Genomic DNA, 66,833 nt, shown 5'->3' on the forward strand with positions numbered 1-66,833 from the left:
GTGGCCATGTTGAATTCATTTTTTTTTTTTTTTTTAAATTATTATATGAATCAATGTTTTTCCTGTTAAAAACTTCCATCTTTTGTCCATCCTACACAAGCAGAGCCCTCAAAGGTACCCGGTCTCCGGCGGCAAATCGCCGCCTGAAACAGCTTTTGCCACCGCCTACTTTTCGTTGATGGTAAAAAAAACAGTGCTTTCTCTTCTTTAATAAAGTCTCCTACAAAAGGGATCCAAACAAGGTGCCAAAATAGTTCAAATGTTTCTTGGGGAGGGCCCCCAGACCCCCCGCTTTGCCCCCTGCTATTATCACTGTTGTAGCCTGCTACTTCTTAAACTATTGAGGGCGCTGCACAAGAGCATCTCATCTCCCTCCGAGGGTTTACCACTTTCTGCACCCACCTGACTTCCTTGTTCACAGCTACTAATAGAGCTGGCCTAACCTGTGGCACTACTGCATGACTGCAGTAGTCAAGGAGCCAGTTGCAGGTCTCCACGTTTTGTTCAAATGTCACCCATGCAATTCTTAGAGACCTGAGATAGCAAAGTGGTTAAGCCGTAAGACAGGGACCCATCCAGAGTCTGTTTTAACAGCTTAATTAATTGGGTGTGAGACCACTACACTGATGTCTCACTCACTAACCATATTAACCCCTATCCTGGACAAACAGCTCAGATAGATGATGTGTGCATGTCCAGGACAGCATGCTTGAACATTTTTTTAAATATAAGCACTGGAAATGAAAATGGTGGCTATCAGAAGCAAATCACTAAACATTTTAAAGTAAAAACACTAAATCTACAGCAAATACTGATGAAATGGTTCATTTTGCCTTTGAAAAACAATGGGCAGAATTTACAAAGCCGGTTTACATATATGCATGTTTTACACATGTATAACTACATACATTTACAATGCTTAAACACTTCCATTTAAAAAAAAAAAAAAAAAAAAACCCAGGCTTTAAGTTCATAAATTCAGCCCATTGCGTTTTAAAAATTACTATTTATTTGTTTTCTTTCTTCATTCTAGCCAAATATTCTATAATTTAATGTACAATCATGTCAATGTGTAGTTAGACAATCAGAAAAACAAAACTGGAATCATGATCACAACAGTATCTGTACTCGTTACAAATACATACATGTACAGTATTTAGACATTTGTTTTTTCTTGTTGTCATGAGATTTTTATGCTGTTGACAGGAGGACGAGACATCCCACTGATCTTGCACTCATCAATAGCCTCTATTAGAAACATACTTATCTGCCCTTGATTTGCATAGCGCTAAGCGGCCCCAATCAGCCACTAAATTATTTCTGGCGCATTCACGCTCCAGTAGCTTGCAACAAAGGCCCTTTGTTACTACTGAATTGTGGAGTAGACGTTAATAAAGGGGCATAGCCCAGTGGTAAAGCGCTCACTCGATGCGCGGTTGATCTGGGATCGATCCCCATCGGTGGGCCAATTGGGCTATTTCTTGTTCCAGCCAATGAACTACGACTGGTATATCAAAGGCTGTGGTATGTACTACCCTGTCTGTGGGGTGGTGCATATAAAAGAACCCTTGCTGCTAATTGAAGAGAGTAGCCCATGAAGTGGCGACAGCAGGTTTCCTCTCTCAATATCTATGTGGTCCTTAACCATATGTCTGACGCCATATAACCGTAAATAAAATGTGTTGAGTGCGTCATTAAATAAAACATTTCTACTTTTCTTCAACAGTAGATCATTCCTAATGCATTACGGCTTGTTTGGCTACAAGTACATATTTGTCACATTGATATTTTGATTGGTTGATTGAAAGTGAAAAGTCAAGTGGTCAGTGGACAGGAGTCAACATTGGGCAAGATCTACTTCTGAAAACTTTATCAGTGAAGTGACGGCAAGTTCAGATCTTGGGTGCTATAGAATATATTGCCGGCAATGCTCATATTTAATTTTAAACCTGGCCATTTGTAGGCCCTGGGTTTAATCAGGAGTTTTGTTTTCATTTTCAAGTCCATGGGCTTAAATCCAAATAGTTTTTAGTGTGCAACAAGCCCTTGGCATAAATCTGGGATAAAATCTGTATTGTTCATAAGGGGTAAAAAGTAGGTTGTTTTTTTTGTAGTTTTTTTAACAAACCCTGGATTTAAAAAATAGAAATCCCTTGTTGTCAAGTCCAAGTGCAATACAGTTTAAATGTTCTCCTTTTTTTTGTATTGTGCATGTATAAATATTTGTCATAGTATGCAATGAATTTTGTGTTTATCATGAGTAGTCTCAATAAATAGCATTATTCTGGAAAAATAATGAATTTGGTGTTTTTCATGAGTTAAAAAGTACAAATAAATGGCAATATTCTAAGAAAACCAGTCTATATGTTATAAAGTAAAGATGTTATAAATGTATTTTACATTACTATTATGGAAATTTTACAGTTTTTCAAAAACACAATGTAGTCCCAAATTTTATTAATTAGATTGACAGTGTATCTATATAATAAAGTTATGTCTTGCTTTCAAGGATTGTGTTGTTTATTATTTTACAGTGTATTTACTCATTACAATAATACTAATCTTTGCATTATAAGACACTAATCTGCAGGCTGGTAGGTACTGGGTTTGGATCCCAGTCGAGACATGGGATTTTTAATCCAGATACAGTTTACAAACTCTGAGTGAGTGCTCCGCAAGGCTCAATGGGTAGGTGTAAACCACTTGCACCAACCAGTGATCCATAACTGGTTCAACAAAGGCCATGGTTTGTGCTATCCTGCCTGTGGGAAGCACAAATAAAAGACCCCTTGCTGCCTGTCATAAAAGAGTAGTCTATGTGGCGACAGCGAGTTTCCTCTAAAAGACAGTATCAGAATGACCATATGTTTGACATCCAATAGCCGATGATAAGATAAAAAAAATCAATGTGCTCTAGTGGCGTTGTTAAATAAAACAATTTTTTTACTAATACTAATCTTTGGATTATAAGACACTAAGAACAAAACAATATTAATTGTAACTTGGTGTTGCATGGATTCCAAAGTACCGGGATAAATAAAACAACGATACAGACCTCAATAGAAAACTCCAAAACGGAATCAATACATTACTCTTTATTTCCTCTCTCAAGCCAACAAAAGTGTATAAATCAGATATAATGTATAATATTGCACTGCATCTATCCTCAAACCCAAACATTCACAACTAAACAAATCTCAAAATACCATCTCCATGCACTGTAAGCTTTAAAGCGAGGAATCCATGTAAAAAAAGAAAAGAAAAAAAGAAGTTTTATTTAACGACGCACTCTACACATTTACGGTTATATGGTGTTGGACATACATTTACGGTTATATGGCATTGGACATATGGTTAAGGATCACACAGATATTGAGAGAAGAAACCCACTGTCGCCATTTCATGGGCTACTCTTTTTCGATTAGCAGCAAGGGATCTTTTATATGTACCATCCCACAGACAGGGTAGTACATACCACGGCCTTTGATATACCAGTTGTGGTGTAGTAGCTGGAACGAGAAACAGCCCAATGGGCCCCCCGACCAAGATCGATCCCACACCGAGCGAGTGCTTTACCACTGGGCTACGCCTCGCCCCGGAATCCATGTAGTGAGTAATGCGTTGTGCGTAAACAACACTTTATATAGAAATTAACTGAAGCACTTCTATATGTATGCAATAAGTGATGTTATGTGTAATGCACAATACATTAATTCCTGAACTCTGTGATCGTTCCAATATGCATCATGTGCGCAATACGTACACATGGATTCCTAGCTTGAGAAAATTTTCTAAATTAAATTTTACGATCATAATTTTCGAGATGAATATGTGCTTGAAAGTGGCATTCTGAGTATATAAGGATTCTGCTTAAAGTGAGTTCACTGTAGTTTGCATGAAATAAAGATCGTTAGGATAAGGATTATTCTTGAAATAAGATTCTGCCAAAACAAGGATTTTGAATAAAAATTTACATTTTGTTAGGACATGGATTCTCCATGCGGCCCATTTTACAAAGATATCTTAGCGCCAAGATCACCTTAAGTAAAACGGCCCAGCCATGCATGAAGTACGTTGTCAGGATAAGGATTTTAATTACTGATTTTGTAAGAAATAGGATTCTGAGATGGCAAGGCTTTTGTATGAAATAATAATTCTGTCTGGACAATGATTCTGCATGAAAGATTCTAAGATGTGGATCAATGTTGAGGAAAAAAAATTGTCAGAACATTAAATCTGAATGGAACAAGATTCTTCTTAAAAATGGCAGGACAAAAATTTGGCATGCATATTAGACCCATTTGGATCAAGGATGCATGAAATAAATTCCTTCAAGACCAGGATTCTGCATGAAATAAAATGTTGTCAAGACAAGGATGTTGTTTGGATAAGGATTCTTGTTAAAATACAAGGATTCTACATACACTAAACTTTGTGAAGACAGGGTTTATGTATAATATAAGATTCTGTGTAGATAAGGATTCTACATGAAATAGGATTTCTGTATAGACAAGGATTTTACATGAAACAAGATTGTCCAGACATGAATTGTGCATGAAAAAAGATTCTGCATAGAAAAGGATTCTGCATGAAATAAAATTCTGACTTGATAAGGATTCATGAACTAACAAGGAGTTTGTTATATGACCATAAATACATGTAGTTGTTATATAGATATATGGATTTTTAAAAATACTTTTAATTTTATATCATATGTAAGGCATTTTGAGAGGTAGAATGGGCAGCAGGAAATACATTGTCCTTACGAGTTCAGTAGTTAATAAAACATTCAGTAGCATTACTTACAATAGTGAATGTTAATGGTTATTGCAAAGGAATGTTCTAACATATCACAAGGAACACTACAGGTGTACTCCAGAAGTATGTATAAAAAAATAGGTATTTGGAGACTAAAATACATGTAGATTCCCAAAGCACTGAAAAAAGTATCGTTTTGCAACCCTGGTACAGGTTACCACAATATACAGACCTGATAACTTATGGGTTATGACACATTTATCATATACATTATTATTAATACTAAAGAATCCCATAGCAGATACACTAATACTTTGATATTCATTCATAGTACTGTTCTCGTTGTACTGACACTTGTGTGTATGTGTATGTATGTATGTATATATATGTATGTATGTATGTATGTATGTATGTATGTATGTATGTATGTATGTATGTATGTATGTATGTATGTATGTATGTATGTATGTATGTATGTATGTATGTATGTATGTATGTGTGTATGTGTGTATGTGTGTATGTGTGTATGTATGTATGTATGTGTATGTGTATATGTGTGTACACACACACACACACACACACACACACACACACACACACTGATGGAAAGATATAAGAGAACACATAAACCGTAACAGCAAATATTGTCTGCAACCAAAACCCTCATCCTTAGTGTAGGGAAGTTAATCATGTTACTGACATTCAGTCCCACATCACATCTCTCTATTTTATACAGCCATAACTATGCTAGTGGTGAATTAAATCTGGTCTCAAATATCACATGTTCCCGTATTTATTTCCATCTGTATATATACTAAAATGCGACATGAAATTAATGGGAGTGGCCTCAATATGAAATATTACTTTACTAACACACGTGTGTACTCTTTGGTTAAATCAGAGTTGCAGGCGTCTTCAATGAGATCAACCTGTTCCTCATATGCTGTTGTGGAACAGCACATGCATAATAAAGTTCTGTTCTGTTGAAGCATATTTCTGCAGCAGTAATTTACCTAACATGTATAGTTACCTAAATCTGGCTAAACATTAGCATACATGTACCATTACAATTGTATCTTCCTAAAATATGCCAAGAAAGTTGCAATGAACTCGAACAGTAAAAACAAAGAAATGGTCTACATCAGGATTAGCATGCTAAAACCCATTCACGTGCGATGAATCGTGACAGCTTTTGCTGGACTATTGGACAATTAGTCTGTCTTGCCTACGATGAATTGTGCTCCAGTTGTTTTATAAATGTATTAGATTTTTAATAGCATGTGACACATAGCTTACTGGACTATTGCTGGACAAAACAGAAATAAATGCATCATATTATTAATGTGAATAACGCAATCTTGCATTTTTCACATTAATATTATTATCGCATTAATTCGCATACATTTGATAAAAACAACTGATCAAAAGTTAGGGGTTGTAGTTTTTTGTTTAAATAAGATTTTGTGAAGAACTAAGTTCTGTTCTTGACTTTCTTGACATGTGATAACCTCCTGGTAACTTGAACGACATCTCGACTTTCTTGACATGTGGTAACCTCCTGGTAACTTGAATGACATTCTCGACTTTCTTGACATGTGGTAACCTCTTGGTAACTTGAACAACATTCTCGACTTTCTTGACATGTGGTAACCTCTTGGTAACTTGAACAACATTCTCGACTTTCTCGACATGTGGTAACCTCCTGGTAACTTGAACGACATTCTCGACTTTCTTGACATGTGGTAACCTCCTGGTAACTTGAACGACCGTTCTCGACTTACTTCGATGTCTGATTTCCCTAACTATTGTATAGTTTTATAAACATGGGATTCAGATACAAACGGTTATATCATGTTTTCAATTTTGTGCTCTGGGTGACATCACAATATGACCAGTAATCTTGTTTAAAATCTCTGCTCATTTATTGCCACTGTTAAATAAATAATTAAATAAACGCATGTATGAATGAATTAATAAATAGATAAAGATATAAATGCACTAACAAAGAACAAGTTTAACAACACAGCAAAAACAAAAACAATAGAGTTTTAAAAACAAAGAGTATAACAACAGAAAACCAGGCTGTAAACTAACTAAAATGGCAGAAAAATTGACTAGAGGCTTGAGGTAACTCCAATAAGCACCTTGTGAAAACATTCTCACACAAACATAAACATAGTGCATAGTTTGTGACTTCACAGAAACAGCAGAAAGTTCCTTCACTTTAGGTTTTAACTCGTACATTCAACAATTCATTCAATAACCATAAACAATGGCGTAGCCAGCATGAGGCAAACGAGGCCCTTGCCTCGTCTGGAATTTCCCCAGATTTATTTTATTTTCCCCATGACACTGATATTTATTTTACAGGTCTGGGTTTGCCTCAGCGTTTTTTCCTCTCTGGCCAAGCCCTAGATAAATAGGCACCTCAATTTATTAAATTAATTTGAAAACTGAATTGCAGTCTACAAAAATATCAGTGGTTGTGTTTAGCAGGGTGATTGCTCATGGGTGCTTAAATTGATCGTGAGTGCAGGGCTATATTTAGCTTAAAATATTTAAGGGGAGAGGACAAGCACATGAGCAGAGGGGCTTTCAGAAGTCGAAACCACCCCTACTCAAAGCAAATTTTCTTTTTTAATGTATTTTCCGGGCAAGTATGACCCAATCTCTCCTAGAAGCTTTGCTCGCCAGAGTTTAGACCCTCCCTGCATAATGTTCTGCAAATACGTGGGGGGAGGGAGATGGGGGCAATAAAAAACAATGATTCAGGCATAGCACAGTGATATAAAATCTTCTGGAATTAGAAAGGGCATCTTACATTTTGTCTGATTTGGTTAGGTGTGTGCACCCCTGTCTCTCACTAGGTATGGCCCTAGAATACCCACCATCCTGGATAAAATAAGAGATTATGACCTAATAAGCTAACAAACCCATTGTCGAGTTAGTTCCATAAGCATAGTGCTGGAACAAATCCTAAAATTTTGGCAAAAATGATGAGATATTTGGGGGGGGGGGGGGGGGGGGGGGGGGGGGGGGGGGGGGGGGGGGGAAAGAGAGGTGGGTGTTAATTAGCTGGTCTGAAACCTTTTCACCATGTATTTCCATCATTCTACCTATAAAACTTGTTGTAATCCAGGTAAAAATAAGCAGTGATTCATTTGCAACTCTACATAGTTGTTTGGCAGTAATGCAAATATGAATAAATGCTGTTATCCAGATTCAGGCATTTTTGTCACGAGTGTAGGAAGGTGCCAAAAAGTGTGTGTGTGGGGTGGGGCACACTTTTATATTTACACCCTTTTATACTATTATAAAGCAAATATAAAGCAAAATATCTGAACAGTGGGCTTGCCCCCCCCCCCCCCACCTGGTTCCTACGCCAGTGTTTGTTTAATTCGGGCAAAAATTCAGCCCCCCTACAAAACCAGGAGCCTGCACAGCTGTGGTTAGTTCCCTACATGAGACTAGAATACACTCGAAGAAAGAACGACATCTTCACACTGAGATGTGTTGGTGGTCTGCTATCGTCTGATCAGACTCTTCACGAGGTAATATGTGATCAGCAGCGTCAGCCCGATCCCCGCAGCACTAGCCATGTACGGTGATGCGGCCTTCACGTCCTCCCACACCAGCGTCCACCGCAACTCATCCACCTCCTCCTGGATACGCTGAAACGTTCTCCGCCTCTGGATCCGCTCATAGTACCTGTTACACACACAAGTCAGAAAGGAAGGAAATGTTTTATTTAACGATGCACTCAACATATTTTATTTATGGTTATATGATGTCAGACATATGGTTAAGGACCACACAGATATTGAGAGAGATAACCCGCTGTCGCCACTTCATGGGCTACTCTTTTTAATTAGCAGCAAAGGATCTTTTATATGCACCATCCCACAGACAGGGTAGTACAAACCATGGCCTTTGATATGCTAGTCATGGTGCACTGGCTGTAACGAGAAATAGCCCAATGGGCTCACCGACAGGGATCGATCCCAGACTGACCGCGCATCGAGCGAGCACTTTACCACTGGGCTACGTCCCGCCACTCAACAGAATTGGTAATTTCATAACATTTCATAAGAATGAAATCTAAAATTTTTCTTTATGTTTTCGCTCAGTGGTAGAGTGCACTCCTGATGCGCAGTTGGTCTAGGATCGATCCCTGTCAGTGGGCTCATTAGGCTATTTCTTGTTCCAGCCAGTGGTATATCAAAGACTGTGGTATGTGCTTTCCTGTCTGTGGGATATAAAGATCCCATGCTACTAACTGAAAAATGTAGTGGGTTTCCTCTCTATGACTGTTTTAAAATGACCATATGTTTAACATCCAACAGCCGATGATTAATATTCCATAATCAATGTGCTCTAGTGGTGTCGTTAAACAAAACAAACTTTTTTTCTTTATGCTTTCTATTTTAGCCAAGTATTCTTGTGGTAAGCCTGTTGCCAGCACATTAAATATCTGTAATATCTGTGAATATGTATGCTATAAATTAATTTGAATTTATTTAAATATTTCAAATAAATTTAAAAGTGGCAAATTATATTCCTTGCAATTTTAACACATCAACTTAACATGGGACAAACAACACCAGGTGGTTAACAATAAACTCTGTTGTTCCATATAATGTTGAACAGGGAAATATATAACTTTATTATTTCTTTATAAGATTCTGGCACAAGGTTGAAAATTAGCAATCACCTGGTCACCTGTGGTGACCTTTATTGGCTATGGGCGACTAAGAATTTTACAAAGGTAGTCCGTTGGGCAACCATTGATTTTAGGGTCTGGCGAATATGGTACTAGTTAAAAACAGAAACACACTGATACTGAATCGAATGTGACAAAACACACTACACATCTGTCAGTAGAAGACATAGAACATGTTCTATATTTTGACAGTGCCAACATAATGAATAAAGATAAAATGCATATAAAATCATATTACTGTAATAAGTTAAAAAGAAAGGAATAAAAAAAAGAAGAACATTTAAAAGACGATATTTGCCAAATAATAAAAAAAAAAATCATAGTGATATTTGTAGCTTTATCTTGAATCATGAATGCGAAACAATAAACACGAGTGTAGGAAGGTGCCAAAAAGTGTGGGGGGGGGGGGGGGGGCACACTTATATTTGCACACTTTTACACTATTATAAAGTAAATATAAAGCAAAATATCTGAAAAGTGTGGGGGGGAGGGCACATGGCCCCCTTGCCCCCCACCCCCGTTTCCTACGCCAGTGATAAACATGAAAACATGAAACATATTTTTTAATCACATCAGTGGAAAAAAACCCACAAATTGTATATATACATATGGAAATTAATTAAGCAACACCCGTATTTGCTCAGACTGAGCAACTTGAATGAACTGGTGCATGAAATATGTCAAAGATTTCCATACCCTATGAAATTTTCAGTGAACAGAAAGGGATGAGGAGAAACATAGCCAATAATACCATGACATAATGTGGTTTATTTGAAGATGGTACAGATTTGGAAAATGACTTCATTTCATTCAAAAACATTACGAATTTCACTTTTGTTGCACAAACTTAACTGTCAGTACCATGCACACATCTGGTTCACGGAATTGAAGAATAATGTCTGGCAAGTCCAAATATTGACTTTCCATCAGTATCTCGTGTAACCTCCCTGCACACAAACAACTGCTTCAAGATGCCTCCTCATTCCTTGGATCAATCTCTGGATTTGATTTTGAGGAATCCTGTTCCAATCCTCATGCTAAGCAGCAGTCAATTCATTGAGAGTCTGGACAGGTGAGCCTCTCTGTCGAACACGGCGGCCTAAAATGTCCCACAGATGCTCAATGGGATTGAGATCTGGACTCATGGCTGGCCATGGAATGGTCTCAACAGCATTCTATTGCAAGAACTGGGTGACAGCACGTGCTCTGTGAGGCCTGGCATTGTCATCCATGAAGATGGGTCTTGTGGCTAGTGGATGATTATCAAAATGGGGGACAACAGCTCTCTCAAGGGTCTCCTGTTGATACCGAGGCCCATTAAGGTTACCACAAATGGTGATGAGGTCCATCTTGCAACCCAAGGAAATGCATCCCCATACCATGACTGACCCTCCATCAAAGGGAAACCGTCTCCTGGATATTGCGAGGAACCATGGTTGTGTTCCTTTGTCTCCAGACATGTGTATGACCATCCACCATATGCAATAAGAAACGACTCTCATCGGAAAAGTGACCCTCCGCCATGATGCAATGTTCCAGCGAACACGTTGATTACACCAGGCAAGTCGTGCTGCTTTGTGAGCTGGAGACAGTTTTATACGCTTGATGGGTCTTCTGGCCCTCTATCCTGCTGCTTTCAGCCGATTCCTGACAGTCCTGTAGGAAATGGCTCTCCCTGGTAACCACTGTTGCTTTAAAGATGTGCTTGAGTCCCATGAACGGCACCTAACAAGTCTCAACAATGCTCTATCCTCTCTTATTGTTGTCTTACGGGGTCTGCTAGGTCTTGGACGATCTTTAACATCATTGGTATCCCTGTGTTTGTTCAACAGTTTTGAAATGATGGAAATATTGCACCCAAGTTGACATCCAATTTGTCTGAGGGACATTCTTGCATTTGTCATGCCAATAATTTGCCACCTTGTAGCCTCTGAAAATTTATGACGTGCCACGACAATTATGGTACTGGATATTCAATGCAACTTGACAGGAGAGAGTGTGATGTGTAATCATTACACACTTGATTTCAACACTGTTGAGGGTATGACATTTCACGTGCATTGTTCGTCGTTGCATGTGCATTGAATATCTCCATGAAAGTCATGCTATTCATCAAGATGCCACATGTCAATAAATCATTCAGGAAAATGCTCTGTTTTCTTAATTCACAGAATTATAGGTCTAAAAATTGGGCGTTGCTTAATTTATTTCCATATGTATATTTTACATAATAGAATAAATAATATAAAAAAGGAATAAAAGTTATGAATTTTAATTCCCATATATGTATAAAAAGTATTCAGTACTGTGTCTTGAAAATTAATAAAAGATGGCACCATTGAAGCGTTTGACAGCCTGAGCTAGCACATGTTTAGACAAAGAGAGTAATAACGTCATCGCTGATTGGATGAAATTTGACTCTACTGGCTCTTGAGATAACAGTACATGTAGCTGTTCTGCTTACTACCACTTGTTAAAAAAAAAGGTGGAAACCTTTTGTTAATTTTAAAAATTCTTTATAATTATTGAATACACTACATTGAACAGTCAACAATAAATACATTTATAGATTATTTCAGTATATTTTATGCTATTTTAAGCAGTTTGTATAGCACAAATGCCTCTTGCTTTGGACAAAAAAACCCCCGACAGAGCTCTGTACATAGGTGTTGATAGGTGTTGATTGTAACCAGTTGCAAATTCTAAGTCCTTTGTTTTAATTGGAGCGTAATACCTTGATGGCTCTCTAAACCAAGAATGGTGCTATCGTTAATGTCTGTTTAATCTCTTGACCGGCTCAGCGACTTTGACAAATGTCTAGCCTAGTGGCAGTCGATTGACACTACTGTAGGTCCAACTTCAGTGACTGGCGATATACTTAGGCAGATTTTAAAATCACAAACGTCTGAAACACCAGCCATATTGACCACTATTTATTTATTATTTTAAATCATGCACGAGATACCAATGTCTGGGTAGGCCGGTCCACTTCACAGATAGGAATTTGTTCCAATAATAGAAATGGACAGGTGTTTTGGACCGACAAGAATGACAAAAGTGGGACTGGCAAATGCACGTCTCAGAGATCAAGAATCGGTCCCAGACCGGGGAAAAAGGGCTTTTCCCCACCCTTGGAACTACATGAATAAAAAGTGTGGCACCTCACATCTAATCAACCTTCAAAAAAACGTGGGGTCACATACCATTTAAGAGATTTAATTAAAAAAACTTTTTAGCAACCGTCATTTTTGCTGATAATTGCACTTCCATTTTTGGAGATACCCCGCATTAGTTTCAATCTCTGGTATATACTGCATAACAATTGTATAACAAATAAAAGTGTATTTATTTATTGTCAATGGATAATAGTATTTGCACTAATAATCAATCTCACATATTACTACCAATCACAGCCACAGCTGTTTTTACGCCGTAAATATTTGATAGTATACCTCAAACTTTGACATGGATCTCTCTTCTTTGGTACCATGCAACCTGCACAAAGCACAGTCGAATGGGCATTTGGCAAAATAGTGGATGATTCAATGAATCTCTATCTAGTGCCTCGTCTATATGAGAACAGCCACTCCCGAGGAAATCATTTGCTGGGGATTTCACCCCTCTTGCATCGCTACAAAGTTTATTCCATCCCTCTTGCATTGCCACATTGGACTACCACTCCCAGACCTGTTTACTAAAGCACGCACAGTTCTACATTTAGTCTCTTTGTACTGCATTATCTTTCATCCTGTATTAAAAATGTTTAATATGTATAATATAATGGTACTTTGTAAAGAAACATGTTTATTTATACTGGATTTTGCTTTGAATTATTTTTTGACTTGGTATGGATTTAAAACTTAATAACATGTTTTTATATGAATTTTAACGTTATTCATTATGAAGTTAAATGCCAATTCATCAGTTTTTTTTAAGGCAAATGGACTAATACAGTAAGCACATGGTTATTATTAAGTGTGATAATTGGAGGGCTAGTGGAATTTAAGAATGGCCAGTAACATATTTCTTCAACTGGCCCCCTGCTGGTGACCATGCTTTTCATGTTAATTTTCAACCCTCTGGCACGTTTTTCACCTGTAATTTGTATGATGGTAGTTATTGAGTGTCATGTTACCTCTGTATGTTTGGAGACTTGTTTGGCGCGAAGAAGCGAGACTCGAGCCCCAGCAGAGCGAGCCGGTGGAGAAGAATGGACAGAGTGATGTCGGCGGCCGTGAACTCTGTGCCAAACAGGAACGTCTCCACATCAATGTTATGTCCTGAAAGACATCACAGTTACTCTAAATTTCAACCCCTGCAATTGCCCACCGCAATCGACAATGCCATAGAGATTGCCATTAAGGTTTTAATTCTGAAAGACATCACAGTTACTCTAAACTTCAACCCTGCATTTGCCCACCGCAATTGACAATGCCAGAGAGATTGCCATTAAGGTTTTTAATTCTGAAAGCCATCACAGGTACTCAAAATTTCAACCCCTGCAATTGCCCACAGCAATCAGCAATGCCATGGAGATTGCCATTACGGTTTTCAATTCTCTGCAGCACGTTTTTTGCTGTGCACTATATTTGATTTCTTTCTCCATGGCATGTTTTTAGTCATTGACATGTTCTTAATTGCAGGGGTTTATTCTTGATCTTTAAATGGATTTGTTTTTACAGTTATTTGAAAACCTTTAAAGCCGCACACCCTAGTTCCATCCAGCGAAAATAAATTATAATTTGGTTAATCTACAAACCTGTAACACACTTAGATCACGTTTTTATCAAATGGAGTGAAAAAGAAGGTTTTATATCGATAAATACCATGTGAATCCCCATGTCCCAATTGCTTGAAATAATTTTGAAAGTTAGTATTTTGAGGTCACCGGTAGATGTCACTCGAAGCACAACAATGCCAACGTCATGACAAATTTTACAGACTTGGGGTGCGTTTCTTTCACCTCTCCTGGACATGTTCCAACTATTCTGTCCTGGTTGTATCCCCTCTCCAGATATCGTAAGACTTAGCAAAATTATTGGTTTTAAGGGTTTGTAACGTTTTGTATTGAGACACTTACTTGTCTGAACTTTATTGTTACTGAAAATGTTCACGAACTGTGAAGAAAAATCTCACAAATGAACAACAACAAATCGGATGTTGATTGCGCGAACCGTGCACGAGAAAACAAACCGAACCAAAATGATAACGGTCACGTGGTATACCAACGTCTGTGACATTGAAATGGAAATATCCCCTCTAAAAATAGATTAGACCTTGTCTGCTCAACGTTTTTTTCTCAAACATGCGTCCGTTTTTAAGAAATACGAAAAATGTATTTTGTGGTATTACAAACACCAGGATTACCAAAAAACACTTCAGGTGAATGGAAATGTATATTCTAAATAATAAACGGTAAGTAAAGTGCAATTTTATTTGTGAAAAAATGGGTTTAATAGCGAAAAACAACACCATAATGGTTAACTAGCCGTAACTAGGGTGTGTCCCTTTAACAACATACAGCACTGGTTGAAGAATGGAAAATAGATGCATTGATCATACATTTCTGAGAAGACATCAATATGGGGCAACATTACATTAAATAGCCTACTGAGGATCACAATGTACTGGTGGTTAAATCTAAGTTATCTTTTGGTGTATATTAAACAAACAATCTAAGAAGCATGAGCTGGTATTTTTCAGGTATACTATCTGAAATGGGGCTCGGCCACTGGTAACCGATAAAAAAGTCATAGCAAAACATCACAATTTAGTATAAGAAAAAGAAATAACAGGAAAAAAGTAAATATGTTTTCAGGGCTTGAAATTAGGGACTCGACTTAGAGCTGAGATTGACTTACAGGCGAAAATCACAGGAAAAAAAAAAAAGTCTTAGAAAAAAAAGTCACAATTTAGTATAAGAAACAAATCACAAGAAAAAAGTCACAACTTTCATATAACAAAATGTGTGGATTGATAGAGTATAGAATGTGGCTTCTTGTGAATGGACTATGACTGGTCCAGCTTACTGATCAGGGTCATGTAGGCTAGATTAAAGAAAATGACTTTATACACATGTATGTACTGTGCAGGGATGGTGAGTGACTTGTTAAACGTATATTGATTAGGGTGGGTTTGTAAAATACAGAATGCAGAACTTTACTATTTGTGCAATCCCTTATTTCTTTCCATCAGTATATATAAATTCTACCAGTGCTTATGGTTTGAAAATCTACATGGCAATATTCTATTGTCAGAGCAACTGCGTTTTATGTTACAATACATGAGTTAATAAATGTTTGACACAAGTATAACAAAAATATTAATGAACAAAAGAAAACACAAGCATGAATGATCAAACTAAGAAACCGGGGACATTCGATTCATCTCGGCTGATAACGGAACAGCACAAGACATTCCGAATGAAAGAACATACAGGTAGGTCATTCGGAAAACCTCGAGCAAATCAGGAAATATATCCTTGACCTTTATACATGGTCCAATTAATGACGGACATTCTGCTATAAAATTAGGTCTCACAGACCACCAACCCAACCAATATTTATTTACATGCTCATATACCACTAGAGTTTCGAACATGTCTGTCCCGGGTCCGGTCTCTGGATAGCCAGACCAATCAATTAATTTTCTGCGGTACAAATTCACAGTAACTTTGAGTGAATAAATTAGCGATATCGGCATGTGACGTGGCGAGCAGTTTTACACCCACGCGGAAATTGTTTTGTGTGAGCGGGAGCAATTGCTTGTGTCAAACCATGAGGACTGATACTACACTTACTCTCTTTGGTATTTTTCAAAACTGATTCGACATCTTCAAATACTGTATCTAGGTGATAAAGTTGACCTTTGACCTTCTCCTCGTCAGTTATGATGTCGTATTTCTGTGCTGCGATCTGACTCCTGGCGAGATATCCATCACGAAGATTCGGATATTTGGTCGCCTTGTTAGCCAAGTAACACAGGCGGTTTGCAAAATTTTCTGAAACATTTTATAAATGGTTTGAGACAATTACTTTTGAATACAGTGTTGGTTCTCTGTATGTATTGGGGTGGGATGTAGTCCAGTGGTGAAGCGTTTGCCTGATACCCAGTCGGGTGTGGGATCGATCCCCATCATTGCACCCATTGAGCTATTTCTTGTTTCAGCTAGTACATTACAATTGGTATATCAAAGGCCATGGTATGTGCCATCCTGTCTGTGGGATGGTGCTACTTGTGGAATAATGTAGCAGGTTTCTCTCTGAGACTATATGTCAAAATTATTAAATGTTTGACATCCGATAGCTGATGATTAATAAATCATAAATACACACATGCAACATGCACTTACTTAGTCTTTCACTCTCAGTCCCCTTCTGTATGTTGAAAAGGAAGGAAGGAAATGTTTTATATAACGATGCACTCAACACATTTTATTTACGATTATATGGCATCAGACATATGGTTAAGGACCACACAGATATTGAGAGAGGAAACCTGCTGTCGCCACTTCATGGGCTTCTTTTTTCAATTAGCAGCAATGAATCTTTTATATGCACCATCCCACAGACAGGGTTGTACATACCACGGCCTTTGATATGCCATGGTGCACTGGCTGGAACAAGAAATAGCCCAATGGGCCCACCAACAGGGATCGATCCCAGACCGACAGCGCATTGAGCAAGCGCTTTATCACTGGGCAACATCTCGCTCCAAAGTTGAGAAAGATGAACAAACTGAAAGAAAGTGTTTGTAATTAGGGGTGGGGTATAGGAAGGTACGCGCACAAACCGAAAGAAAGTGTTTGTAATTAGAGGCGGGATATAGGAAGGTACGCGCACAAACCGAAAGAAAGTGTTTGTAATTAGGGGCGGGGTATAGGAAGGTACGCGCACAAACCGAAAGAAAGTGTTTGTAATTAGGGGCGGGGTATAGGAAGGTACGCGCACAAACCGAAAGAAAGTGTTTGTAATTAGGGGCGGGGTATAGGAAGGTACGCGCACAAACCGAAAGAAAGTGTTTGTAATTAGGGGCGGGGTATAGGAAGGTATGCGCACAAACCGAAAGAAAGTGTTTGTAATTAGGGGTGGGGTACAGAAAGGTACGCGCTCAAACCGAAAGAAAAGTGTTTGTAATTAGGGGCGGGGTATAGGAAGGCACGCACACAAACCGAAAGAAAGTGTTTGTAATTAGGGGCGGGGTATAGGAAGGTACGTGCACAAACCGAAAGAAAGTGTTTGTAATTAGGGGCGGGGTATAGGAAGGTACGCGCACAAACCGAAAGAAAGTGTTTGTAATTAGGGGACGGGTATAGGAAGGTACGTGCACAAACCGAAAGAAAGTGTTTGTAAATAGGGGCGGGGTATAGGAAGGTACGCGCACAAACCGAAAGAAAGTGTTTGTAATTAGGGGCGGGGTATAGGAAGGTACGCGCACAAACCGAAAGAAAGTGTTTGTAATTAGGGGCGGGGTATAGGAAGGTACGCGCACAAACCGAAAGAAAGTGTTTGTAATTAGGGGCGGGGTATAGGAAGGTACGCGCACAAACCGAAAGAAAGTGTTTGTAATTAGGGGCGGGGTATAGGAAGGTACGCACACAAACCGAAAGAAAGTGTTTGTAATTAGGGGCGGGGTAGAGGAAGGTACGCACACAAACCGAAAGAAAATGTTTGTAATTAGGGGCGGGGTAGAGGAAGGTACGCACACAAACCGAAAGAAAGTGTTTGTAATTAGGGGCGGGGTAGAGGAAGGTACGCACACAAACCGAAAGAAAGTGTTTGTAATTAGGGGCGGGGTATAGGAAGGTACGCACACAAACCGAAAGAGTTTGTAATTAGGGGTGGGGTATAGGAAGGTACACACAAACCATTTATATTTTAAAATTCATCCATTCTGGAGATGTCAAAGACAAAAGGAGTTTCATAAATTGTCAGCAATAATATTGCTTTCCATTTAGTGTGTAAAAGGTGAGGTATTGTACATACACACTATATCATATATGGTATAAAAGCATGTATAATAGACATACACTGCATATATAAAAAGTGTGGCTTTACTAGTGAAGTTTGTGTAACAACTCACTTCCCACACTTCTTTAAACAGCTTAACAGAACAGCACAGCTTGACACTCACCTCCCATACTTCTCTGAACGGCTAACAGAATAGCACAGCCCGACACTCACCTCTCATACTTCTCTGAACGGCTAACAGAATAGCACAGCCCGACACTCACCTCTCATACTTCTCTGAACGGCTAACAGAATAGCACAGCCCGACACTCACCTCTCATACTTCTCTGAACGGCCAACGGAATGGCACAGCCTGACACTCACCTCCCATACTTCTCTGAACGGTCAACGGAATGGCACAGCCCGACACTCACCTCTCATACTTCTCTGAATGGCTGACGGAATACCACAGCCAGTGGGAGACAGATGCGGGTGGAAGATGATCCCGTATGTGATGATGTCCACTGGAACAAGGTTCAGCTGCTCTCGCAGTGATGCCACGGACTGACCAAGGGCCGTGTCTGGACAGGGCACTAGGGTGGGACCTGTCAGTTTTCACAGACCAAATAAATACATTGAAATACATTGATACAGTTGTCCAGTCAGTCTTTTCAAACATATTAGCATCTTTGAATACAGTAGAAACTATTAATGAGACTATTTAAAATGTTTCTAGAGTTCCCTCAATATCTCTATGTCTTATCATCCCTCTCTCTCTTCAACCACTATATCTCACTATCCCTCCCTTCTCTTTATTCGTCTCTGCCTGTTTATCTATCACACTCCATTCCATTCTCTCATTATCTTTCTGTCTGTCTGTCTCTCTCCTCCTTCCCCCCTTCCTCTCTCCCCTTTCCTCCTTCCCACTCTATGTATCTCTCCCTCTCACCCCTTAACTCCTTCCCACTCTATGTTTCTCTCCCCCCCCCCCCCCCCCCCCCTCTCTCTCCATTCTATTTGTTTATCTCTGTTTCTGTCTCATGATTTGATTTTTTTTTCTTCTGGGAGTTAAATGACCCCTTAAAAAACATCCTCCCCTAAACATGACCCTGGGCTTCGTTCAGCCAGACCAAGCAGAAAATCGTCTGCTAGACTGGTTTATGCACTTCATGTTAAATCAAATTGCCACATCAGGCACCAATCAAATAGTTCGCGAACATTAGCAAAACGTTCACTGGCTGAACTTAGGGCTGATTAATGTGCACTGCACCTGAGTCTGAGTTTGTGTCGATGTAGCTGATGATGTCATCAGGGTTGTTGATGACTATGTCGTTGTCGCGCAGCACAGGGACGTGAACACCCTCGGGGTTCAGCTTCACGTACCACGGCTCCATGTGCTGAGCGTGGAACAGGCTGACCAGCTTCGGACGGAACTTCACTTTCTTCTCAAACAGGGCCAACAGAACCTGGTGAAACAGAACATTACACAGAACCTGAGAGGGATTAGAAACACTAACACACAGTTAAAAGTTAAAGTTTGTTTTGTTCAACGACACCACTAGAATATAATGATATATTAAACATAATCAGCAATTGGATGTAAAACATTTGGTAATTCTGACAGTCTTCGAGAGGAAACCTGCAACATTTTTCCATTAGTAGCAAGTAATTTTGCACTATTTCACAGACCAGATAGCACATTCCACAGCCTTTGATATACCAGTCATGAGAAATAAAGAAATGGGCTCACTGGTGCGGATTGAACCCGGGGGGGGGGGGGGGGGGGGAGTGAGAGACAGAGGGGGGAGAAAGGGAGGGATTGATGAAGAGATGTGAGGATGTGAGTGGGCGAGAAGACACCAGATACTGGTGTAGGAAAATGCCTTTCCCCTCTCGCTTCCTACTATACGCCTGTGCCAGACAAAAAAGTACAACTTTCAACTATTTCAGTATTTGCGTAAATGAATTGATCAAACTGAGTTTGTGTTCTGCGTATTATTGGTATCAACATGAAAAGTTTATATATATATATATGGTATGAACACACATACACACAAACGTATTTACCTTCTGAGATGAATATGAGGTAGGGAAGTAATAAAACGTGACGTTTTGAGAACCAGCATCGCTGGACAGATCGTAACTTTGCTGCGATTTCCCTTCCATCGCGCTGATTAACAAACACTAGTTATCTCCCTTAGACCCACATTTAAAAACCACCATATGCCAAAATACACACGATAATATTTTACGTCATATGATACAATACATAATACCATAGTGATATTCTCGTAACCGAACATCCGGGTATTTCGGCCCTTGCCGCTATTGTTTATCGCGTGACGTGACGAAGCGTTCGCTTGGTTATGCAATGATAAAAAAAAAAAATCACATTATACTGTAAATAAAATACCCAATTCCATGGACTTATATAGAGTTGTTTGGACATTCGATCTCTATGCTTGTAGGCTATTTATTTGCAGTACATCATCTACTACATATTATTTTTTTTTATTTTTTTATATACACATATACATTATAATATATTATAATATATAATAATAATTATTATATTATAAGTTCTTATTTAAACATTTAAAGACGCAGACCCAGTTTCAAGCTGTAAAAATTGACACTTAGTTTGATTAATCTATAAACCTGTAACACATTTGGATTAAGTTACAATAGAGTGAAACGAAAGTCTGTGACGCTGTCAAGGGAAATAACTGTAAAAGATAGACTAACGCTCGTCTCCATAACCATTATTTCTTATAGGTAGGTGCGGGTTGTTTTTTTTAAACGAGAAAAATGGATTTTATGATAGTCCTATTAGAACACCCGGATGACTAGAAACAGTTTGGATAGCGTAATCAATATAATCTAAATAATGTCTTATTTCAGATATAAAAAAAACCCCACCCGGCTCTAATAGTGAAATATACGCCGTAATGTTTAATAACTAAAGTGGTGTGGGGTTTTTTGATGGGTTTTTTTGCAAATGTGTCTGTAGCAGGCCCGTAGGACGAAAATATACGGATTTTTTCTTCTTCTTCTTCTACACTATATAGCCTATATACTGAGTATATACTCGTGATATGTATAATATAAATAACAAAAATGTATTGGCGCCTTATTAGAATGTAAATGAGGGAGGAAAGTAGGCGCGAATTTAGATGGGACCCAAAGGTCTCCCAACTATTCGCCCTGCCCCGCCCCCACCCTCCCCCAAAAAGGCGCAATCTCGAAAGTTAAAGTTTATAGCTTAATAGACCTGTTTCACATTCCCATTGCGCATGTGCGCGAAGAATACCGTCCCTTGCCGAATTGGACGGTATCGAGGTTATATATACAAATTGGGGGGCATGATCGACAGTTGTCATGAGCGTCGTGAGTAGCTTCGTATTTCGTATAAGATGTGAAAATGGCTGCGAAAAACGGTCTACTAAAGTTTACATCCATGGGCGTACATAGGATTTTGAAAAGGGGGGTTCCAATACATAGGATTTTGAAAAGGGGGGTTCCAAAATAGATTGCAGAGATATTGGGCATATATTTCTATGTTGAGTAAATATAATAATGTCAGATATCAATGTCAGATATATTAAATTATAAAAAAAAAGCGATTTCAGGGGGGGGGGGGTTCGGTCGAACCCATTGAAGCCTCTCTCCCCCCCCCCCCCCATGTACGCCCATGACATCGGAATGGTTTAAGACCAAAAGTAGTGGAACATTAACTTAGACGAAGTCTCTGGATCCGCCTGTCAAGGGTATTTTAACAACGCAAAATTAAAAGATTCATACCATAAAATTAACTTTAGTGGAATGTGTTTTTCACTTTTAACAATTAGAATTATAGTTAAATACTCACGCGGATTTCCAGTTATGTTTAATTCTCCACATGTATCGGTATTTAAAGTTTAATAAAATATTACCTCCCCTTCCCCCTAAAAAACAACAACAAAACCCCTAACTCACATAGACCTCAATCACAGCTCTATTTTCCCCTGATTATTTCATGAAAATAGACAGTCGTACAACTACTACATGTACTAAAATCAATGTTACATGTCTATCCACAAATTATTTATTTATGTATTTATTTATTTATTTACTTATTTATTTATCTTATTTTATTTATTATTTTATTTTATTTTCACTATCATTTATATCAGATACATCCAACTTCACTTGAAATAATATCGGATATTTACGAAGTTTTAAAACATATATGTGCCGTCACACGCGAAAACCTACAACTTAGCATGACGTCAGAAACTGAGTAAATGCGGCTCAAAGTTTTGACATCACATGTATGATGTAAACGCGGAAGTAAAAGTTGACATGCTGTTTGCGTTGTTTGTTTTGAAGACTTTCTAAGATGACATCTTTTTCTTTACATGAAGAACCTGAGAACATTGGTCGAGATCGTTAGCAATGCCATCAGCAATGCCATTTACAAGTATAGGGAGAAGTCCTATATTGATATGGTATGCAAGTATCACACGTTTTTATAACGTACATGATTATACATAACATAAAGTGCATCAACTTTTTCAGAGTGGTAGACCCATGCAACCTGATACGATCCTAATTTGATGTTTGGTCTAACTTATGAATAGTGTATATAACTTCAGTCCCGTAGCCAGCATGATTAGCGGGGGTGGGGTAGGGTGGGGGAGATCGAAATTTCATGTAAACGGAATTCATCAAACGCGAGCGCCGAAGGCGCAGAACCGTAGACTGGGGGGGGGGGGGCAGATATATATATATATATATATATATATATATATATATATATATATATATATATATATATATATATATACACATACATACATATATATATATATATAGAACCCCTTGCCAAACAATGAGATGACGCCGGTTATACTCGAGAATAATACACGAACTTTTGTTGCGAAATATACGTTAACAAGTTGCATTAAAGCTGCAGTGTCTGGAATATTTTTTATTGTTTAAGCATTTAGAATAGATGATTCAGTTCTGTTTGGTACATAAAGGGCCCACCACATCGCTATAGTTTCACAATGCTCGCTTATCTACATTATCTAGGTCAACTACAAATCCAATGGCCAGCTTGTTTTTCTTCAATTAGCGGGTCACCAGTAGAACTGGGAATTTACGCGATTTGCGCAGGCGCTGAGATTCTCACGTGATTTTGAACAAATTTAACTGTCTTGATTGAGGGGTCGTCTCATACCTCCAAAATTTATTTATATCCATAGAGGTATGGTGCCTTGAAATTTTGACGGTGACCAGCGCCTGGCATACGCGTTACATGTAAGGGGGTGTTAATAATTACGTAACGCTCTAGGGGTAGAGGAAGAGGGCGGTATGTTCGATATACGTGACATTTATGAAGACTATATGTTATTTCTATTCATTACTTAGACCTAAAAATGTGGTGGATTTGGGGTTTTTTTTTAATGCGCGGTCGGTCTAGGATCGATCCCCATCGGTGGGATTGTTTCAGCCAGTGCGCCATGATTGGTATATAAAAGGTCATGGTATGTGACATCCTGTCTGTGGGATGGTACATATAAATGATCCCTTGCTAAAAAAAACAAAATAATAAAAAAATTTTTTTTTTAAATGTAGCGGGTTTCCAAAGCGCGTGTGCAGGGATTTCAGCGCGGTTGGGGGATATAGACTGCGTTGAGCCAAGTTTATATGGGGCCATGTTCCCCCAGAATTTTTTCTTTCTTTTTTATCTTGGTCAGGGAAGGTTTTCGACCCCCAATACCCTCCCCCCCCCCCCCACCCCCCCCCCGTACATGCCCCCGTTTCCTCTTTGTCATTATATGTCAAAATTACCAAACGTTTGACATCCAAAAGCAGATGATTATTAAATCAATATGCTCTAACACTGATGTCGTTAAACAAAACAAACTAACTTTACCCTTTCCAAACAAAATAATATTTATTTGAATTTGTCGATTTTAACACACGTAAAATTAAAAAGTGAAAACGGTCATTTTTCTACTTTAGTATATTTTATTAAAAATATATACATGATCAATGTGCTATACAAACTAAACTTTGAAAGTTCTACTAACACTTTATAAAATATTAATTCTTAAATAGGAAGGTACGATTGTCGATAATACGTTGTCAAGATCAAAATCGCTTTTAACGAAAGAATAGTACGTATCCTCAACCGAACGTTCTTTGTACAGCGCAAGATTTCTCATTTCATTTTTTGAGACGAACCCTACAATTTCAAATCCGCAAACGCACGTGTTAACTGAAACTGACAACAGGCTGTCGTTTGTGCTTTGCCAAGCAATGGTGGCACAGGTAACGAATCCAGCGTATACTTTTGACGTTCTCCGTTCATAGCGAACACCCACGAATTTTTTAAAAGTGCAGTTGAACTTGTATTTCATATTTGTGCACGATATTATTAAATGGTTACCAGACACTGTAACTTTAACGTTTTAAAAAAAAAATCTATATATGGCGCCATACCCGTTTTACCCTATGGCAGAAACCCTGCTCGGAAGCCGAGTTACAAATATTATTAATATGTATCTTCCACTTTATGTTTATGACTTTCTGTTGTGTGTAATGTTTTGGTACCAAATACAATGTTAGGTTTTGTTTGTTGTATTGTTTTTGCGAAAGGCACAAGCCAAGTATACAAGCCATTTTTGGGATCATTTGTGAAGCTTTAACAAGTACGAGTTAAGGTCGTTTTCAATGAGAGAGATGTCATTAGATGGGCATGTTATGTTGGTATCGTCAGCAAATAGTCTCATTACACAGTTTATGGTATTCGCAATATGCATTTAAAATAATAATGATTCTAAAACTGAGCCTTGAGATACACCGGCTATTAAAGTGCCTAACTTTGATAAAGTACTATTTACGATGACCGGTTTGATATTAATCTTTTCTTCAATTAGGTTCATTTCTCATTATGCCACAATATTCGAGTTTATGAATTAATCCTTTGTGCCACAATTTATCAAATGCCTGTGACATATCACAGAATACAAAACATAAGTGTTCCTTTCTATCCAAAGATTCACAAATTTAGGAGTATAGTTCTGATAACTGATTAACAGCACGGTGTTTAAGGCGATAAACGTGCTGATTGATATTGGTCATTGGATATAAAATAATGATATACAAGGGTTATTGTTTTCAAGGCTAAATAACCAATGAAATTCGAGTATTTTACATGAAGGCGAGATAAAAATAATGATAATATATATATTTTCCGATATAACTTGGTAACGATATTGGCCAATAGTTAGTAGAATAACATTGATCACCAGTTTTGAAAAGAGGTTTAATTTGACAAATTTCCCATCTTTTGTGGAATATTTATATAAGCAAAATGAAGCGGAATTTTGGTTGAACAGATGATACGATTAGGCAGTGTGTGACTAATCTCACCTGGACCCATTGCCTCAGTTTGTGCTAACATCTTTATGATGCACCTAAAAATATAAAAACGTTTAAAAACAGAAAAAAAGAAATCAAATATATTTTAAATGCTTTTATTAACGAAAACAGTTTTCAAGTGTTTTAATTTGCAGCCACTCTGCGGCTGAAATTCGTGACTATATGACCACTTTATTCCCCCACACCCCGTGGTTAGTTATCCCACGAGATGAGGCAGACTGTGGTGCTGGTGGTCGAGGAATCCGTGTAAACTGGCTTCAGTCAGCTGGTATCCGCCACCTTGCTGCTCCATGATGCTGTTGATCCGGTCGTACCAGTGCACGATGCTAGTACCGCCGCCAGGGCCACCTGGTTGTAATAGAACAGTCATTTGTATTGTTCTGGATGGATTTTCTGGAAGATCCAGAAGTGGCACCGAACACAGTGATACGATTAAAATTCTACTAAAAAGTAAACATGACCTTGTACACATTGTAAGAAGTTTAGTAATATACAAAACAAGTTTAACGAAATCTACAAATGACGTCATACGTATCGAGAGAAGTTTAGTGAAATCTACAAATGACGTCATACGTATTGTGAGAAGTTGAGTGAAATCTACAAATGACGTCATAATATACATTGTGAGACATTTACTGAACTCTACAAATGACGTGAAACGCATTTTGAAGCCAACCAATATCTAGAAATAAGGCCATGATACACATTGTGTTATAATTACACGTCTACTAAAATCTAAATAAACAGTCGTGTAAATGTTTTGAGGAATAATATCAATATTTAAATCATGTATGGGGCTCTTTATATATAACTAATTGGCTGGCTGATGAGTGATTGATATTGGTTTGAAATAGTAAAATATTTTGAAAATCAATTTCAAACTGGCATATATATATATATATATATATATATATATATATATATATATATATATATATATATATATATATATATATATGGGAAACCGGGGCACAGTGAATCAGAGCTATTTTGGTACCACTGCCTAGAGGGAATCCTGAGATGATGTCATCACTTTATGTGTTTGGGGTATACCCATGCACGAATTGTCAGTTTGAGACTTTGAAAAATCTACAGACAAAATAACAAGGGGAAGTATGTTTTTATGTGTCAAAAGTAAATTTCACAACTTAAGATTTGTGTGCCATATCTTGTAGATCATCTAGACGTATTAAACCAATTATGATGTATTATTTAGAGTGTCTATTTGTGATATTACTGAAGGGGTGTTTCCTTCAAACTAAAGCAGCACGTGAGCTTATGAGGTAGTTTAAGTTAATGAGTGCACATGGGGCACAGTGAATCGGGGCACAGTGAATCACTACTTGTGTGATTCACTGTTCCCCGCATGAAATTAATATGTTCGTCAAAAGTCCATACACCTTTTTAATTAAGGTAACAAGGATTGGAAACAATCAATGGTGTTGTCTGTTTGTAAAAGTTTAGAAATTAAAGTGTTTAGAAGTGTTCTCGTCATGACTTACTGTCACACTTTGAGGGGATTCAACAAAATCATAAATTTTCTGCCCCCATTTGTACTGGGCATTTCCGAAGTGAGAGAGAGATGCTTTATTTAACGGCTCACTCACCACATATTATTTACTGTTATATGGCGTCAGGCATATGCTTAAGTACCATTCTGATAGTGAGAAAGGAAACCTGCTGCGCCACATGGGCTACTGTTTCCGATTAATAGCTAGGGATCTTTTATATGCACATTCCAATAAACAGGATAACACATACCATGGCCCTTGATGCACTAGTTGTGCAGCACTGGCTGGAACGAGAAATAGCTCAATGGGTTCACCATGTTGAATTGATACGACCACCCACCACACCATGAGCGAACGCTCTACCGCTGAGCTACGTCCCACTCCCTTTCCGAAGTGCAGGCAAATAATGTGGACAATAGGCCTACAGTTATTTTATCCATCTACCATGAACCAACCTATGTGGGATCTGTTATTATGTTTAAAGTTTACATAAATGTAAATCGAGCAAATTAAATGAATGCCATTCATGTTAATGAGTGATTCACTGTGCCCTGGAAGCTTATTCACTGTACCCCGGTACTGGGGCACGGTGAATCACTTTGAATTGAAAAAAAAAATCGTCTCTCACCAAAAACATAAGGAAGTTGGCAAGGAGCTGCTGACTTGTGTTTATACACAACATCCCCCTATTATATAGGCAACATATAATGGAAACTCCATTACAAACAGGAAGAAGAAAACTGGCAAAATCATTTTGCTTATTCACTGTGCCCCGGTTTCCCCTATATTGTCAATAGAAGAAATCCTTGTATCTTTTAGGAATTAACCTATATCGCAGCTATATTCCCCACTCATTGTAACGGTGATATCTGTGTTTATTGTTAGTCACCTCGTCAGTGGGCCCATTGGGCTATTTCTCGTTTCAGCCAGTGCACCACGACTGCAATCCTGTCTGTGGGATGGTGCATATAAAAGATCCCTTGCTACTAATCAAAAAATGTACTGGGTTTCCTCTCTGTGACTGTGTCAAAATGACCATATGTTTGATATCCAGTAGCCGATGATTAATAAATCAATGTGCTCTAGTGATGTCGTTAAACAAAACAAATTTCTATTCTTAGTCAGTTCCATATCTTACCTGTAGTGAACACAAAGATAAGAACCAGCTCCTGGTTGATAACAAAGAAGTTCGGGTCTCCGCTGTCCCCCGATATGAATAGCTCGAAGAACTTGTGACGAGTACTGTTCACCAACGGCTTCTTCAGATAGATCTCTGAGCCTACATAATAATCGAAATCTTCCACCAGCGCCTTCTCTTCTTGGTCGGTGCTCATAACCGGGAGTCGGATGTTGGATGGTGGATGGAAATGCACGATCTCTCTCGGCATCACTCGGGCGAAGCTGATGGTCGATGGAACATCTTTGTCCAACAAACCCACAGCGATGTCTTTGCCGAAGACGGTATCGTGTTCCGTTCTGTTCACCAGGTGCATGGCGATCACGCGACGCTCTGTGACGAAATTGTTGACGTCGACAAATCTGAAAAATGTTACAAAATCCTATAGGGTGTATACTACTAAACCAAATCTTATAGAAGATAATGATAACATATGTGGCTATAACTGCTACACGGAACGTTTCAATCGACATGTACAAAATGGATATAAATCCTACCACCTTTCATCCTTAAAGTAAATCAGAAAAAGTTGATGCTTAAGCTGCTCGTTTCAGAGATAATGAATAGCGTCTATGACTACTCTAGTCCCGCACACAATTTGTCATCCTATTGTAGTAGGACCCCAAACATGTTTCAAGCACAATGGTAATTCGTACATTGGCACTAGTTCAAATTAAATTATAGGAATGTACTGACCAGATGAACCAAAATTTTATCACAACAGTCTTATATTTATCACCAATGGCAGGACTGGTAGCCTCAACTGTGGGATGGAAAGTTGGGTGCATGCACCTCGAACATAGATCCACTCAGATACTGTTTGGTGCATGGCTACCTAAAGAAAGTCTTTACGATACATCTCACTGAATCTTTTAGTTTCTGGGTAAGAATACTGATCTTTGTATGTCTGCGTTGTTCTAGTGTCTGTAGAGCGTCAATACTTTGTCTTCATCTGACCTTTTGCTGCGCGCCAGCATTTTACAACCGTTTACTCGTCTGCAGGGTGCTGGAGAGCGGTTATCGACAGTCTGTTATATGCCCCAGGAGGGAAAATGGGCATAAGTAAGTAAGTGCTGGACAAAACTGTAGGTGACTACACACTTACTTTGAAATAATTTAGTGAATGAAGAAATTTTAGCAATTTTGTAAATTTGCTTAAATTAAAGAAAACTTGTGAATTTCAAAGAGACATCACAAAATTGTTTTATTTGGTGCATCATTTGTCAATATAAGGAAAAGGAGATTTTAAAATACAAGATGAACTATGTACACGTCGCGTCATTGTAGCTTGGAGGTTAATGTACAATGCAGTAGTACGAAACTGCTAAACGTTTTTTGTCTTAGTAATAATATTTCACTTGGCTAGATGTGAAGAAATTAATATGTCAACCAAGTATCTACTAGTATTTTTTGTAGCAAAATAGTATCATACAATGTCGTTAGAGGACCAAACTACCTTTAGTACGTGTAACAAATATGACAGTTATGCAAAATCTAAAGTTTGTTTTATTTAACGACACCACTAGAGCACATTGATTTATTAATCATCGCCTATGGGATGTCAAACATTTGGTAATTTTGATATATAGTTTTAGAGAGGAAACATGCTAGATTTGTTCCATTAGTAGCAAGGGGTCGTTTATATGCACCATCCCATAGGCAGGATAGCACATACCACGGCCTTTGAGTTACCAGTCGTGTTGCACTGGTTAGAACGAGAAATTACCTAATGAGACTGCAAACAATCTAGTCTTAGAGGTGTTGTCGGTACCTGATTATTGTGTTCACGCCTACTCTGTAGTGTCTGGCAAACAATATGTGACGAGGTGAAACAAGAATCCCAGCCATCTTGTTTCCATAATAACTGTTCCAAGGAGAAATAGAGGTCAGATCCAGGCCGTACGCCCAGCAGTCTTTGTTTCTGACGTACACCCTGTGTCTGTGGTCCTGCTTGGAGAAAATCATTTTGGCGGTCTCCACGGGGATTCCTCTGGACATGGACAGATCCAGGCGGTCGTCGATTCCGTGGATGATGCTTTTAAAGAGATTCAGGTCGAACTGGGTTGGCAGTGGAATGTTTTTCCGTGGTCGAACCATCGGATGGGTACAGTTCGGGCCGTGTCCCACCACCATGATGTGTTTCTTACAGTAGGCTGAGTAGAACGCACATCTGGAACAATAAAAACCTGATGGTTATTAGACTGTGTATTGCAGCTTTTTAAACCGTTACATTACACTTACAACTGTTTTTCGTTGTTCTAATGGTTATATTAGGTCACAATGATGTTTGTGCCAAACAGAAAAGCTACGTATCTCAGAAATGATTTGAAGGTGTTGAAGAATTACTAAAATAACTACGAACAGGAGAATAACGAATCGGGAGGATGAGGTGTCCTTCGAGAGGACCAGTAACTCGCACAGCATCAGCTTTTGCCCTTCAACATGTTATAACAATTGGCCTTGGATTTGCAAACATATTCAGACAAATACTAGTAACATTAGTATACGCAGCTATTTGTTTATACATTGCTAGTGCTAGACTTTAATGACTAGACTACAGACCGTGGTATTTGTGTCCATCGCTTGTGCAGTAGATGTGGTCTCTTTCAACGTGATTTGCGCAGAACCTCTGTGCAGTTTCCTGGCACGCATCTTCCGGTTCCGGAATCATAGCAGCACCTGACAGAAGATAAACCTATCATTGCCTTATACAAAATCATATCTTACTGTGATACGGAAACGATACAACAATTAATGTTCTCAGTTGTAATAGTGTGTGTGTCTTTGTGTGCATTCGTGTGTGCGTGTGGTGTTTATGTGTATGTTGGTGCTAACTTGTCTGGCATATAAAAGATCCCTTGCTACTAATGAAAAACTGTGGGTTTCCTCTTTAAGGTTGGTTCGTCTTTCTCCCCCCCCCCCCCCCTCTCTCTCTCTCTCTCTCTCTCTCTCTCTCTCTCTCTCTCTCTCTCTCTCTCTCTCTCTCTCTCTCTCTCTCTCTGTATCTCTCTCTATATGTCTCTCGTCACAGCCAGTGCACACCACGACTGGTATATCAAAGGCCGATATTCTAAACGAGAAAATGTCATAGGTGGGATAGAGGTATGGGCTGGATGCGCTGAACACCCACCTACTCCCATTCTCAATATTATACATTACCCGTTTGAAAGATGTCTCCCACCACCCAGTCACTGGTATTTTCCGACGCCTGTGAATGAATTTTATTATACATCTGCTGTCGTAAAATGTATTCTTGTTGGTATGAAACGTAAAAATATGGCAGTGTATTAACAATAAAGTGCTTACCGACACAGAGAAATAACATTACCGTGACCACGCCCAAACTGGTTACTATTGGCAGCGCCATGATGGCCTGTCCTTATACTTGAGCTCGATTGTCTTACTTCGTGTTTTGGTCAACACTCTACTTAAAGACCCATTTTCAGTTCAAGGAAACGGACAGCTGCGATAGAGATTATTTTGAGATAACCACACTAAATACACCCACCCACACCCACACTCATACTCACTCTCTCTCTCTCTCTCTCTCTCTCTCTCTCTCTCTCTCTCTCTCTCTCTCTCTCTCTCTCTCTCTCTCTCTCTCTCTCTTCTTCATTAACAGAAGTAGTATACTGTATAATAAAAGTCATATTTCTGACAACACGTCAACATATTTTAAACTACGGCCACTTTGAATCGAGGATATGGATATTTAGAAACTTGGTCTGATAGAATTCAGAGAGAGAGAGAGAGAGAGAGAGAGAGAGAGAGAGAGAGAGAGAGAGAGAGAGAGAGAGAGGGAGGGGGGGGGGGGGGGGGGGGGGGAGAGAGATTTCTGCATGTCTTGTACCAGTCTTGGGAGTGGCAGTTCTCTCAACGAAAAAAACTCTCCCCACACTGGAGGTTGTGTTCCCTCCAGATATTGTTCCTACGTGTCTGTAGTTTGGTTGTTACAGTTTATATTAATAAAGAATTGGTTTTGCCATGTTTCTGACAATTTCATAAGAGTGATTTTTCTCTACTTGACATTTTCAGGCGTGCGATCCCCTATCCCAAGTATTTTAAGAAGTGTGGTTTTTTCACACTACTGTTTTTTTTTCTTCATAAATCTGATTCATTTATTTATTAGGTTTCACTCGACAAAATGGTTGAATAAAACTATATTCATATTTGAATGTTGAGCAATACGTTTTCTGTTTAAGCAGTTACGGGCTTCATTCATAATGAGGGTCGGGATGTAGCCCAGTGGTAAAGCGCCCGCTCGATGCGCGGTCGGTCTGGGATCGATCCCCGTCGGTGGGCCCATTGGGCTATTTCTCGTTCCAGCGAGTGCACCACGACTGGTATATCAAAGGCTGTGGCATGTACTACCCTGTCTGTGGGATAGCGCATATAAAAGATCCCTTGCTGCTAATCGGAAAGAGTAGCACATGAAGTGGCGACAGCGGGTTTCCTCTCTCAATATCTGTGTGGTCCTTAACCATATGTCTGATGCCATATAATCGTAAAATAAAATGTGTTGAATGCGTCGTTAAATAAAACATTTCCTTGCTTCATTCATAATAATTTGATATTAGTTTCAGCAATGTTATACAGCGGTTGTCTTCTTCAATCTATAAAGTTAGGAACCTAAATGTTAACTTTTAAATATAATGAATATCTATAGCGTCAGATCCTGTTAACAAATTTGAATAACACAACCGAATGTAGCCGAGACTTGACGAAAATTAACGAGATCAGTGAGTGCGTCTGATAAATAATCTGCAGCATCTTCAGAAGGCTAGTTCGATTATTCGGTAGACAGTATATTAGTTCGGTTCCGAGCGTTCGTGCACACTGTTTCTATCTCCTGAACGCACTACTAGTATCTTCAGTCGCTTGTAATCAGTGTCGTATTTGAACATGTGATGCTAATTCACGTGAGTCAGATAAAGTTAGAAAGTTATACAGTTAATGACAAATGGCGTCCCTAATTAAATACCTCTGTCTTATTTGTGTTTTCCTGTTTGTTGCATAGATCAACACAAACGAGGCCAGTCCGCTACAAGAAAGAGTTGGACGCGGGGCCAATGGAGGAACTAACTGTGCAGGTGAATTGTTTTTTTAATTTAACGATAGGCCTACCTAATCCTTTTAAAACACGATGGTGTTTGGTGTTAAAACTTAGCTTCTTACTTCTTTCTTCCTTTATCTGAGCCACAAAACCATTAGCAAAATCCTATCTTTGCACAACCAAAGTCAAAAATTATAATTCCTTCATATCTAATAATAAATATTAATAGGGTGAACATACATTTTGGCACTCACTGAGCCGAAATGTTTAAATTGTATTTTTAAGGCGAGTAAATGTATTTGATCAGTCTAAATCACATGACTTGGCAAACATCTTAACGTCTGTATATGATGCATTTGTAGAAGATACTAGCTAAACACAGTATTGTCAAACGTATGTAGTGCGTCGTGATACTGTTTTGAGCTTCTTTAGATATTAGAATAACAAAGACTACGTCGGTCGTACAATAATGAACTTTCCAAGTCCCAAAACACACCGGGGCTGCGTCTGGGTTTGGTGAGTTTGGCGCTGTTAATATAATATATAGCGCATGTTATGTGTCGTCTGCTGCCAGATCTGTAGTTTCGCGCGAACACAGACGCGATTTGTGTTTGTAACATTCGATTCAGTGCCTTTCCGTTTTGACTGAATCCATACTCGGTCAGACCTTCGGTGTGTTTTGAGCATAAACAAGAAGCTTTTCAGTCTGAACCTTCAGCACGGTACAAAGTTGAAAGAGGATCACGTACATTTGGTATTAAAGTAATAATGTAACAGTGTCAATGAACGGAATCCGGTTTGTTAACAAAATGGAAGGTCCATACATTTTTTTTCAATACATTTTTTTCAGTAATTTTAAGGTTTTTAACGTACGGAAATTTAGAAACCAAAACAGTTAGCATTTTTTAACATTTGGACCTGGAAAGTTATTGATATTGTATCTGTTTTTGACAGATTCACTGCCTTCTCCGGTAAACACAGAGGCCGTGCCCAAGTCAGGCATGCTTGAACATTTAATGAATGTAAGCACGCGTCAACACTCACCTTAAAGATACTGTCTTGAATTTAAATTATCTTTAAACAACTGGAAATAAGCAATATGTCCCTCGTGCTAAAACTTGTGAACAAAATAAAAGTGATCTCGTTTGGTAATTAAATTTGATAATAACTGATAATTCGTTTATAACTGGTAACTCGTTTATTGTCGTATATTTATGTTTCTCTTTATATATTATATCTATACTAGTGCACGTATAGCAAATACATGTTATTTATATGTCATTTAATCAGTATTAGGTGACCTACTACTTTGGTCCAGTAATTTATAAAAGCACACACATGCCGGAATCAGCAAAATACTTGAAAGTAAACCACAATTCTCTGAATGAACTGGCTTTCATGATCATTTTTTTGTTTTCATTCTTGATAGTTTTCAAAAGGATTTTTCCAAAATAAACAAAATATAAAACCTTATGTATAATTTATTTCAAATAAAACAATAGTGCATGCACAAGCCCGTAGGAATGATATCTGAAGCGTTTGTGGGGGGATGGCACAATTTTTAGTTGGGGCACAAGCCACATTTTTATCTTTAATATAGATAGTAGGATTTTTAAAAAAGCCGTTCAGATTCGTCCCCATGTGTGGGAAGGGGCTGTGTCCCCCGCTCTTTACACTGTTGCTACGTGTCTAGTGCATGTGATAATATACGAAAGGAACTATATCAGAATTTGTTTTGTTTTTTAAAAGAAGAAAAACAGTAAGTAAATAATGGTTTCATCGAAGCATTTCACTGCATATATTATGTGGTCCTCAAATGTCATAGAACGATCACCCAGCGCGTAACAGAGTTCTCTTCTCTTCTATTTTATTCTGTGTCTGACATGTTGTTGTGTTTTCCCAGAGTGGCACAAAAGGACACGCCAGACGTGGTGTGTACAGCGATTGGTTTGTGTAAGACAGACCCCGGGCATGAGACGTGCAGACTGTGGAAGAAACCCAAGGTATGTGTCAACAACATTAACAACCCGGGATATTACCATGTTTCTCTGAGGCAATAAAGTTTATTCTGTGAAATCACTTTGTTCGTAGTGGTCTAATGTTCTCTAATTCGCGGATTAGTGCAATCAACGAATTAAAGAACATAATGAAAAAATAATATATGTATACATATAAATACGATTTTATGATACTATCTTTTTGATTCTCCAATTAAAGTACCCAACGAAATGTGCTTCTTAGCAAAACTTCGAACATTTAAGCCCACGAAACTTAAGGATTTCACAATATATACAAATAATATTAATTTTAATAAACACATGGAGATTTTAACAGCGATATTAAAGTATGTAATTTTAAGTCCAATAGACAAAGTTCCATATAATAGTATGTGTGGTGTTTTGTTTTGTTTTAGATGGATTTCGACCATGTATGTTATTAATGTTGAATTTTGTTAATTATGTTCTAGATGAATTTCGATCATATTTTTTTAATAATGGTTAATGTGTTGTTTTGTCCTAAAAGGATTTCGATCATGTACGTTATTAATGTTGAATGATTTTGTTTTGTTCTAGATGGATTTCAACGTTGCTGTGGAGATGTGGAGGATGATCATGGACAGACTGAAACTCACAGTGACTATCAATAATAATAAACTCTTACTGATACAATCAGTAGGATACTTATACTCACATAAACTATCACTAATAATAAACTCTTAGTGATACAGACAGTAGAATACTTATACTCACAGTGACTATCACTAATAAACTCTTAGTGATACACAGTCGGATACTTATACTCACAAAGACTAGCACTAATAATAAACTCTTAGTGATACAGACAGTAGAATACTTATACTCACAGTGACTATCACTAATAATAAACTATTAGTATACAGACAGTCGGATACTTATACTCACAGAGACTAGCACTAATAATAAACTCTCAGTGATACAGACAGTAGAATACTTATACTCACAGTGACTATCACTAATAATAAACTATTAGTGATACAAACAGTAGAATACTTATACTCACAGTGACTATCACTAATAAACTCTTAGGAATACACAGTCGGATACTTATACTCACAAAGACTAGCACTAATAATAAACTCTTAGTGATACAGACAGTAGAATACTTATACTCACAGTGACTATCACTAACAATAAACTATTAGTATACAGACAGTCGGATACTTATACTCACAAAGACTAGCACTAATAATAAACTCTTAGTGATACAGACAGTAGAATACTTATACTCACAGTGACTATCACTAATAATAAACTATTAGTGATACAAACAGTAGAATACTTATACTCACAGTGACTATCACTAATAATAAACTATTAGTATACAGACAGTCGGATACTTATACTCACAGAGACTAGCATTAATAATAAACTCTTAGTGATACAAACAGAATACGTATACTCACAGTGACTATCACCAATAATAAACTCTTAGTGATACAGACAGTAGAATACTTATACTCACAGTGACTATCACTAATAATAAACTATTAGTATACAGACAGTCGGATACTTATACTCACAGAGACTAGCACTAATAATAAACTCTTAGTGATACAAACAGAATACTTATACTCACAGTGACTATCACCAATAATAAACTCTTAGTGATACAGACAGTAGAATACTTATACTCACAGTGACTATCACTAATAATAAACTATTAGTGATACAAACAGTAGAATACTTATACTAACAGTGACTATCACTAATAAACTGTTAGTGATACAGACAGTCGGATACTTATACTCACAGAGACTAGCACTAATAATAAACTCTTAGTGATACAGACAGTAGAATACTTATACTCACAATGACTATCACTAATAATAAACTATTAGTATACAGACAGTCGGATACTTATACTCACAGAGACTAGCACTAATAATAAACTCTTAGTGATACAAACAGAATACTTATACTCACAGTGACTATCACCAATAATAAACTCTTAGTGATACAAACAGCACAATACTAATACTGACAGTGACTATCGCGAAAAATAAACTCTTAGTGATACAAACAGTAGAATACTTAAACTCACAGTGACTATAAGCAATAATAAATTCTTAGTGATACAAACAGTTTAATATTTATACAAAATTCAATTTTGTTGTTATCATACATACATACATACATGTACATACATACATACATACATACATACATACATACATGTACATACATACATGTACATAAATACATACATACATGCATGCATACATGCACACGAGAGGGACCGCGTAGCTTGCAAGCCCCATACATATGCACAGGTTAACAAACATTCTTTTAAAACATATCGTTATGGGTGATTCGGCGACAATTTGGAAGCTAGAAAGGATTTAATTAAGCTAAAGCTAAACTATCACATTTTTTCCAACTTTTATTAAATATATTTAGTACTTACTGGCCCAGTGCGAAGGTACGATTGTCGATAGCACGTTGTCAAGATCAAAACTGTTTTAACGAAAGAATAGTACGTATCCTCAACCGAACGTTCTTTGTACAGCGCAAGAATTCTCATTTCATTTTTTGAGACGAACCCTACAATTTCAAATCTGCAAACGCACCTGTTAACTGAAATTGACAACAGGCTGTCGTTTGTGGTTTGCCGAGCAATGGCCACACAGGCGACGAATCCAGCGTATACTTTTGACGTTCTCCGTTTATAGCGAACACACACGAATTTTTTTAAAGTGCAGTTGAACTTGTATTTCATATTTGTGCATGATATTATTATATGATAACCAGACACTGTAACTTTAAGTTGTGGTATGCATGTAAAATGGCCTGGTCACAGAGCCACGACAAGAAACCGTTTGTTTTCAGTCGTTCCAATGTATTTATAATGAACGATACATGGCATACTTCTCACATCCCACAAACAGGATAGTATACACGACGTCCTTTGATGGATCATTGGTTGGGACGGGAAATATTCAAACGGGCACACTGAGGAGGATCGAACTTTCAGCACATGGAACCTCAGACAGACGTTCTTGTTACGTTATCCCGGTCATTTGGGGACAAGGACTTTTATATTTAAAATCTTTTTTTTTTTATTTGCGCGGAACTCTCAACACTGCGGGGGGTCGGGGGGTCGTCCGATCCCCCACCCCCCCACCCCCCTGGCCATGAGCCTGACATGGTACTTAATATTTTGCTTCAAACATTCAAACGAAGTACCTTATGACTGCGCATAATAAGTCCTCATGAGTTTATAATAAAGAGACCATCCTGAGTTTGTAGCCATATTATCAAGCTGTCGGCTAGTCTAATCTGTTATAAATAAAACTTACATCTTTCTCAGGTTAAATAATCTTGCTTCGAATTTAAATAGCTGTATATGACCATTCTCAGGTCGGTAGCAACCTAGAAGTCGGGGGGGGGGGGGGGGGGGGGGTACTATAGCCCCACTTTTATAAACCCGGTTTTAAATATGGCTTTTGCCCCCCCCCCCCCCCCACCAACTAGACTGTGTTCCTCCACTACAGATTGTGCTCCCTCCCCTCCCCCAACTCCAGATATCGTTCCTACGGGCCTGATTCTAATGTTTTATATACCATAGCTCAACTTTCATATGTATCATTTAATTTTATTCCAAATACCGAACAAAATTTTAAATAACTTGGTGAAAAGAAATCCCGACAAGAATCCTAAATGTATTTATCTGTATAATGCTTTATAAATATTTAAATTACGTTAAATACAATAAATATCTGCATACATACACGCGCGCACACATTAATATTATTTCAGCCCATATCCGATATTTATTGCGTACGAATCCGAACCGATGGTTTGTCGGGGGTTAACAACAAAATATTTTTGTGTGTTTATTGGGAGATAGGTGCTGTGTTGTACTGGGGGTAATCACCCAATATATCACATATAACTCGAGTAATCCATGACCGGGTCCAAATTGCAGACTAGATTTTTTTTTTTTTTGGACACCAATAGATAATATTGATTTATTAATCATAGCTATTGGATATCAAACGTTTGGTAATTCAGGCATGTATAAAGAGGAAACCCGCTACAGTTTTTCATTAGTAGCAAGGGATCTTTTATATGCACCATCCCACAGCCACGATAGCACATACCACGGCCTTTGAATTATCAGTTGTGGTGTATTGGCTGGAACGAAGAATAGCCCAATGGACTCACCGACGGGGATCGATCCTAGACCGACCACGCATCAATCGAGCGCTTTACCACTGGGCTATGTCCCGCCCCTACCAGACTGTAGATATATCCCACTACTGGCGATGTAAGACATTGTGCCGGGGTGGGGAGTGGAGAAGGATTTGGGCGAGCCGTAAACCTTTTGGAGATACAGGCACGAAAAAATAGGTGACCTGACCTGACCTGAACTGAACTGACTTGTCCCACTTTACTGTAGACATTTAAGAATCGTCCCCGACAGAGCTTTGACAGCATTGCGGTCTAGTTTTAAGCAGTCAACATGGTGTGAGTATAAACTATATGTCACTAGCGGTCGTGTAATATCACTGTACATGTGCATGTGCAGCAGTCCTATGTCTTTAGTACTTGTCGGCTATTAAGTGTACGGGTGATAATACCGTTATTAGTAATAACGACGATCTATATATTGCATATCATGCTGGCCACTGTCTGCATTTTTGTTTCTACCGTATTTATTCTATCAAATGTGTGTACTATTTTATTCAAATCTAACACACGATATCACTGGCAATGTCGCTAAATCTGCTATATGCAATTTTTCAATAAACTCTTAAAGCAAAGATTTAAATTTAACAAACTCTCACACTTAAAAGTCAAGGGTGGGAATTGGTGAACTGCAAAAAAGAGGAAATCTAGAGGAGTCCCGGAAATTCATGAAAGCCTAGGTTAAAATCTGTGCCATCCAGTATATTTTGGAGGAAAGGACGATTAAAATGTGAGAAACGCAATGTTCCATGAGAGGAAAACAGCGGATCCGAGGAGAATTCCCACCCCAGAAAAGTAAATCAATAAAATGTGTGTGTGTGTGTGTGTGTGTGTGTGTGAGAGAGAGAGAGAGAGAGAGAGAGAGAGAGAGAGAGAGAGAGAGAGAGAGAGAGAGAGAGAGTGTGTATCTCTCTCTCTCTCTGTGTGTGTGTGTGTGTGTGTGTGTGTGTGTGTGATTGATTGAGTGTGTGTGTGTGTGATTGAGTGTGTGTCGGGGAAGGGGGGGGGGGGGGGTATGCTTCACATTTAACGAGACGCATCTCTGACTAGTCTAGTTCCACATCCAAAAATTGTCATTTTAATTTTGAACGGCAGAGCCGGTTTAAGGATCCACGGGGCCCGTAGCACAAATAACAGCGAGGCCTCCTTCCCAGAATATATATTTTGCAACCCCCTCGTGGAGAGGGGGAAAATGACCTACGGAAAATAAATGTCAACATGGTGTGAGTATAAACTATATGTCACTAGCGGTCGTGTAATATTACTGTACATGTGCATGTGCAGCAGTCCTATGTCTTTAGTACGTGTCGGCTATTAAGTGTACGGGTGATAATACCGTTATTAGTAATAAAGACGATCTATATATTGCATATCATGTTGGCCACTATCTGCATTTTTGTTTCTACCGTATTTATTCCATCAAATGTGTGTACTATTTTTATTAGCATCCGTTTCGAGATATCTACATAATACCGAATCAAATCTAACACACGATATCACTGGCAATGTCGCTAAATCTGCTATATGCAATTTTTCAATAAACTCTTAAAGCAAAGATTTAAATTTAACAAACTCTCACACTTAAAAGTCAAGGGTGGGAATTGGTGAACTGCAAAAAAGAGGAAATCTAGAGGAGTCCCGGAAATTCTTGAAATCCTAGGTTAAAATATGTGCCATCCGACATATTTTGGAGGAAAGGACGATTAAAATGTGAGAAACGCAATGTTCCATGAGCGGAAAACAGCGGATCCGAGGAGAATTCCCACCCCAAAAAAGTAAATCAATAAAATGTGTGTGTGTGTGTGTGTGTGTGAGAGAGAGAGAGAGAGAGAGAGAGAGAGAGAGAGAGAGAGAGAGAGAGAGAGAGAGAGAGAGAGAGAGAGAGAGTCTCTCTCTGTGTGTGTGTGTGTGTGTGTCTGTCTCTCTCTGTGTGTCTCTATGTATTTGTCTCCCTTCTTCTCCCCATACCTTCTATTTTCTTGCCTCCCCCTCTTTCTCTGTCTGTCTGTCTCTCTCTGTCTGTCCGTCTCTCTCTGTCTGTCTCTCTCTTTCTCTGTCTGTCTGTCTCTCTCTCTGCCTCTGTATGTGTCTGTCTATCTTGTCTCTCTCCCTATCTCTCTGTCTCTGTCGGTCGGTCGGTCGGTCTGCATCTCTCTCTCTCTCTCTCTGTGTGTGTGTGTGTCTGTCTCTCTCTGTGTGTCTCTATGTATATGTCTCCCTTCTTCTCCCCATACCTTCTATTTTCTTGCCTCCCCCTCTTTCTCTGTCTGTCTGTCTCTCTCTGTCTGTCCGTCTCTCTCTGTCTGTCTCTCTCTTTCTCTGTCTGTCTGTCTCTCTCTCTGCCTCTTTATGTGTCTGTCTATCTTGTCTCTCTCCCTATCTCTCTGTCTCTGTCGGTCGGTCGGTCGGTCTGCATCTCTCTCTCTCTCTCTCTGTGTGTGTGTGTGTGTGTGTGTGTGTCTCTCTGTGTGTCTCTGTCTCTGTGTCTGTCTCTCTCTCTCTCTCTCTCTCTCTCTCTCTCTCTCTCTCTCTCTCTCTCTCTCTCTCTCTCTCTCTCAAAGACGTTACATGTACCTATGCTTCTTTTAGAGACGCACGTCTTCCCGCCAAGTCAGATCTGGCCAAGGGTCTTCATGGCCTGAGTCTCGACGATGTTTCCATGGATACGCGGACCGTGTCGGTTCGGTACCATTACGAAGGTACCCCCAGCGAACCGTTAACTCCACCCATATATCACTCCTCTACGTACAAGCTGGGTCATGTGGAAGACTTCATTACGGTCATGAAAGAGGTATGTTGTGGTAGCAGTAAAGTAAATCCACTATCCACCAAACTGACGTAAATGCAAAAACCCAAGAAAATAATAATTTCCCCTGCTGTTGAATCGCATATCGTCGCGTGAGAGCTAAAAGGTCGTAAGTGGCAAATACGAGCTAAAACGTCTTTTGTTTTGCACATTCGGAATCGTCATCCCCGATTACATATTGTCACAAAAAAATCGTAGCTGTGTCCCTAATTGCATCGCTTATACAGAAGGATTTAAATGGTCGTAAGTGAATCACAGATACCAAGTTGCACGAAAATAGACTAACTGACACATACGATTTTCCTCCAATTTGCTTGCTGTCCATTATATGGGTGATAGATACACCCTTTTTAAATACAGTTCATTATATAATTATGTCTGACATAGGTCATATGTGCCAAATACGACACATATGTATTCTTTGTTATCGGTCTGTGATAGAAATTACAAATGCGAAGTACAATAGAGCATACATTATGTCAATATGTTTATGTTCTTGAATCCTAAAAATAATATGACTTGTGTCGTTGTGAGAGCCCGGTCTATAAGAAAAACATTTGGTACTGCATGCAACGAACCATTTGGCAACAGACAAAAATGGTGTCTGTATATATAAATAGGAAATGCAGTAACATTAATGTTTGTATGGTTTGCTATTTTATGTGCACCATAATTATAATAATAAACATGTTTTGGTGAATTTTCTTGAAAAACAAATATCTATTTTGAAATGTTTTTAATTCAAGCAAAGTTCCCAACATGTAATTTGTATCTGTAGATACAATTTTAATTCATAATAATGTTGTATGTGGCATACACGACCAAAGTGCAAGCATAATCACACTGATTTTGGATGTACATGTATTTAATTATATGTTACGGTGATCAAGTTCCGCCTTTCAGCTGCCTTTGAAGATCTACAGGATTGCCCTAATGTAAGCATTGTGGATTAACAATATTGCACATACAAACGTCATTGTAAGTTATCCAGGACAAAGTCCAGTAACAGAAGACAGTGTAATCAGACGTAAGGTTAAAAGGCGAATAAAGTGAATGTGGCCTCATCATAAACGATAGGAAGATCTATGAATTTTGATTAACTTTACAGTTAACAAATATTTGCAACAGAATATCCCTGTCCTGAGTCAGATCCCCGATCCTATCGGAGGCCGGACTCGGGATAGGCGTGTTCGAAACCCTAGTGGTATATGGACTATGGACACGTTAAACCAGTTACTAAGCTAAGCTAAGCAATAGAATGTTGAACGTGAACATGACACAACACACACACACACACACCAAAATGTTAGCACAACATAGCAAGCACAACAGAAGCTGAACATGGCATAGCATACACAACATAAGCTGAACATGACATAGCACACACAACAGGACCTGAACATGATATATAGCATACACAACAGAACTTGGCACATCAATGACAACAAGACCTGAACATATCATAGCAAAAAGCTGAACATGAGAAAATAATCACCATAGAAAATGAACGTGACACAGCACTTGCGACAGTTTATTTGTTTGTTTTGTTTAACAACACCATTAGAGCACATTGATTAATAAATCATCGGCTACTGGATGTCCAGACAGGACAGCACATACGACGGCCTTTATCCAGTCACTTGCGACAGTTTATTTGTTTGTTTTGTTTAACAACACCATTAGAACACATTGATTAATTAATCATCGGCTACTGGATGTCCACAGGACAGCACATACCACGGCCTTTATCCAGTCACTTGCGACAGAACCTGAACATGACATAGCACTCACAACAGAACCTGAACATAATAGAGAACTCACAACAAAACCTGAACATGACGTGGCACACACAACAGAACCTGAACGTGACATAGTACACACAACAGAACCTGAAGAAGAACATGACAGAACACACATACAACATACCATGATCGTGACATAGCACACACAATAGAACTTGAACATGACATATCACTCACAACAGACACAGAAAATAATTTAGCACACACAACAGAAACCGGAGGATTTTTCACTTAACACTCAACAAAACACAGAGAGAACACTGCACATAACATAGTCTGGAGATATCACTGAACACACATCATACATAACCTGGAGAGATCATTGTACACAATAGAACCTGGCGAGATCACTGAACACACAACAGAACCTGGAAAGATCACTGGACTCGCAACAGAACCTGGAGAGATTACCGGACACACAATAGAACCTGGAAAGATCACTGAACACACAACAGAACCTGGATAGATCACTGAACACACAATATAACCTGGAGAGATCACTGAACACACAGTATATAACCTGGAGAGATCACTGGACACACACCAGAACCTGGAGAGATCACTGAACACACAGTAGAACTTGGAGAGATCACCGGACACACAACGGAACCTGGAGAGATCACTGAACACACAATATAACTTGGAGAGATCACTGGACACACAACAGAACCCAGAGAGATCACCAAATACACAATAAAACCAGGAGTGTGCACTGAACACACAACAGAACCCGGAGAGTACACCCAACATAAAACAGAACCTGGAAAGATCACTGGACATACAACAGAACCTGGAGAGATCACTGAACACACAATAGAACCTGGAGAGATCACTGGACACACAGCATAATCTGGCGAGATCACTGAACACACATTATAACCTGGAGAGATAACTGGACACACAACAGAACCCGGAGAGATCACCAAATACACAACAAAGCCAGGAGTGTGCACTGAACACAACAGAACCCGGAGAGTACACCCAACGCACAGCAGAAGCTGTAGGGTTTACTGTTCACTCAATATAATCTGGAGAAAATCCTGCATACTCAACATGTGGACATGGTATAGTGTTCACTACTTCCGGATTTGATATTCAGTACACAACCTCATTGGAAGTGTAAACCCTATATCCTTTGAATGAGCTTCACTTGAATCCGGTGTATTCCAAACCAATACGCTGCTAAACATAGTTTCTTCATTAAAGGATACCTGTTTCAGTTTGCTTAATTATTCTGGTTTGTCTGTTGCACTAGCTGATAAAACCAGGTATTCTTGAAGCTAGTGAAGTACACCCTGAGGCAGCAGAACCAGGAACTATCTGCAAAAGGACTCCCATGATGCAAAGAACACTGCACACAACATGACATTAGCTTTTCTGATGACTCATCAGGAACGAATACTTGCCTAGAAAAAGAGGTTTTGTATGGACAAGTCGTCTGATTCTGATGCACCATCATCAAACGAACATGGAGCACTACCACCACAGTGTTTTTGCCAGAAAGAAATTTTTGGGTATGGCTCTATGGAATTGAATGCAACCACAGGGGTATGGGGGTCTTCTCTCAGAAAGAATATGGTTACGTTTAGGGTTAGGATTAAGAAAATCATACAGTAATGATAAGAGTAATTAATTTTGTCAAAAAGTTAACTTAAAGAAACATTCTGCAAAAATATATTTGGGTATGGTACCATACCCATTTTACCTTCTGGCAGAAACCCTGCACCAGATAAGGTCAAACAAAATCAGGGGTGGGTCAAAGAAAACAAGGATTTCACGAGTCAGAGTAGTTTTTTTCACATGATTATTTTGTTCAATTGGTGATTTTATTTATCGTATTATTATTAACAAAAGTAAAATAACTTTTTTTCACGTAATATTTTGTTTAAGCGGTGATTTTATTAGAAAGAAATGTTTTATTTAACGACGCACTCAACACATTTTCTTTACACGGTTATATGGCGTCAGACATATGGTTAAGGACCACACAGATTTTGAGAGGAAACCTGCTTTCGCCACTACATGGGCTACTCTTCCGATTAGCAGCAAGGGATCTTTTATTTGTGCTTCCCACAGGCAGGATAGTACAAACCATGGCCTTTGTTGAACCAGTTATGGAACACTGGTCGGTGCAAGTGCTTTACACCTACCCATTGAGCCTTGCGGACCACTCACTCGGGGTTTGGAGTCGGTATCTGGATTAAAAATCCCATGGATCCGAACCCAGTACCTACCAGCCTGTAGACCGATGGCCTGCCACGACGCCACCGAGGCCGGTCTGTGATTTTATTAATACGTGCTTCTACTTGTATTCCTTTTTGAATGTTTGCTTCTAAATATTTTCTATTTATAAGCTTTCTGCTTTTTAAAACTAAATATGTGATTTGCAAAAATTAAATGTTTTAGAAGTGATGGTTCTTTCAGAATAAATATTTAAATTTACTTGATATACTGTTGGTCGTAAATGACGCATTTAATTTAATCATGAATAATTGTCGTAACTACAACTATTTAAACAAATAACTAAAACACCTAATATGCTATAAATACCGCAAACATACAAAGAAATCGTAAATATTTTTAGCTTTCATTGTCATTAAAACAAATTCGACATCTTAACTACTGATCAAGAAAAACAGTTTTCCTTCATCTCGGCTTTTTAAAAATGAATTTTGATGCACTTGCGTCCTTCTGGCTTTCACGCGACGATATATAGTGAAGATAGCCAGTCATTGCTTCAAAAGTATCTGAACTAGGTGGTGTCAAAATAAATCTGGACATATTTTTTTTTCATTTTTGGAGACATATTATGCCGTTTCACGGCTGATAGGAACAAGGAAGTCATTTCACCCGTCTTGTATTCATATTTGGTATGCAGAAATAACTCATGGACAGTGATATCTCATTCAACACAGTTGTGGCTATAGAGGCAAGTGCCATTCCTGTCAAATACTTTTTTTTACTTATTTTCAAATACATAAAATATGTTATTAAAAAAAATTAGTGCATTTAAAAGGTACGACGCAGAATGATGAATGTACTTCTCTGCTACCTTAAGAGGCTTTTTTTCTACCATATGGCTGATGGATTTGTCGTTTCTCTTTATTCATGCATACATGTTTAACATTTTATTTTGAGGTTACACACACAGAGCAGAGAGAGAGAGAGAGAGAGAGAGAGAGAGAGAGAGAGAGAGAGAGAGAGAGAGAGAGAGAGAGAGAGAGAGAGAGGACGCACGCACACGCATACACAAATTTTATCTTGTGGCAAAAAGCTGTGGACTATGGAAAAAGAAAATGGTGGACCACTCGACCGCTTTTTTCAGTATGTTCAGCATATGATCAATTCTGTGACAACTGAAAGCAACGCCACACAATACGAATGACCAAGAGAATAGCTTGCTAATGGCGTCCGATGGAATATTTCCTTCGGAGGGTGCAAGACAATAGATAATCGTGGGATTTGATTGTTAATATTTTAATGTTTCATTTCTAGCTTATTACTTCACCACATTATCACTCTTACACTTTGACTATTCGAAATACCTTTATTATATTACTGTTCAGGTCTTTGTTCTACTTGTACTGTGGATCTGATATTTGAGAAGCTGGTGCCCATAACACTGTTACCCCCCCCCCCCCACCCCACCCTTCCCCAATAAGCACCTATCCCTTCTCCAAATGTTTTTGGGGTTTTTTGCCTGCCTCATCCTATGAACACGCCTCACAATGTTTGGTATAGATATTTGATTTTCAATACGATGTTGGTTTTGTTGTTTTAGATTTTAAACATGTATATCTTCAGGGCGGGTCGGTGTATTCTCGACTGAGCAACCTGACCACGGAGTCGGCGGAATGTCAGATCAACTTGCTGGAGGAGGGAGCCGGAAGTATCGTGTTCGCGAGTGGCATGGCCGCTGTCTCCACCTTCCTGTTCGCCTTCTTGAAAACAGGAGATCACGTGGTACGTGCATGCGCATTCGGCAAGATTGAAATGAGATCTTACGGACACTTCACCATTTCTTACCTGGTAGGAGCTAGGGCCTACACGAGTACAAAATATTGGACTCGAGTACCCAAAACTTACACTAGATGATGGTGAGATTAAGGAATAAAGTAAAATGGCATTATGCATCTTAATTCCAGCGCTGAACATAGATGCCAAATCATGCCATTGCATTGCATTTACAAACCGGTTGATATGTTCAGTGTTGTGACGGACGGACGGCCAGTTTAAAAACAGAAACTAGCGCATGATCATACAATTATTGTGTAACTTATATAGTTGATTATCTATTGCTGAAATTATTGTCCTACATTGTCCATTGTATTATAGTAGATCATTGTATTCCACCTTGTACGGGTACTCGAGTCCTGTGAACGGACTCCAGTCTTGTTAGACTCGACCCGTGTCCGAGTACTCGAGTAAGAGACCCTGGTAGGAACGTAAGTCAAGAAAACTCTTTTATGGGATCTCTTAAGCAACATTGCAATATCTTTGAAAGTATTTTTGCACTGCACGGTGAGATCGTAAATGTGTGAGAGATTAGCGAATTAGGCCCAAGATATGAGTCGGCGCCATTTTGTACCCTGGTTACTGGTCGGGTTATGCTAGCGATCTTTGATTGGTAATTGAATTACGCAAGGCCGTAGCTAGCGCGCGCGCGGGGGGGGGGGGGGGATTATAGAAACTTAAAGGAAATTCTCTTCTTAACCGTTTAAGGTGTTTTAGACTATTAACTACTCAGTTGCCCCATCCCACCCCCACCCCCCAACAATTTTTTTTTGCTACGGCCCTGTTAAGGTAATGTGAACAATTAGCCAACTATTTGCTGGTAAATGACATGAGTAATATTTGGTATGAGTTTTATATCTGTTGTAGGTGTGCTGTCTTCCCGTGTATAGCGGCACACAGACCCTGTTACGTGACGTCGGTAAGTTTGGAATCGAGGTGTCCTGGGTCCCAGCCGGATGTTCAATGGATGAGTACAAGAAAGCGGTCAAGCCAAATACAAAAGTAAATCATCAGTATTTTATTATTCAATCGTGTGTACACTATTTTTGTTTGAGAAAAATTGTTTTGTTTGACGACACCACTAGAGCACATTGATTTATTAATCATCGGTTATTGGATGTTAAACATATGGTCATTTTGACACAATCATAGAGAGGAAACCCGCTACATTTCCCTATTGGTAGCAAGGGATCTTTTATATCGCTGGCGTAGGAAGCGGAGGGTGGGTGGGTGGGGGGGGGGGGCACTTTTCAGATATTTTGCTTTATATGTGCTTTATAATACCCGGTAGTGTAAAAGTGTGCAAATATAAAAGTGTGCACCCCCCCCCCTTTTTGGCACCTTCCTACGCCACTGTATATGCGCCATCCAGCAGACAATGCACATAATTCTGTGCCGTAGTGTTATATTGATGTCTCAAACAAAAAGGGGGTGGGACGTAGCCCAGTGGTAAAGCGCTGGCTTGATGTGCGGTCGGCCTGGGATGGATCCCCGGTCGGTGGGCCCATTGGGCTATTTCTCGTTCCAGCCAGTGCACCAAGACTGGTACATAAAAGGTCGTGGTATGTACCACCCTGTCAGGCACCTATGGGCAACCTAGGGAGACACCACAGCATCGTAAAGGTCTAAAATTAACGAGCTACTCTCGATTCACCAATATCAAAACCTATATTAGCTCGGCCATTTACCTTTCGACCGACCGTTCAAAATTGCGCCAAATTCCCTCAATCAAAATTGCGCACCCTTTTCTCTTTGGCATTTAACTGCTCCATTCAAATTCCATAGCACCACCACCACCCCCACCCGCCTGCTACCGATTTGATCGGGCTGCTGGTGCTCCCTTGCACCTGCCAGTGCAGGCGGTCCCTCCTCCCCCCCCCCCCCCCCCCACCTTTCCTGTCATGGACGCAGGAGCCGGCCAAGGCCGGCTCTTGTGCCCACGACAGGCGTGCGCTACAACAGCTTGTTCTGAATGTGCACGTAAAACCCTATGACATGACATGACCACCCTGTCTGTGGGATGGTGCATATAAAATATTAGCCCGAGCTCTCTCAGTATACTGTAAGTAGAGCTATGTTGTATTAAAGACACTGTTTAGGTAATAAAAACGTTTCAGCTAGTACTAGCGGGCTAGACATTCTTACAATTGTGACGAATATCAACTGTTGGGTATCTCTTTCGTCGGTGTTCTGGTTCTCGGTGTTTCTGGGTATCTCGGCGTATCTGGGTATCTTAAAGTTTCTGTTCCTAGGTAATTATCTTCAGTTTTGCTACTGAATGCTAGCTCCACGGCTATTAGCTTCAGGACCCATATTCACAAAATATCGTAAGCCTAGTTTTACACGTAAACGTAAATCTAAGACTGAAGAGCTATTCACGAAACAACGAAAACGTAAGTTACGTGTAAAGTTGGACGTAAATATAAGAGTGCCTCCAGTTACAACTAACACTGCACGTAAGTCGTGTACATATAATAAATCAAGCACGATCGCCGTTATTTAATATTATTTACGAAAACTGGCAGCATTTCCAATAATTGAAGCAGTTTGCGATGGCGAACGCCCACGGATTTAACATAGTTGTGTTGGTGATCGAACGGATGTTTTCGACTCGGCCAATTTCTCCTGAGTTATGTTTTCCTTTTTAAGAAATATCGTCAAGTTCGTACCAAAACGCGGATCCTCACCAATACCAAAATGTCATGTTTCTCCGTTCGCGATGTTATTGTTAGCAGAAGACAAACGAAATTGCGTTTTGCGCATTTGTTATTTATCCAGTAGCCATCGTTTCTAATGGGCTTTTTTTTAATTTCTCCGGTGAGAGTGTTAAATCGTGGATTTAGTCCAACTAAATTAGGTTTACATTTACGACCGTCTTTGATAATAAGGTGCTTCTTGCACGTAAACGTAAATCTACGGCAGACGTAAGTGCCAGTCGTAGACGTAAATTTACACTTTTTTGTGAATATGGGTCCTGGACTTAAATGTTTTATAAGCACGGTCCCTGACGATGGGCCAAAAAGGGGTAAATTAATCGTTATTTTCATAGCAAATGTCCATTTATTGGAAACTCGTTGTTAGTGATTAGCCTAAATAATCCCCAATAAGGCGATAAGTATCCGGTTCCATGGACACGAACTTACGTGTCAGCGTTAGTTGAGGCCGCACTCTTTATATTTACACTTTGGGTTTAGTCGTGGTTTCGTGAATAGCTCTTCAGTTATTAACGTTTACGTGACTTTTAATTAGCTGATTACTTACATCAATATGGGTACCCATATTTACAAAAAAGTGTAAATTTACGTCTACAACTAGCACTTACGTCTCGATTTAGATTTAGTTACGTGAAAGAAGCACCTTATTTCGCAAAGCTGGTCGTAAATAAACGTATCGTGGACGTAAATCTACGATTTAACACTCTCACTGGAGTAATCCATAAAAAACACATTAGAAACGATGGCTACCGGGTAAATAACAAATGCGCAAACGCAATTTTGTTTGTCGTCTGCTAACAATAACATTGCGAACAGTTTGGAACCATGGCATTTTTGGTATTGGTGGGGATCCGCGTTTTGGTACGAACTTGAGGACATTTCTTAAAAAGGAAAAGATAACTCAGGAGAAATTGGCCGAGTCGAAAACATCCGTTCGATCACGAACAAAAATATATTCAATCCGTGGGCGTTCGCCATCGCAAACTGCTTCATTTATTGGAAATACTGCTAGTTTCCGTAAATAATAGTAAATAACGGCGATCGTGCTTGATTTATTATATGTACACAACTTACGTGCAGCGTTAGTTGCAACCTGAGGCACTCCTATAATTTACGTCCAACTTTACACGTAACTTACGTTTTCGTTGTTTCGTGAATAGCTCTTCAGTCGTAGATTTACGTTTACGTGTAAAACTAGGCTTACGATATTTTGTGAATATGGGTCCTGGACTCTAAAAGTTTTATAAGCACGGGCCCTGACGATGGGCCCTGGTGGGGGGTTTAATCATTTATTTTCGTGCTTATGTCCATTTAAGGTTCAAACTCGTTGTTAGTGATTAGCCTGTCCCATCCCCATTGAGCCGATAAGTATCCGGTTCCAGGATACGACCACCCAGAGGCCGACACTGGGTTCAGTGACATTAAAAATACGTGACTTTTAATTAGCTGATTACTTACATCAATATTTTACCAGTTACTGTATGGCGAAACTCCGGCCAACCCCGAGATGTCCATTCTCGATTTAGAAGAGTTCGGAAAACTGGGCCAGTCGCTGGAGGGCGTGTTCACTATCGTGGATGCTACTTTTGCCAGCCCCTACCTCCAACAACCAATGAAATACGGGATTGACTTCAGCCTTCACAGCTGGTTGGTTGGTTTTATTCTAACAGTTAACTGCTAATAATATATACCTTCTGCTCCAGCATGTTTTGTTTGTATATCTTGTAGCTTTTATAGTATTTTTCTATTACAATTTAAGGAATGCCACGATTAACCTTATATTAAACATATCTATATATATATAAAGTCCTATCTGCATGAATATTGAATCTTTAATAAAAATGCTATTACATGTACACAGTTTTTCAAAAATCAGTTTCGCCCTTTCTTAAAGTAAAGTTAATTAATATCACGGGGGTGGTGCCCCTCACAAATACTCAAATCATTTACTTTTTGTTTTTTCTATTATATAAATATATACCAAAAACGAAATGCTTGTGTCCCCTCCCCCATAGTTTGTGCCACCCCTCCACTTCACATTTCGTTCCTACAGCCTAGTGAATATTCAATTACGCCTCTTTTGCGTACACCAGCTGCGTTCCTGGGATAAGTAATGAGTTAAAAAGGAAATATTCTTGAATGTTTAATATGTTTCAGCACCAAGTATATGGGAGGCCACTCTGACCTGATTGGTGGTTGTATCACTACGCGGACTGTCGACCAATGGAAGAAACTCAAGAAGTGGCAGACCAGTGTCGGCAGCATGCTGGTAAACACTGCGTGGATAATAAAGAGAATAATAAACGAGTTACCAGATATTATAAAATTTATGTCTCGAGTGAAATAATTTTCACATGTTTTCGTCTAATAGAGCCGTTTTAACAACTACTAATATATAATAAATTCATTTTGTTGTGATGAGTATCAGTGTACATACCCAATGTTTTTCTGGTCATCCTAACCTTCAGTTTGGGCTAATACACGTATATTATAATACTACGGAACATTTTGTGGGGTTGGAGTCTAAATGCGATTACTTAACTGGAAGTTCTATAATAGCGGTACATGCTCTAAAATAAGTTAATCCGTCCCACCCCCAACCCCCCCCCCAAAACTACTACTACTAATGAAATAATAATAAAAAATTAATAATAAAAATTGTTCGTCGTGAGTAGGGGGCTTCAGACCCCCCTCGACACCCCCTCCGCCCCCCTCCATGGATCTGCGCCTGCTTCTGGAGCATTTTAAATGAAATTTCAAATCTGCTTTCAACTGTGCAATAGCCATCTTTGACACTACTAACCTTGTTGTATTGCAGTCCCCGCACGACGCGAGCCTGTTGATCCGCGGTGTGAAGACACTACCAATCAGAATGAGGCGACACAGCGAGAACGCGCAGAAAGTGGCGCACCACCTCGACCAACACCCAAAGGTTCACAACACATTACGCATTTCTGCGTAAGGGGGAAATACCCAGTTGTCCGTAATCCGCATGTGTATACGAGCACGTATTTAATAATACACAGATGCGCAAACACGGGTACGGAGACACAAAACATGGAATCTATTCAACCTATTTGCATAGAATCCCTAATTATATACATAGCAATGAAATATATAGACCTACGGAAACCATAAAAGTGATATTCGTTGAAAAGTCATATTTTCACTGTATTTTAGCTACAGTGAAAATATAGAAATCGTATTTACATTTTTTTTGTAAAAGTGCATGATTAAATTATCTACCTTTGTCTAGTTTTTTCGTATTTAGGTTTGATGATTACCAATGCATCTGATTGTATTGAAAAAAAAAGAAGTAATTTAAACAACTGTACATATAAAAAGGGGATATGAAGTGCATTTACGATAAAATATCTAAAACGAATTGAATACGAAGCTAAATAATGACAATATTCTGTCATTGAGTGTAAGTTAAAATTTAACGGCGTTTGATTCGTTTTGTTTTTGTGGGTGGGGTTTTTTTTTAGGATCCCTTTGTCAGGTATGTTTGCACAGCAGTTTTATTAAATAAATGTTAATTTAATAATTAAACAAAGATAATTTTTATTCAAATTTCTTTTAAAAAGTCTATGGTCAACTGGGGCGTAGCCAGAGAGGAAAAAATGCTGAGGTAAACCCAGACCTGTAAAATAAATATCGGTGTCATGGGAAATATAAAATAAATGTGGGGAAATTCCAGACGAGGCAGTCGCCTCGTCTGCCTCATGCTGGCTACGCCATTGGTCAAATAACTTTTCTGGAAAAGTTCCATCAGAAGAAATATATCATGGCGTTACGTGTTTTGATAGGATAAGCGCAGGATATTAACAAAAAGCGAAAGATATTGTCAAAAATTAGGAAAAATGTATATTAGTTGTAGAAACATCACGAGGGGTTTATAGATTTTTATACCCTCTGTATGCTCTTGTACCCCAAGCCGAAGCAATGAGTTAAAATATAGTTTTCACACATCACGAGTTGCCATAAAAATCGTATTCGAAAAAAACCTATGAAATAGTCTCTATAAATGCTATGGATTACGCATTGCGGATTACGAATATGTATACGCATACTGATTACGGAGAAATGGAATTTGCGCCTAACGTAATTAATAACAGACAGTTTTACGTATTAAAACGTAGCATAATTACTAATGCAGACAGTTTTACTTATTTTAGCATAGTGTAATTATTAATGCAGTATTTCAGTATAACGAAAATAATGATACAGATGGCGATTACATATTTCGGTTTATAAAACACCAGTGTAAAATACTGCTCATGTCATAACAATCTCTCAATATCTAACTAGTGTAATATTGGCGTGACGTGAGCGTGACGTAGATCACTTGCTGACCTATTCCTAAAAAAATAACGTGTAGTAGGTCTCGACATCTGCTTACTTCTGTGTTGTGGCTTGTTTGCAGTTGGTTTGTAATAAATAAAATACTTAACTAGCTTGCCTGTCGTACCATTTTTTTAAAACTGAAACTCGTGAACAGTGTTGGCATCTGACTAGCTTTCGCTCGTCAGATACCAAAACTGTTCACTCGTTTCATAAAAACAGGCAAGCTCGTTGAGTATTCTATATATATATATATATATATATATATATATATATATATATACATATACATATACATATATATATATATATATATATATATATATATATATATATATATATATATACACAAAAATCCTCCAATGTTGCTGGCACCTCTTAAAGGGCGGAGTCTTAATGTGTAATATAAAGGAAATTCAAAGCCTCCTTTGAAGTCACAATTCCTTTCATTTATTTTCGAATTCATAAGAATATACGTATATATATTCATCTTCACCTATACCCTTACATCACAGTTCCTTGAATCTGATTATTTACGGAACACTGTTTGCTTTTCTATTACGATATTTGAAGGTACTACGAGTGATGTATCCTGGTTTACCGTCTCACCCTCAACACGAGGTTGCTAGGAAACAGATGTCGCGTGGTTTTGGTGGGATGTTGATGGTGGATGTGGCTGGTGGTGAAGCAGGAGGGAAAATTGTTTGTGAGGTACAAAAACAACAAAACCGCAACAACAACAACAACAACACACACACACGACACAACCGATTCAACATGGTCTTCTCAAATCACTGCACAGTACCATCTGGCAGAAATGTATATATTGTTTTAAATTTTATATTAAAAATCCAATGCTGTATATCCAATGCATGTGTTCTTGGTCTATTCTTGCCTATTGTGGTGTTTACAGAAACTCAAGACAGTGTTTTAATGAGATAGTTGAGTTTGGGAATGTTGGAGAAAGCAGTAGGTGATTAAAACATTCACAAATAAGTATTCACAAATAAGATGAAGACATTAATATTTCAGGCAAGAAAATAAATTTTAACAAGAAATAACATGCAGTGTTATCTGAGAATCAAATATAAAGTACCTTTAATATCTCGTCTCCCATTTTACTTCGTTATCTCTTTCTGTACGTCTCTCTGTCTGTCTGGCTCTGTCTCCATCTCTCTCTCTCTCTCTCTCTCTCTCTCTCTCTCTCTCTCTCTCTCTCTCTCTCTCTCTCTCTCTCTCTCTCCTCTCTCTCTCTCTCTCTCTCTCTCTCTCTCTCTCTCTCTCTCTCTCTCTCTCTCTCTCTCTCTCTCTCTCTCGGCATTTGATTCTTCAACCCATCGCACCACAAGGCGAGCGCTCTTCCATTGAGCATACAACCCCGAAACAGAGCCAGAGGTGGCGAGAGTGCTGAGGCAGAGAGCACTGTTAGTTGGCCATGATAAAGCATCATGGAGAACAATGGTCATAAGTACCATATATTTTGAAAATATTTTCTAGAACTAAAATTGTTCAATATTGTTAGATAGATTTTGTCATTTTGTTCTGCTTTTAGCATCCAGGTTTTGTGCCTTTATACGCAAAATTACACATTTCACTGGTATAGTAAGGGGAAAAGCTTGGGGGCCATCCCCCAAATCACACCTCGTTTTTACCTTTCTATTTACCTGAAGCCCCATAATATGAGTCATAGACATTGTGGTTGCCCCAACCATGGTGGGTGCCCACTCCACCAATATAAAACCCTACGCCAATCGGACATTCTTAATTATATTTTTATGTGACTCAAGCCAACGAAAATGTAATATGACAATGGTATTATTGCTGTATTGTTTATCAGAGTCTGCGGATTGTGCAGCTGGCGGTGTCCCTGGGCGGGACTGAGAGTATCATAGAGCACGCCATCACCATGAGTCATGGGCGGTACCTACTCAGCGAGGAGGAAATACGACAGAACAGAATAACTCCTGGCATGCTACGGGTCAGGTAAGAACCGATGATGGTGGTGAAGTAAATCAAACCAGATATCGTCTGCCATAGATACTTATAATAATAATGATTATTTGTATAAAAAAAAAGAGAAAAAAGACACGCACGCATGCACACACACACAAATCTGAACAAATGAAACCATATGAAAATGGAATATGTAAAAACAAGTAGTTAAAGCTATATTGAAAAGAAAGATGTTTTAAATGATTGTATCAAACATGGAAAGTCTACACACACACAATCGGTACTAAAGCTGTATCCTAACCGGACGAGAGCGGTGCGAGCGATTATTTTAGAAATCATTGATTTGAATTGCCGTATCCTAACCGCACGTGTACGGCGCGACGGATAAATGTGTCTCGTCGCACGCGTCCAGTTAGGATAGAGCAATTGAAATCAATGCTTTCTAAATAATCGCTCGCGGCCGGTTAGTTAGGATAGAGCTTAACTGGTTTCACCATGCATATCCTTAGTAGCTTTTAAAGTAACCACCTCAACCCAGTCAAAATCAATGCAGAGTGAAAAAAGAAACAACAGAAACAAACAATGATTAAACTTTGTACATTATTTTTTAGCATTGGTTTGGAAGATCCAGACGACTTAATACGAGATTTCGATCAAGCCCTGGCCAAGATACCAGCGTAGAGTAGCTCAGAGATCTTCACCCATCATCAGGGCTCGTGCTTATAAAACTTTTAGAGTCCAGACGCAATCTTTAATGACGTCACACACATGCCATGACGTTCACGTCTCAGACTCTATTAGTCTCGATTTTAGACTCGAAACGTTTTATAAGCACCAGGCCTGATCCACCTGCAGATGTGGTCTGCATGACTCCATTTTGTAACCTATGGGGAATTTGAAACATTTACCTTCAAGCTGGACTTGCCCAGTAAAACGTCGCATACCCCCGTCCTTGACAATACCAGAGTGATGACGTTGATTTGTAATCAATTGATATATGGCAATGTAATCAATATATAATTAATAATTGCTTTTTAAAGTTGGATAAAATTATAATAAATAATTATTATGTTTACGTCTTGATGTTGATTTTATTTTTAATATTTGCACACTGAAAATACTGAAATTACATTTTCTGTTATTTGCATTTTAATTCTTTAAAACACCTGGTGTTATCACTGTTTTCACAGTGATTCATAAGTGTCATCACAACTGTCTCAACATGAACTGAGCTCTGTCTTGTTGAGAAATATGGTTTGTGGTTGAGCTTCGTCAAACTAGTTTTGGAATTGACAGTCCCCATAACGACAAATTAGTAGGAATCCTGTATCGTCCAGCTGCTAAGTGGATGTCCTGTCTGTATGTGAAGAACCTGACCCTAATTCATTGAGAGTACACCATAAGACACTTTCGCAAGCCAAGGTACCACTCCTGGGGCCTAATTCACAAAGCTGTCTTAGGCACTGCAAGACAACAAAATATCCTCTTTGGAAATATTTTATGCATTGCACTGCGAGATCGCAAAGTTGCGAGAGTTTAGTGAATTAGGTCACATATCTATAGCATACTGTATTTAATGCAGTATGCTATAGATATATAGTGGTACCCTGGCTTGCACAGATGACCATCAGGGCTTTGTCAAAATGTCCTTTGAAATGTCTTGTATTTCATTGCTCAGGGGCCTAATTCACAAAGCTCTCTCAGGCTCTACTAGACAACAAAGTATCCTCTTTGCAAGTCTCTTAGCATTGCACTGCGAGATCGCAAAGTTGCGAGAGTTTAGAGAATTAGGCCCCATATGTGTATATATTTTATGTTGCAACAAAGAAATATGCTTGTATTTACTTGTAAACGAAACATTCGTGACTTGACCATTGTAAGCGGACGTGGCCTAGTGGTTAAGCGATCGGTCTAGGATCGACCCGTTGATGGGCTCCTTCTGTTGTTTTCCAGTGTTCCGAAACTGGTGTAACAGAAGGCCGTGATTTGTACTATCCTATCTGTGCGATGGTACATATAATATACTCTTCAAAAAAAAGTAGGGAAACCTGAAATATTAGTGTTAATATCAACTATTAGAACGAACTTACGTTTTGACCACAGACATCCTAGTAAAGAAGGTTCAGGTCTGTTTATCAACACACCGAAACACATTCCATAGTTTGCACATGCATCACACAGTTGCTCCGTATACGTGCTTGGGGTGTCATTCTCAATTTTGACAATTTCCAGGAAGGTCCATTAATCACTGTGGAACATTATTTCTGTCAATCATTTTCATTCTGTTGATCATACAGTTGTTATTATTTTGTTTTTAGTCATTTTTATTGTCTGAATTTGCGATTTTCTGATAAAAAAAACGTCAACATTCGACCCCAATCGTCCTTCAATCTTTGGTGGTCATAAAACCTACTGTAATACTGAACTACCGATTGTAATGTTTGCCCAATTAATTCACTATTATCATATAACCATTTCCCACAGCTAATATACCTTACAATTATGGCAATTGTAAATTCCCCTACTTTTTTTTTAAAGAGTATAGATCTCTTGCTGCTAATCTTAAAAAGGTTGTCCATGGATTGGCGGCAACGGGTTTCCTCTCTCACTATGTGGTCCTTAACCATATAAAATGTATTGAGAGAGTCGTTAAACAAAACGGGCCGAATTTGCGAAATGTGTTTTATTCCTTAAACGCGTACAACCATCCAAAACAGCCGTGTGTATTTTAGTAACCAAATTACGAAGCACGTTTTATGTTACACGCGTATAATCAAGATCACTAATTTAAACACCTGCGTTTAAAATGTATTAACATACTTAAACGCACGAAAGGGGTTGTTTAATGAATGAATGAATGAATGTTTAACGACACCCCAGCACGAAAAATACATCGGCTATTGGATGTCAAACAATGGTAATGGAAACAAAATAAAGTGATGATCAACATCAATATAAAAATTTTGAAATAAAACACAGTGTAAAGAACTGTGCAAAACACAAATATCACATATAGATTAAATTAAAATTTACAATAAAAGTCAGCATCACGTAAAAATTGTAAAACTAATTCTGGATGGAAGGGGTTGTTTAAGTCGAAGTAATCGACTGAACACTGCTGATGGATGCATTACGAGTGCTCGAAATTGCTCAGGAAAATGTCAAACAGCATAGAAATTATGTCCAAAGACGAGCACATAAGACAGGGGGAAGAGGTGGGTGGTGTGTGGGTGGGGGGGGGGGGGGGGAGAGAGCGACTGCCATTATTGACACACCCAAAATGTGACAGTAATGACGCGTGATGGTAATGATACTTTATTGAATTTTACATAAGATAAAGCTATTTTGAAAGATTTGCACTGAAAGTCTGTAAACTTACTAATTTTGTTTTAGAAAAAAAAAAACCCTCATATTTCAACATCGTCTTTCAGTGTTGCCAACATGTTATCTTGCTAAATAGTGAAGTGTTTATTGAGAGTTATCCATCATTCTTAAATGATTACAATATGTAGTGAGGTAATGGTAATGACAATTATATTTGGGAAATTTTATTTTTTGTCAAAATATATAAGTTATTAAAATTTAAAACCCTAGTTTTTAAACGCAGGCTTTTCACCTCTACCAATAAATTGGACAATTTAATATACAAACGTGTAACAAATTCGGATACAACTGTGAAACTAGGTCGAAATGCCCTTAAAAATGTATTGAAATGCGATTTGCATAAATGTTACTTCTCATTCGCAGGTGCGTTTTCAAAAATATGAAATTCATTTTGTGGTATTAGAAACGCCAATGACCAGAAACACTTCGGTTCTACGGAAATGGATCTAAACAATATAAATGATTTCGGTGATCATCGACTTGATAGTGAAAAATATGGCTGGAACGAGAAATAGCCCAGTGGGCCCAGGCGCAGGGATTTTATCAAGGGGATGGAGTCGAGAATGTGGCGAGAAAAGTCGAGTCATGCTCCAGCGGAAAATATTTTGAAGAAAAACCACAACAAAAACATTGAATAGGGAGGGGTCATTTCATTCGTATAATAAATGCAGATAAAATAAATTGGGTGTATCTACTTTGACTAAGGTCCATTTCGGGGGAGGATATAGCTATGCGGTAAAGATTTCGCTAATTCCAGTGTAAACTAAACGCCAGAATTGGGCAGGCTGGCGTGTGTGCAGGAAATGTGTTGCGTGGGGTAAGGTCAAGACTATGGCAAGCGAAGTTTAGAGGGGGGATGGGGGTGTCGAGTCATTATCCCATAGAAAATATATTGCAAAAAAAGAAAATTTCCTCCAGCAGGGAGGGGTTTTCAACCCCGAAACAATCCCCTGTGCACGCCCCCCCCCCCCCCCCCCCCCCCCCCCAGTAAAACCTATATCGAATGTCGCATTGCAAAAAATTCACACGACTGATAGTTGGTGGCGATTGGCTAGTTTTTCATAACTCGTCTATTATTATTATTACGATAGTTGATCTACTATTGTGATAGTATTGCAATAGTGATAGCAGTAATATAGATAGATATTTCGCAAAACTATTTACTTCTAATGTGTGCGTCTGTACGTATGTTTGTGTTTGTGTGTATGTCTGTGTTTGTACTTAGTTATTTGTAATAATGTCACAAGGTTGTGAAATCGTATTTAATAAATGTATAATATAAAGACCCACATTGTTGTTGTTATGCTTGATTTTGCAGACAGATTACCTTATTATTAGACTTTATTTATAATTTCGGTTTCTGCAGAAAAAAATATTTTTTATGGTTTCCAATGTTTGTGTAGAAAAATTAACTTGACCACGTCTTTTGACTTTAATTGCGATCAGTATACAGTGACAATATGGCCGGCTGTTGAAAACACTATCTGAGGGCACCGACGTAGCAGGGACGCAAAGGTGCAATGATGGAGCAAACAATTGCGATAGTTATCGATAGTTGAATTAACTATCGATGCATTGCTATTGCGACACTGACTATGGTAATATATCGATAGTTCGATGTATTGTTACACCACTAATCATTTGTATGGCATCTCAGACCTTTGGATTTATAAATCAATAATTGCTACAGGTGCATCATGGAAGTTTATTTGTACACGACATGTGTAATAGTCATGCTGTGCTAAATTTCAATATTTATGTATGACAATCGGAAATATATCATCACTGGAGCTGAAGTGTTTAACTCGTGCTTTGTCCTTACCTTTTAAAAATCCATTAGTTGTATTTCTGTGTTATTGGTTTATAACTTCGCTTTGGTTGATAATGGATATATCATCATTAGTTTTTTTGAACTGAGAAGTGTTTGACAAATGCTTTTAAATACTATTGCTCGGGCAGTTACCTAATGGTGGAAACAAACAGAAAATGTGTTTGCACATTATTGGAATATAGTGTGGAAATGCAGCCATATCAGGCCCGTAGGAACGAAATCTGGAGTTGGGGAGGCATAATCTAATTAAAATTAGCTCCACTATTACATGTGGATCTAGCAGCAGCCCGTGGGAGCTCATGTCCAGCTGACAATTTCATTGGACCAATCAAAACCTTACTTACAAAATCATGCCAGTGATTTGAGTGCGAGTGCGAATAGTTTTTACATACTCATATACCACTAGAGTTTCGAGCATGTCCGTCCCTGGGCCTGTCTCTGGATAGCCAGGGGCTTGTCCCAGTACAAAAAAAAAAAATTTGAAAACATTCGGGATTATGCCGAGGATATACGAAATGATTCGGGTGAATTACGATGTATGCCGGAAACTAATTGGAATATAAAAATTTATATAAAATTTGTTTCAAGACGAAAAAACCCACACAAAAACCGTGATCGTATAGTCATAAAATCTGTTTATACTAGTATACAATCCAGAGTTTATTACTGCACTTTCCCCCATTTTTCTTCAAATTATAAAATAGACCAACAAGTTCGCCTATTTTATAAATAGTCTCGCCTGATATTTTTATAATTTGTATCCTCCCGAATAACGCTATAAAAGGCGATGTGTAATTGGTCAACATTTAAATTATTATTTATAGATGAAATGTCACCTGGACATGGTGGTCCACGCAATGCTGTTAGATCTACTGGTAGAACCAGTAAAGCTAATTTTAATCAGATTGGGGGAGGCACAGTCGCAGGTGGGGGGTGGTGGTGGTGGACAGACCAGATTTTTATTTATATAAATAGTTATTTATATAATACAGAGTAGAGGAAAACATTCATTTTCGACCTCAAATGGGGGCACATGCCTCACACACACACCCGTACGCGCATACACACACACACACACATACACTTACACCCTACGCACGCACACACACACGTACACTTACACCCTACGCACGCACACACACACACACACACACACACACACACACACAGACAGAGAGAGAGAGAGAGAGAGAGAGAGAGAGAGAGAGAGAGAGAGAGAGAGAGACACACACACACACACATAGGTTCCTACGGGCCTTGATATTTAGTTCGGTTCAGTGTGCTGAATAATGTTATCGTTTCCTAATAAAACTGATTTTAGCAGCGTTTGATTGAAAACATATTTTATTGCACATATACAAAAAGGATTGGGCGCAAGTTATCCAACTTACGAGGCCCTCTTCTAGAGAAGCATATCAACAGTATATCAGTTAAAACATTGTGGTACACACATTTAATCAACCTAAACGGGGAACGTCACACACCATTTAAGAGATTTGATGAAGGTTTTCACTAGCAACCCTTGTTTTTGCTGAACATTGCAGTTCCATTTTTGGGGGTATCCTACACTAGTGTATTCTGCATAACTACTGTCCACTAAATAAAAGTGTATTTATTTACCGGCAATGGATAATAATATTTGCACAAATAAAAGTAAAGTTTGCCACTAGAGCACATTGATTTTTTTTATCTTATCATCGGCAACTGGACGTCAAACATATGGTCATTCTGACAGTTTTTTAGAGGAAACCCGCTGTCACCACATAGGCTACTATTTTACGACAGGCAGCAAGGAATCTTTTATTTGCACTTCCCACAGGCAGAATAGCACAAACCTTGGCCTTTGTTGAACCAGTTATGGATCACTGGTTGGTGCAAGTGGTTTACACCTACCCATTGAGACTTGCGGAGCACTCACTCGGGGTTTGAAGTCGGTATCTGCTGTCCAGATAATCTGGATTAAAAATCCCATGCCTCGACTGGGATCCGAACCCAGTACCTACCAGCCTGTAGACCGATGGCCTAACCACGACGCCACCGAGGCCAGTCTTGCACAAATAACTGATTACATATTACTACCAAGCAGCGCCGCAGATGGTTTATTCGTAAATATTTCCCGTTGCACTTTGAACTTTGTCACGGAACGTTCTGCTTTGGTACAATGCGACCTGAATGATGACGCGCCGCAGAAATTCTTTATAGTGAAGTCCGTAAGTATATCGGAGTATGTCTGTAAATTAAATAAGATGAAACACATTTTTGACATTACTAAAGCATAATTTGTGCATGGCAGAAATCCCTTTTAGGATAATTGGTGAGGAACAGTTTGTTCACAACAAGCCTGGCCGCGATTTGTTGTAGTCATTATTAAAAAGGGCGGGATCTAACGCAGTCGATAATGAAAAGGGTGGGATCTAACGCAGTCGATACTGAAAAGAGTGGGATCTAATGCAGTCGATATTGAAAAGGGCGGGATCTAACGCAATCGATGTTGAAAAGGGCGGGATCTAACGCAATCGATGTTGAAAAAGGCAGGATCTAACGCAGTCGATATTGAAAAGGATGGGATCCAACGCAGTCGATATTGAAAAGGGCGGGATCTAACGCAGCTGATATTGAAAAGGGCGGGATCTAATGCAGTCGATATTGAAAAGGGCGGGATCTAACGCAGTCGATATTGAAAAGAGTGGGATCTAACACAGTCGATATTGAAAAGGGCAGGATTTAACGCAGTCGATATTGAAAAGGGCGGGATCAAACGCAGTCGATATTGAAAAGGGTGGGATCTTATGCAGTCGATAGGGCACTCGTCTGAGGTGCTTTGGTCGTAGAATCGAATCTCTTCCGTGGACCCATTCTCTCGTCGAGTGTTTTCTCTATCCTAACCGGTGTAAGTACTGGTATATATTAAAGGCCATGGTACGTGCTGTCCTGTTTGTGGGAAGGTGCATATAAAAGATCCATCGCTGCTAACGGCAAAAAAGTACCTTAATTGTTTCTTCAAAGACGGTGTCAGAAGTATCGAATGTTTGACATCCAATAGGCAATGATTTAAAAATCACTGTGCTCTAGTGGTGTTGTTGAACAAAACAAACTTTAACTTTTTATTATTGAAAACTATATTATTACAGGACAGTGGCGTAGTCTTGGAAGTCGGTGGGGTTCAAACAAACCCTTCCCCCGTTGAGCCTAAAATATATTTTACAATGCAATATTAGGCGTCCGCTAGGTTCATATTCAACCCCCACCCCCCCCCCACCCCCACCCCCAGGACCAAACCTTGCCACGCCCATTCAGCATATCTACCAGCAGCATGTACAATTGGGCTAATGAGACAATTTCCGCCCTACTTGACGGGTGTGTAGCCATTTAATCCTAGGCGAAACAGCTGGGAACTCCTAATAAGAGGCTAGAGGTAGCTTATGCCAAACCTGGGCATTTTAAAAATTAGATAACCAAATTATACAAGCAAAATATGAGATGACCAAATTCTACAAGCAAAATGTCATACTACAAATTCCTGAAAAAAAACAAAAAACATTTTGTACACGTATTTGAAGATGCTTTTCAGGTTCGAGACTTGATGGGGAAAACGTCCTCATTTTGGGTGCCTTGCATTCACGTGTATATCTGTACGTTATATCCATGTTGGTCAAACCAATATCCACAGGCATCAGTCCTGGCGTGTAGTGGGTGATCTTGAACGTTAATTACCAGCTGTTAATTATACTAACATTAAGTATAATGAAACGTCTTTAGAACAGTGATGTCAAAACCAAAATATCGCGACAGACAACAGAGCCAACACAAGAAACACGAGAAACATCTTCCTGTCGATAGATCGGACCTTTCCGGTTTTGACGTCATCAGCGGTCTTGTCCTTCACTGGGTTGTCTGGGTCAATGGATGTTCTGTTTGGAACACAGATTACCCTTTGACGTGGCGCTCCGTGATGGTGGAAATTGAGGAGCGCTAGAGTTGCAACAATAGCCAGACAGCTCTGAGCGAGAACCAGGACCAAGTAGATGGCCATTCTGGACGGCGTTTCAGACTTCGGCATCACCTCGATGATGTAGATGAGGAACACGGCATACGATACGAGAATCGAGATCAGGAATGAAATCTTCTCGCCAGACTCCGCCGGAAGTAAGAATGCGCAT

At 38.9% G+C, this 66,833-nt stretch overlaps 3 protein-coding genes across 3 annotated transcripts; 1 reads left to right on the forward strand and 2 right to left on the reverse strand.

Annotated features, from left to right (window-relative positions):
• Positions 1-8,049: 8,049 nt before the first annotated feature.
• Positions 8,050-20,680, reverse strand: LOC121388473 (ganglioside-induced differentiation-associated protein 1-like). Its single transcript, XM_041519822.1, has 6 exons — positions 20,494-20,680; positions 19,697-19,892; positions 18,861-19,031; positions 16,278-16,478; positions 13,614-13,758; positions 8,050-8,466 (listed from the first exon to the last, which is right to left on the reverse strand). The coding sequence occupies exons 1-6, from the start codon at positions 20,590-20,592 to the stop codon at positions 8,283-8,285; spliced, it is 996 nt and encodes a 331-aa protein (XP_041375756.1). The 5' UTR covers positions 20,593-20,680; the 3' UTR covers positions 8,050-8,282.
• Positions 20,681-25,936: 5,256 nt separating this feature from the next.
• Positions 25,937-30,709, reverse strand: LOC121388960. Its single transcript, XM_041520513.1, has 3 exons — positions 30,317-30,709; positions 28,507-28,907; positions 25,937-26,205 (listed from the first exon to the last, which is right to left on the reverse strand). Exons 1-3 carry the CDS (start codon positions 30,676-30,678, stop codon positions 26,054-26,056), a joined length of 915 nt encoding a protein of 304 aa, XP_041376447.1. The 5' UTR covers positions 30,679-30,709; the 3' UTR covers positions 25,937-26,053.
• A 9,246-nt stretch (positions 30,710-39,955) lies between these two features.
• On the forward strand, positions 39,956-58,531 carry LOC121389553 (L-methionine gamma-lyase-like). Its single transcript, XM_041521222.1, has 10 exons — positions 39,956-40,104; positions 42,415-42,616; positions 48,238-48,396; positions 49,315-49,449; positions 52,636-52,808; positions 53,319-53,430; positions 53,980-54,093; positions 56,079-56,216; positions 57,343-57,488; positions 58,070-58,531. Exons 1-10 carry the CDS (start codon positions 40,100-40,102, stop codon positions 58,137-58,139), a joined length of 1,254 nt encoding a protein of 417 aa, XP_041377156.1. The 5' UTR covers positions 39,956-40,099; the 3' UTR covers positions 58,140-58,531.
• The last annotated feature ends 8,302 nt before the right edge of the window (positions 58,532-66,833 follow it).

Source organism: Gigantopelta aegis, chromosome 14 (genome assembly GCF_016097555.1).
Source record: "Gigantopelta aegis isolate Gae_Host chromosome 14, Gae_host_genome, whole genome shotgun sequence".
NCBI lineage: Eukaryota > Metazoa > Mollusca > Gastropoda > Neomphalida > Peltospiridae > Gigantopelta > Gigantopelta aegis.

Excerpts from the sequence above, each read along its gene's own strand:
- LOC121389553 (XM_041521222.1), top strand. Across the intron at positions 49,450-52,635 it reads CGGTCAAGCCAAATACAAAA|TTACTGTATGGCGAAACTCC; the intron begins GTAAATCATCAG and ends ATATTTTACCAG. Across the intron at positions 54,094-56,078 it reads ACCTCGACCAACACCCAAAG|GTACTACGAGTGATGTATCC; the intron begins GTTCACAACACA and ends CGATATTTGAAG.
- LOC121388960 (XM_041520513.1), bottom strand. The coding sequence starts at position 30,678 with ATGGTGGTGGGACACGGCCCGAACTGTACCCATCCGATGGTTCGACCA. Across the intron at positions 28,908-30,316 it reads GGCGTGAACACAATAATCAG|ATTTGTCGACGTCAACAATT; the intron begins GTACCGACAACA and ends AACATTTTTCAG. Across the intron at positions 26,206-28,506 it reads TATCTTTGTGTTCACTACAG|GTGGCCCTGGCGGCGGTACT; the intron begins GTAAGATATGGA and ends TATTACAACCAG.
- LOC121388473 (XM_041519822.1), bottom strand. The coding sequence starts at position 20,592 with ATGGAAGGGAAATCGCAGCAAAGTTACGATCTGTCCAGCGATGCTGGT. Across the intron at positions 19,893-20,493 it reads CCTCATATTCATCTCAGAAG|GTTCTGTTGGCCCTGTTTGA; the intron begins GTAAATACGTTT and ends CTGTTTCACCAG. Across the intron at positions 13,759-16,277 it reads TTTGAAAAATACCAAAGAGA|GACATAACATTGATGTGGAG; the intron begins GTAAGTGTAGTA and ends GATGTCTTTCAG.